The sequence below is a fragment of the Sinohyriopsis cumingii genome, chromosome 18 (assembly GCF_028554795.1).
Source record: "Sinohyriopsis cumingii isolate HCF-2022 chromosome 18, ASM2855479v2, whole genome shotgun sequence".
Lineage (NCBI taxonomy): Eukaryota > Metazoa > Mollusca > Bivalvia > Unionida > Unionidae > Sinohyriopsis > Sinohyriopsis cumingii.
The window spans coordinates 91,822,287-91,884,403 of record NC_142978.1 but is presented as its reverse complement, the minus strand read 5'-3'; the positions used below and the strand labels follow the sequence as shown (position 1 = coordinate 91,884,403).

Genomic DNA, 62,117 nt, shown 5'->3' with positions numbered 1-62,117 from the left:
TTAATGTGCCGATCAGATAGAATTACAGACCATCAAATAGTAAGTTATACCTGTCTCGACGGAGTTGGATTGAAAGGTGGATTGGGAATGAGGGCCGATGTCAGATAATGTGTGATTTCTACTCCTTGTGGCTTAGATTATCGTCATCTAGATGATCGACCAAGGTGTTATTGTCCAGATCGAGTAAACAATAAGATCAAATATGAAAATTACCAGATGGAATAACAGAGATCTGAGCAGAGATATATAATAGAACAAAACTGTCCCCGTATGTATAACATAAACATGTAATCAATGACATAAACAAAATTGAAAAATTGAACACGTTTGAATTCTTAACTTTCTCTTTGGAATAAGGTTTCAAAATTTATGCAAACTTCTATTAGCTGTTCTTTTATACGCTAGCATGATATCATCACCTGGCTGCTTCCGATCCTTTATAAAACAGTGTTGCAATATTTCTTCCCCCACCCTCCTCTCTCTCTCTCTCTCTCTCTCTCTCTTCGGGTCATCAAACATGTTAGTTGTAGACTGCGCTCTTTTCCACTGTGTAGTTCAGGTATGGAGCTATTTCTTCCCAAAGAAATATAATGCCCAACCTAAATACGTACAAACAATAATCACAATCTCTTTTAGGTCAGATATCGTCTGTCGAAATTCAACAGAACTAAGCTACGGTCATTTTTCAACCCGATGCTGATACACCAACAACAATATAACGTGAATTTATGTCTTTCCTAGCGGAGAATTGCATTCCAGACTGGAACCATGACATAATTAGACCTATTAGATGACCATTACACCCTGCTGTGGCTATAAATTAATTACGAGCTGGACTTTCTGACGACACACTTTCCTGATGCTTATACAATCAACTCTTGGTTGAAAGAATTGAAAATTGTATTGCACAAAGGAATTAATATACTTCACTAGGACAATCTAATGAGAAACACTTAAACTTTCCAGGAGTTAAATTCTGGTTTGCCTCAAAAACTTTAAACTTAGACTGTCAAATTTCACGAGGGAGATTTACGTATAACGTTTAAATCCGTCTAGGAACACACACACACACACAGACACACACACACAAAACTCGTTTAGCTTAGCCAGTAAGAATTGCCTTTTCTAACCGCCAAAACTCTTAAAACTCCCATCGAAGTCAGAATAACCCTTTCTAGTCCAACTTTATTAATAGCTATTCTGTGAAATGTTCTATGACACCTGTTTTGAAAAGGTCCAAAATTTCCCAAAATGATTGCTCTGGTTTGTCTTAACTCTTTCATTTTCCGCTATTGACCTTTCGTTAATATTGACCTCTTCCATCTTTCTGATCGTTACCAAACGGACTCGGGGCCCCGAGTGGCCGAGTGGTCTCAAGCGCTCTCCGTCACGGATCACTGCCATCTCATCTCTGTCTGTGAGAAAACCTGCCAGTAGCTTCTCGTGGGTCGGTGGTTCTTTCCTGGGTTTTCTTCCTCCACCATTAATACTGGCCGCCATGTATAGCCTATCTTGTGCTGAAAAATGGTGTTAAACCCTTTAACAACAATAACATCAACAACCAAACAGACTCTAATTAAAATTCAATTGATGCCCCAGACAAAGTAAACTCTATTCCTCGTAGTCGGCAATTGTCTACAAAATTTTGCAACAATACAGTGAATTTGGCCAAACAATTAAGAGCTTTACTTTCAGTATGGCAGACCGGAAACTTCGGCATTGGATAAACATGCTACACGAACTAATGCCGTTACATAACAGAAGCTACCCATCTCCGAGTCGTGTATTTTCCTCATGAGAAGCAATATCAGGTAAACGTCTTTCTGGATTAATACTATGCGCCCGCAGAGAAATAGGTAATTTATAAATAAGTCTTTGGTCCACGATATTGAAGATTGTCCTCCATCCAAAAGAGGTGAAGATTGGGGTTGGGGTTAGACGCAGAAGGTAAAGCTACTATGAGGACGAATATTATAATATTATATCCACCTATGCTATCTGTAGATCTCATTCTGAACATAAATAGGTAAAAAGGTGGAAGGATGGGTAGATAGGTTAATTAACCTAGCTATTGTTCACTTTGTTGCATGTTACTCGTTATGCTAATATGCAGAATCGTGCAAGATTTCCTAGAACGGCGAACTATGACCGGACCAGGTAATGAATGAATAAGCAGGTAACTCATGAATAAGCCGTTGGCCCATGATATGGAGGTAGTCCCTGTCTAAAGAATGCCAAGATTGGGTTGGGTTAAGAAGATAAAACTACTCAAAGGCCGACTACTATAATTTTCTATCTCTGCTATCTGTTTTTTTGTAGATCTCAGTCTGAATATAGGTAGGTAGAAAGGTGAGTGGATGGGTAGATAGGTTAATTAACCTAACTGTACAAGTTTAATAAACATAATGGTAAATAAGTAGTCTGTTTACTTTGTAGTATGCTAATTTGTTATGCCAATGAGCAGAACCGAGCAATAAAGATACTTCCTAGAAAAGAAAACTATTACAGTACTAGGTAATTATTTACTTGCGCAATATTCGGTCATATGATATGTAGTTCTCATGGGACAAGCACAAGAAAATAGATATGTCACTTTTACTGAAAAAGACATGATGTTGACCTATCTATTGTCATCAGACCTATCAAGGAAGATAAATAATATGTTCCAGTTAGAACGTCCATAACGTTTACTGTTGCAATGTATTTATAGTAGTTGAAGTAGTTCTGGTACTTTGAGTGAAATAAATTACTCTCCCAAACCCATAGCCGTCATCCCATGAGCTGTTGGAGAATAATCTAGACCGAAGGAGGGTGTTCATGGTCACTTAACTTCAGACAGGTGTACTGGGTTCACCAAACTCACATCATGGAGTTAACCCTGGGAGCTCTTAGACCGGAAGTTGGGGGGGGCTTAGCGGGAGATGCGGTCACGGTAAATTAGGAGCAGATGGACGGGTATTAACAACACACCAATTAGAGACAATGTGGTTAAATGTGATAACTACGAGTGCTAATAATACGAGACGTAAGTGGCTCGTACATTACAAATGGGTGCCAGGCATATGATGACAAAGGTTTCAGCTTTTAGTGTTTAAGAATCTTGCGACTATTGAGACCAGGAGACTGATAGTTACATTGGACCTCTTTACCGTCTGAAGCATTACTAATGACTGTTGTCAATATTATTTGACACGCCTATGAATAATGGAATGGACTTGAATGAACTCAATGTCCCTTCCTTACGCGATGAGGGAAGGCCATACTTACTCTTTCAGTGGAGCAGGGTCCCCTAAGAAACGGGGCAGCTCAAAGGAGCTGTCTACGTTGCCAGATAAAACACACAATTAAAACCCCTGGGAATACATCACGTTTATCGGACGTTCTGTTATTACCAGGACTTTTTATGCTGGTGAGTTGGTAATCTTCTGAGACTAGTTTGACTACTTTTTATCACAGTATTAAAACACCATTTAGACTCGTCCTGCAATAGTTAAGTGTAAAGTTAGTTTAGGTTGCACTTGTCTTGATGTTTCTTGTAGAATCAAACATTTCTATACTTACCATTAACCTATGTCGAATTTGATCCGCCTCTAATCGCATCGCAGTGCAAAAGAATATTTTTCAGGTTTCCTTCTTCTGTCTTTTCAGATTTTTTTCATGTTTAATGGTAATGTTAAATCTGAGATTACGTGGAAGAGCACAAGATTCAAATGGACCATGATCTGGTATTAGTCTATAGTAATGTAGTATTCTAGACGTCTTTCTACCCCCAAAACCTGCACAGCTTCAGTACAAGTAATTTGTGCATTACCAGCTCCTAGACGCAACTATCTCAATTTTTCAACGATAATGACTTCTTTCATTCGGTTTGCTACACAGGTGAGCACAACTCATTGGATGTTGTAATATAGTGAATACGTTTAGGAATTTAACTTGGAAAGATTATCACTTCCGTATATTATGGTGTTGCTTTTCACAATTTTTGCCCCAAGTTTTTAAAGCCTATTGCTAGCTCAGCGTGGTATCAAAGGACATCAAGAAACTATACAATATAGTTATATCGATGCAAGCATGTATTCAGCTGAAGTACATACTAGGGGTATATCGGATACAATGATATATTTTATTTAAATATTTACTAGCGGTATGTCTGATATAAATAATATATTCGATTTAAGTAATTACTAAGGTTATATCTGATGTAACTATATCTTCAATATTCGTTATCACTCGGGGTATGCTGATACAATGATGTATTTCAGTTGAAGTATTGACTTGTTGGTATTGCATCTTTCTGTTACTTAGTTTAAGACCACTGAGTCGTAACAACATTGTATACGCATTTAATTTATTTCCTTGTCATGATAGTACAAAATTAAAACACGAGATAAATGAGGCATAATGTTCTCCGTACACAATTAAGGCTAACATTAAAATCACCAAAGCAGCATATGATCAAGTAAAATTATTACTTTCTGGACCTATCTGCGCCACATTTAGTCAACGTAAAGTGACTAGAGTTCTAGGAACTGTGGCATTTGCTCTGACCTATCCTGAAATGTCATTTCCTCGTACTTTTATGTATGTAGAATATGTCTACTTTCTTTGGTTCATTGTATTTCGATATGTATTGCCTTTTGTCATTATTTCTATAATAAATTATGATTCCATTTTCACTACTGGGTTTTCACCCACAGGTTCTAAGTAAACAATTATTCTCTTTTATCAGTCACACTTTGCATAGAAAGTCATCGTTTCTACCCAAACATCCAAGACAAGACTTTTCTAGTCACGTACATCTTTCCAGTCAATGATGTCCAAACCTGCCTGTGAATACTTTTCGGTAAGTATGAGTATTGGATGCTTTTATGTATATTTAGTTTTATTGTGTGTTGGTTTTGATTTTAGGGCCTACCTGACAAAATAATAGTTATTTTGTACACAACATATTTAAAAGATAATAAATTTATATGATTATTTATTAAATATTTTTATCATTAATGATGAATGTTAACATATTTACTTGCATCTGAGTTTAGAAAATTAGTTTTTCACTTATAAATTTCTGATCATGTTCACAACTTAGAATGTTTTAGAAAGGATGTTGACCCTCACCCTGTTATTGTCTTAACCCGTTATAACTATGACATTTACATGAAAAGTACTGATTCCTATATTAATATCATTCTTTAGAGGTGTCACGTTTAGTTGTGTTTAAGTTAATATTTGACAGGATTTATTTTTTTAAAGTAATCACTGGAATTACAATACCTTTTGATTTTCGGACTAAATCAATATTTAATGATTATTCTGAATTCACTCAAGAACATTTTGGATTTTGTCGTCGTGATACATGAAGACTGTTGACACATTAGCCCATTCGAGGCTATTTGCACATCAGAACGATCAATACTGGAATGTATTAGTCACACCACTTTAATTTATTTGCAACTCTATACCTTTTTGCTTGTGATAGAACCTTCAAGACGATTTGGGATTTAATTCAATATGCAGTACGTTCTTTCTAAGTTTTCGGTTAGTATTGTAGGAAAATAATTTTTTTGTTGAATTTTACAAAACATGTTGGTTTTCTCTCTGTTTTCCTCTTAGTTAAAGGCCAAAGAGTCGTAGCAATACATTAAGACTAATCGATTCTTCACACGGATGTACGTATTTCGTGTTCATCACTATTCTTAACACTTTTACACAAACGTTTGCTGGACATATATTTGCAGCATGTACTAATAATAAATGTACTACAACAAATCTGATTGCAAATGAAATCCAGCAAACGTAGTCACATCTCACACACTACTAGTCTTCATAAATTCAATGGGTTCGTTTCGTCTCGTAGAATCAGTTCTTTGAACAGTGTCTGATAATCTGTCAAGTCTTAACTGCTATAATTGAAATATTTTCCGTTGGTCTTGCTGAAGTGTAGGTGACTAAAGTCGTAGCATGGAGAGTGTCATATCCACCTAATGTTTCACTTGAATATTGGCAAGCCCTCTGTATGTGCGTTCTCGGATTTAAACGTGTATGTCTGAAGTGATGCAATTATTGTTTTGCGTTCCACTCGAATCTAGACACAGTCTCTCGCAGCTTCAAAGCTCTTTTAAATTTTCCTTGTGAACAATAATCAATCTTCACCACGGGAAGGTAGCGACAGGACGGATAACATCTGGTGTTTTCTAGGAAAGCTGGATCTTTATAGCTTTATTCGCGTAGTTTCACACCACAACAGACAAACTGTACATGGTCTCAACATGCCAAGTAGATAAATCCAGCTAAGAATATGGCTCAAGCTTTGATAGTGGTTAATCCATCCAGATTTATAAGCCATAATTTAATGTGTTCAGGCGTTTGTGATAGGCACACTAACAAGACACAGAACAAGTGTATTCTTCTTTGACTTTTAAATCTCGATGAGCTAGCGGTATCCAAAGTAGTTTTCGAGTGCACATACTGAGAATTCGGAATTGGTTCATTACATTCGGTCTGTAAGTGCAATGAAACAAAATTGTTTGCATCAAATTTTCGTTTATGATTATTGTCTTGAAATTGGGACATGTAATATTTGCATACATTTCTTACAGTGTATCAGATCTAGATGTATTACCAGTATATAGCGATTGTTAGCTCATAGATAAAGAATATTGCTGGGGACAATGGATTTTCTGATATGGATTGAATCGAATATTTACAGGTTCCTGCATTTGTATGGGGAAATATGAACGAGGTTTTTTTTGGATGGATACTGCACGACTTGTGGGAGTGAAGTATCCAACCGAGAAAACGAGTTTTTATTATAAAATCATTACCTTTTTGTACGTAGGGCTTAATTATACAAAAAGACTACAGAACACAAAGTAATTGAATGTATTCTGTATTTCAAAAGAAAAGCACAACCGTAGATTCATCAATACACAAAAAATATCAATGCTCACATAGCACCGCCCACCGCGCATCAGGTTTCACAGGGCATGGTGGTCGGATTTGAAGAACTAACTAACAAAGTATATTTTGAGGAAATTCAAGATGCATAACTGTAGTATATTCATTTCCATTCTTCTTACCAACTAAAGAAAACGTGTTTATGCCCTGTCACTTGCATCTCGCTGCTGGACGGCTCCCAGCTATGACCTGTATCATACAGTGTGTCTTCTAGAAAAATGTTGTGTGACACTCCATTTACCCAGCAGAAATAATAATGTTTCATATTTTGTAATATTGGCTCTCGAGCTCTAAGTGTCCTACCACAACCTTCAGTTGCATTTCTTTCTCGAATCTAGTAGTTTGACAGTCTTATAAAATGGTAAGTCTCTGATAGATTTGCGATAGCCCTTGGCCTCAGTATGCTTTTCTATGCTATATTAGTTTTAGATCCTAGACCCTAGAGAGCACTGGGCAAAGACTTAACCATTTTATTTGCGAAAAGACATACATATTCTCCTAAATAACTGCTGCAAAGATCAGAACGATATTTTCAATTGCTGCATCTCTCACTTTTGTTGCTGACATTGCGAATATCACGTTCATTCATTTGCTTTTTTGAACGTTTCTTCAATTACTCACCGGACTTTATCATTTATAATTTCAAATGGACGAAACAGTTGCTTTAGTTCATTCACAAACAAACATAATCAACCAAAAATAAAGCGTGTTCATGGTTTGTTTACAAAGTAGTTCTTAATAATATATTATCTTTAGGCTCACGTATCATGAACGTGCATGTAATATGAAGGTATTCAGCATCGTAAAATGCTGCATAATTCTGACAATGTAAAGGTAACGGAGACAGAAATGAGTATATATATATATATATATATATATATATATATATATATATATATATATATATATATATATATATATATATATATATATTTACACACGTGCAGTTTCCATCACAAACATATCGAATTAACTATAATATCACCAATAGTAGTAGATCGACTTAATTCCCACTGTAAGCAATGTCCACCAATCAGCATACGTAAGTAAGATCTACTCTCTCTTTTGATTGGTCAATATTATGTGGGATGTAAATCATGTGACAGGAGAAGATGGACCTGTGTAATTTGTAGACAACATAATCTCAGCAAAAAAAATTTCCTCCTGCACATGATTGACTGTAACAGTATGAAAATTGTGTGTATGTGTGTGTGTGATTAGGATGTCTGCAGTGTGGCAGTTTATAGTGATGTCTAGCACTGGGGCATCATGCCGCAGACATGTAGCATGATGTCCCACCCAGTCACATTATCCTGACACCAGGCCGACCAGTCCTAACACTAACCTCTTAATGCTGAGCGCCAAGCGAGGCAGATGTTAGTACCATTTTGTATCAGTCTTTGGTATGACTCTGGACATAAAATACTTGACGATGTTACAGGTTTATTATGTGAAATAAAGATATATGATTCTTTCTTTTGTAAATATATTTATTTCCTTTACGCTGCAAGACAATGTTTATCTGCATAAAGTCAGAGGGTATTTCATTTACAAACGCTTTTATAATAGCTGAAGAACGCGACCCTGTATTCATAAGCTCCATATAAAGTTAAAATGTCAATCAGGTTCTCGAACTGAGATTTCCAGTTTTGGTTTTTAAAATGGCCGACTTTAGCCGCATCATACCATAGAGGTCTTGGAGGCACGAATTGTTTTTCATTATTAGATGGAAATTGTTTATATAATAATGTAGGAATTATTTTAGGAAGAAAATTTTAATAAAGTCTGGGTGTGAAAAGCGTGCAGTTTTAGGCAAAATGACAACCTCCAGAATGACATTTGGCCCAACTGATTCATTATTTTGAGATTGAAATTTACCCATTCTTACTAACTTGTTTTGATGCATCGATTTTACTAAGAAATGAACAGGTTTTTTAATTCACTGAATGCTGAATTCAGTTAAAACTTTATTTGCAAATAGCGTAACCTCGTTATGAGTAAACACATTTCAGAGTTCTAAATAGTTCATTGAGCTGCTGAATAGTAGCCTCTTACATATTTCTATTGCAGAATAGCAGTTACTATTCTTCACTGCAGAATAACAGTCACTACAGTCTGCACTGCAGAAAAAGAGTTACTAGTCTTCACTGCAGAATAATATTGCTACAGTCTGCACTGCAGAACAACAGTTACTATAGTCATCATTGCAGAATAAGAGCTACTATAGTCTACACTCAAGATTAGTAGTTATTAAGTATACACTGCAGAATAGCAGTTACTACAGCATATGGTACAGAAAAGCAGTTACAACAGTCTACACTGAAAATAGCAGTTGATACAGTCTATACCGCAGAATATCAGCTACTACAGTATATAATAATAATAATAATAATAATAATAATAATAATAATAATAATAATGTGGACTTTGTATAGCGCCTAATCTTTAGAAGCTCTAAGCGCTTTACAACATTAGACAACACCTATAAGATAGAAACATAATAATATTATTACAAAAACAAACAACATGAAATTAGAAAAACATTATAAAAAAATACATGCTTGGAACATTTCAGGTAGGAAACATTATTAGGTCTTTAAGTTTGTTCTTGAAGTCGAAATAAGTGCGTTTTTGAGAGCCCTCTTGAATGATCACTGTGTCTTTGTGTCTAAGTTCAGCGGGCAATTCATTCCACGTTGCTGGGCCCTGGTATGCAAAAGAACGCTGTCCATATGACTTTGTTTTCATAGTGGAAATAATGATTATACGATTGTCAAAAGAGAAGCGTAAATATCTTGCTGGTGTGTACACATGGGTGAGGTCAGATAGGTATCTTGAACTGGAGTCTGACAGAATAGCAGTTACTACAGTCTATACTGCAGAATAGCAGTTGCTACATTCTTGACTGCATAATAGTAGTTACTACAGTCTATACTGCAGAATAGCAGTTACTACAGTCTACACTACAGAATAGCAGTTTCTACAGTCTGCATTGCTGAATAGGAATTACTAAATAAATATTCACTGCAGAATGGCAGTTACTACAGTCTACACTGAAGAGTAACAGTGTCTACAGTCTACAGTCTTCATTGCTCAAGCTGCAGAACAACAGTTACTACAGATTACACTGCTGTATGGCAGTTCCTACAATTTACACTGCTTAATGGTGGTCCATACAGTCTGCATTACTGAACTGCAGTTTCTACCGAATTGCAGAGTAGCATTTTTAATTTCATTTTACTCAGGCAAGCAGATAATTTATATAATCGTATATTCAAGGAGTATATTTATTGCCACGAAATATTAAAAATAATGAGTTATATTCAGATGTTTATGGGGGGGGGGCCTTTTTGCCTGAATATACAATAATCTTGAAGTTTTAAGACATATTTGAACTTTCATCAGCATTTGATTTTTCAAGTAGTTTCAAATAACTTCACTCGGTTATCTAGAAACTTATTAATATTTTCCAGTGTACATTTCAAATATTTCATTTGTCTAGTTATCACTGCCTGGCAAGCACACAATTCCTAGATAACGATATTTTAGGCACAAATGTTCAATACCATATGTCGTGTTAGAATAGGTTACATTGAAGTATGTCATCTGCTAGAGTCAAAATGCTGAATATCATAGCTATCGTTAGAATAGGTTACATTGCAGCATAGCATCTGCTAGAGTCAAAATGCCGAATACCATATCTCTCATTTAAAGTTATGTTAAGTCGGCTCATAAAGAGATCTATTTTGGTTGCATGTTAGCATAATTTTGATGTTGTACTTAACGCATATTTTCATGATATATCTGACATAAAGAATTTGTACAGCACTTACTTGGGAGGGATTTCTCTTACGCTTGAAGACTGAATGACACCGAAGTCTACATACATTTTGATAGCTGCAATAATTTTGCAACTAATGTGAATGTTTATTTGTTTTTATGTTGTTTTTTTTCCTTGTTACTATTTTATGGATCACTAAGCTAATGAATGAATTAACTCAAAATTATCCCGCCTAGTTTCTTCACATGAAACTTGACTGCAGAGCATTGACTGGTTCGTTATATAACTTTTCATACGTTTGATGTTAATTCTATCACATTTCTCGGCTTTGATCAATGTATTGTGCATCTCACATATTAAATTGAGTAACAGAATATACTAATGACCCACAACTGTAGAAAACGCTATCAAGATTTCAAATTTATACTATAATTTTTATTTATAGAATGTATGAGTTTGTAATCTCTGTGCAATGGTATGAGTATATGTATGAGTTTGTAATCTTTATGTGTAATTGTATAAGTATATGTATGTGTTTGTAATTTCTGTGTAATTGTATGAGTATATGTATGTGTTTGTAATCTCTGTGTAATTGTATGAGTATATGTATGTGTTTGTAATCTGTGTAATTATATGAGTATATGTATGTGTTTGTAATCTCTGTGTAATTGTATGAGTATATGTATGTGTTTGTAATTTCTATGTAATTATATGAGTATATGTATGTGTTTGTAATCTCTGTGTAATTGTATTTGTATTTGTTTGTAATATCTGTGTAACTGTATGAGTTTGTAATCTCTATGTGTAATTGTATGAGTATATTCATTGAGTTTGTAATCTGTGTGTAAATTGTATGAGTATATTTATGAAGTTGTAATATGTGTGTAATTGTATGAGACTATTATGAGTTTGCATTTGTATGAGTATATTAATCTATATATGTAATTGTATGAAAATATGTATGAGTTTGTAATCTCTCGGTATTTGTATGAGTATATTTATGAGTTTGTAATCTCTCGGTAATTGTATGAGTATATTTATGAGTTTGTAATCTCTGTATAACTGTATGAACATAGATATGAGTTTGTTATCTCTATGTGTAATTGTATTAGCATATATATGAGTTTGTAATCTCTATGTTTAATTGTATGAGTATGTGTATGTGTTTGTAATCTCTACGTGTAATTGTATGAGTATATTTATGAATTTGTAATCTCTGTGTCATTGTATATTTATGTTAGTAATCTCTGTAATTGTACGAGTATATGTATGAGTTTGTAATCTGTGTAATTGTATGAGTGTATAATGAGTTTGTAATCTCTGTATAATTGTATGAGTATATTTATGAGTTTGAAATCTCTGTGTAATTGTGTGAGTAAATGTGTATTTGTAATCTATGTGTAATTGTATGAGCATATGTATGAGTTTGTAATCTGTGTAATTGTATGAGTATATGTATGAGTTTGTAATCTGTGTAATTGAATAAGTGTATTATGAATTTGTAATTTGTTGCTTAATTCTATGAGTATATGTATGAGTTTGTGATTTATACATTTAATTGTAGGTCATGACCTTGTAATTCTCTTGTCCGTAATATTTATCCGTTTTATTATTAATCTCACGAAATTGTTTGAATATGGCTTTTGTTTTTTGGTGGTTAGATGCTGGAATGGTACTTTTTTATTTAACCAAACGTTTACTTGAACTATTCAAAAATTGAAGCTGCGCTTTCTAACAAAAGTGATTGATAACAAGTTTTATAATGTATCTAGTCCAATAAAGATGGAAAACCAATTGTTCAGTGCCCTACGATTGGAAAAAAAGTTAAATACATAAATTTAATACACGGCAAAGTGTAGCATTAAATACTTTATTCGGATTTCACCACATCACTGAATTCAATCAGTTTGTAGATCTAACAAATGCCGCGTATATCGGCATAATTATGAGGAGCTTGAAATTATGAAGTAGATTTTGTATTTTATTGGCAACGCATTTCATTATTTTCATTAAAAATCGGAGACTTGAATCAGAACAGCGCTAAACGATTTATTATAATTCCTTTTGGAGACTCTACATTGCGATTAAGTGATAGCATGTCACTGCAAATTAAAATCATTTTAGTTGATTCTTGATAGGCAATAAAATAATAATTCAGTAATGTCAGCTGTCCTAGTCGTGAAATCAGCAATACAATAATTTCGAATTTAAATTTCCTGCCGTGCACGATTTCTGAAATAATGATGACAGTTTCTAAATGTTAATATTAAACATCGTTATTCTTTAAGACTGCACAAAAGAAGCCAAGGTTTTCCAACTGGTTAGCATTATCTGGTAATGATCGATGCTCCTCCCGAAACCTGAACTATTGGTAATTCAGTGTAAATAGTCAGTAAGGTTTAACGTTCAACATTATTTATGGTGTTAAATTCATTTTTGTAGCTGAAATTTGGCCAAGTAAACATGAAAATTGGGACGTGATGAAGTCAATAAATTTACTCAAAGAACTGCTTTTGAAAGGGTTTTAGAATTATTTTTACCATTTATTAAACTTTGGTGATGAATAATTATTTTTCAAGTCTTAATTGAACACTGATTATAACAAGCTTATAATCAAACAGTGTATTGTTTTCGAGATGTGGAAACTAGCCTTTAGTTACGTTAGTCTGTGAAGATGTTATGAATTTTAACTCATTGTATTGAGATGCAATGAAAATAACATACAATCTTCTGGATTGATCAGCGTATAAATTATATGAGAATTCTTTAACTTAAGGATTTAAAAGTATTTTATAATTTCTGGTCCTTCGACGGTATGAGTTTTTTCAGCGCCTAAAACCCGAATACTTGCAATGTGAGTGTTTGAAAGCGAGAAAACATTACCACTTGTATAGGAAAATCCACGAACTTAGAAAAACTGCAGGGAGTAATGCTAATATGCTAACTGCTAGCAGACAATGCAAGAAATCTCTTGTAAAACATTACTCTCTTTTTAAAAACTTATTGCTATGGAAAGTACACACTTTACAATCCAAAAAGCGAAACAGATATTGAAAGATGACAAATAATATCGGGGAAAAAAAAAACGATTCAAGATATCACACTGAACGAATTCTTTTAATATTTTATAGATAGAAACTCAGGTAACACAGTCACAATCGAGTAATCCCAGAAACGGTGCAACCGGCCGATGTTGTCGATAACTCTTTTTTGTATGACCCGATTAGAGCTGAAATAAATATTAAAAGTCGTTAACATTCTAAAAATAATAATAAAACAAGTTCAATTGAAAGTATGTAAAATAAATATATAAAAATATCAACTGATGACAACTGTGTATGCAAAACTTTTTAATATAATCCTGAACACTAGCTACGTATCATATAGATGGACTAAAGGTGTTATTTTGCCAATTTATAAAAACAAAAGTGACAAACTGATATTGTCAATTATAGACCTAAATTTTAGATTGTCTAATTCCTCGATGATAATAAATTATTATCTGAGACTCAGACTGGTTTCATGAATGACTATTACACAATAGACACTATTTATATTTTGTATGGCCTCACTGAATTTCTTAGACAATGCAAAAAGGAATTCCGTGTGTGTGTGTGTGTGTGTGTGTGTGTGTGTGATTTGGATTTTTAGCTTAGTTTCAAAACATTTTCAGTCATATCGCTACGATGTCTGCAGTGTGGCAGTTTGTAGTGATGTCTAGCACTGGGACATCATGCTGCATACGTGTATCATGATGCCCCACCCAATAGCATTATCCAGACAAGAGGCCAACCAGTCCTAACACTAACCTCTTAAAGCTGAGCGCCTTGCGAGGCAGCTGTTAGCATCATTTTATAAGTCTTTGGTATGACTCGCCGGGGTTGTAATGTGTTGCACAATTTCACCGTGCCTCCTATTTCACAAATATACCAAGAAGAAAACGTACATGTGTCTTTGTCTGTCGGTATTTTATTATTTTGTTAATAACATAAAATATACAGACTTGACATCATCATATGTAACTTTCTTAATCTTGTAAGTCCTGCTCCTGTTGTTGCTGCTGTAGTAGTTGTGGTAGTAATTGGTGCTTTGGCGTTTCAGTGGCGGTGAAAGTTGATATAATCACTTAAGATTTTGAAGTCTTGGATTCTCTCTCTCTCTCTCTCTCTCTCTCTCATGTTTTAGCTCCTCCAAAATGTCGCGCAACAGATTAACCGTTCTTGTTTTTCCAATCTCTTGCCTACAATCACTGTTCAACGTTTGCCTCTTCTCTTCTTGTTATTTTAGCGTTTCCTCTTCTTCTTGTTATTAAGTTGTTTCTGCTTCTTCTTATTGTTTTCTTGTTGACCATATACATTTGTTCACCCTCTTTCTGACGTTGCACAAAGCTCTCCAATTCTGAAGTCAACATAAACTCGTAATGATGGAGAATGGGGTGACAATAGGAAATCAAACAAAGATTAATTAAAGTCATCTTCCTCTGAAAGAATACAAGCAGCAGCAGCTATAGTAGTAAAGTGGTAGTACCACCTGTTCTCAACACAAATGTCAATATGGCGACAAATGGTGATGCGTCAACTATCGTTTCAAGTATGCCCTTGAATCTAGACTTCCTGTTATATATCTAAGCATTGTGGGTCATTACACGGATTACAGGTACAGCAATATGGAAGAAATGAATCTGTGTGGAACGATAATAGTGCCTGAAGTGTGTCTTGGTATACGGACCATCTGCGAGGAGAAATTCGCGGAGAAACACTCTGAAGAGATTAGATAGATTTTAACCCTCGTCTTTTATTAACATACCCAAATGATGCTTTTCAGGGCCATCCAAATTGCTATAAAAGAGAGACGCTGCTCATTGCGGATACACGTGTTTGTATGTTTGTGTATGTCAATGTTTATGTTAACAACCCGGCTAAGACTTAAAATATGTCACCTCTCTTGTGTGTGTGATAGCATGTTTGTACCAATGCTTTGTACGTGATAGCATGTTTGTATCTATGCTTGTACGAGATAGTATGTTTGCATGTGTCTTAGTATAGCGCATGCATAAACACTCCTAGATTTTGTGTTAAATAATAGAGTGCATGTACAATAGTATATAAAACAAGGAGTCCTGGCTAATAATCCAAAGGTATGTGTTGTAGAGTGTGGTCTGCTGTTATGCTTTACAGATGTAAGCCAAAACATATTTAGAGGTAAAATCGGTGCGGTGGGCAGCAAGTCTCCCCGTAGCCCCTATGTGTGGGTGCCATGTACGTTGATAGACGAGAGGTTGATTTACATCTGCATGGTTTAATTTTCTGCGTGCGAATGGTAGTTTATGGGAAAGTGATGCCTTCTGTAGAACAGTACTGATGGATTCTATGCAATACATTTACTTATGTAGCATTATATGTTTTATATTTACTGTAACCTTCTACACTGTACAAAGAGAGTGGTAATAGGAAACAACTCCCATAATTCATTTCCAAAACTATTGTCTTTCCCGTCCACTTGTATCTGTGTATCTAGTATTACTAGAGAAAATGTATGGTGTTATTGTAAAAGTGGGAAAATATATGGTATTAAGGTAAAGAGTAGGAAAATTAATAGTACTATGGTAAACCGTGGGAAAATACATTGTGTTATTGAAAACAGTGAGATAACGGCACTTCAAAACACATTATTTGTTATATCTTGCCGATTAAACTGAAACTAAGTACCATCCCTATGAACACACCAAGGCAGCTGACCTGGTCTGTCCTGGGCCGTTATCGAACCTTAAATATTCGAATGAAGATTATTAGTAAAGAGTTCGATGTAAAACATAGTTTGGATACAAATACCTTCGACAAGCAAATGAATCAAACAATTCTGTAGATGGTGAATTATTTAAAATCCTTATATAAATCAAGCTAAACGGAAATTATTTCAAAGTCTTCTATGAATCAGGGCATAGTTACATGGGAATTAGTTAAAAGGTTTAAATGAATCAAGCCATTGTTACATGGAAATTATTTAAAAGGCGTCAAGCTGCAATATAGAAAAAATAGACCTCTTGTGATAAATAAAAGCTTACAAAAACAGAAACTTATTGATATATATGTTACCCCATCTTTTCGTATTTCTCGTAGATCATATATATTGCTAAAGGGGTGTGTTCAACATAGCCTGACCCCATATTCTGACCCCGATATTACCTGGTCCTTATTCTGACCTCGACATTACATGTCCCCGTATTCTCAAACCTTTCGAGCACAAAGCTCAAGTTCAAGTTCAAAATACAAAATCTAAGTAAATGTCAAAAGATAAATGTAGCAATTAGGTAGTTAAATTAAAAAAGGTTGTAACAGTTGTAATACGTTAAGTTTATTCTAGTGTAATACCAATTATATCAACGTTTGTATCCTTGAGGATGTGTTACAAATTGTCGAGAAGCACAACTTATAACAATGATGGCAGACTTCACTTCAATTAGGTTGAAGGTAGAGTCATCATCTACTGGAAAGCTTGTCTACGGTAGATCTAAATAAGTATCGTATTTTTAACCTCGATGTCGTAAATGTACTCTAAGTATCTTATCTAATTTTAACCCGGTCTACGCAGATACGCTCTATGCGTCCCAAATGAATTAATCATATATGTCGAAAATGTAAACTAAGCATCGCATCTTATTTGAACCTGTATGTCGAAAACGTACACCAATTATCATATGTTAACCTCGATGACGCAGATGATCACTTAGTATCATATCTAATTTTAACATCGATGACGTTGATGTGCTCTAAATATCAGGTACAAATGTGTAGTTGAGTCTGAATGTCAACAAGCCTAGGGAGCAGGAACTATGATTCTTGCTCAACGGGTCTAGAAAGCACATACAATGGTGAAGCTTTTTACTAGGCTGTCGTTCTACTCAGAATTTGAATGATGTCGTTCCCCATCTCGGTAAGACTTAAACACGTTGTACATAAAATGTGGCTTCCATACGTGGATACAAAATATGGCTTCCATACGGTGGACATAAAATATGACTTCCATACAGTGGACATAAAATATGGCTTCTTCGATATTCGTTTCGTACTAATTAGAGTTAGCCCTCAATTTGAACGCAGTACTACTTCTATTCAGTTACACACGTGCGTTCGTACACTCAGTTCAACAAATACTTTTCTTGCAACCACATATCCAAATGCAAACGATCGATTAGTTCCAAAGTGAGCCCATGTTTGATTTTATTTCGGCAGTCATTAAATCCCCCATTGTTATTATTGTCATCTGCAATTAATCCTGTGTCGTTGAACTTGTCAAACGTGACAGGCTTATATGCCCCTCAAACATCTAGATATGTGTACTTGGATTATCTTCCTTAAGTTAAGAGATTTTGCAAGCACGTTAGCTTCGAGTAAGTGTCTATACTGCTGCTCACCAGTACAACGAATGCATGAAATTGTTGAAAGAAGCTACTCAGACATCCAAACCTGGATTGCTATTATCCAACTTAAGAACTTTGGATTTAGGGTACCAGTGACTGCTATTCAGATCAATGTTATATTTGGTTTTCCTTTGATTTTAAATTAAATAGGTGCTGCGGTTGTCAAGGACGAGGCAGGGCGAAATTCTACATATTGCTATTCTTGAATTGTCGTACTTGTCAGTAGTATGGCAAATAGATCGAGTTCTGACTTGGAACAAGATTCTCTGCGTATAGTTTTCTTTTTTACAGTTACTAAATAAAGAATATTCAATTCTATGCCAGTTCTTTACTTCTTATTCTTTTCTTGGGCAGATATATGTTTATGTGGTCGGAAAAATCTCAAACGTCTCTTTTTGCCTTGTCTTTATTGTGGCACAGAGGAAACATTGATTAAATTACCAGATGCATGAGGATAATTTATAGAGGTATCAAGGCATCCTAAGAGGCCGTATCTTGTTGCAATCAAAATTTGTTACCTGCTTTCATCAAGGTTTCTTTAGAGCTGTATTGGTCGATGACTGCATGTAGGCAAAATTCGTTTCCTCTAGTAAAGACAGGTTTTATGATATGTTCTACTGTACAAAAACCTGATTTTAACATATCTCCTTAACAAAATCCTAGTTGTCGAACTGCTCCTTTAGTGCATAAGATATATTTTTTACTATTCCCTGGAGAATGGTTTTCAAAAATTAGTACCACTATAACTTTTCTGTTGCAGAATACAATATTTTGTCCAAAAATGCTTGGATATTACGTTTAGACAATCAGTCAACTCAGTAGGGAAATAAATGTAGAATCGATGGTTGCTCTGAATGTCTTTTGAATACGGTGCTGTGTTAGTGGTTCCACCAAGATGGGCAAACACACTGGCAGAATATCTGATAGGCATCGCTATATCATCTGACAAATACATCTCAGACGGTGAACAATTGTGTGGGACTCGATCAGTACACTTCCGCGAGGTTTCTCCAGTGCTTCGAGCTGTTTAGAGTGACCAACATCCCACACTGTCTAACTAACAAAACCTCATCCGAGGAAAGGACGTGAAGGAAAATATCCCTCTTTGAAAAATTTCAAGTGTATTTCAAACAGATTTTTACAATTAGCTGAAATCGTTGAGCATTAAAATGAAAGCCTGCAGGAATTCTCATTTAATAGCTATTCAATTCGAGATTTGCTGGTGGTGGTGTTTTGGATTCGTAAATGAGAGGCACATTTATTTCCAAGTTTTCTTGAACTTGTTTGCAATATGTTGCGACGAGGAAGTGGTTTAATCGTTAACCTCATTCTTGTGCTAAGTGGGATAAACGACTTCTACAAAAGATACTTCCAAGCTAATTTTTGTATCCAACAGTTTGGCTTGAGGTAATCCGGTTGTGAAACAACATAAAAGTTTCTTAGGAACACATCCATAGCACTGACACTAGATACTATTAAATAAAACTGATTATTCATAGGTCGATGCTTCTGGTCCCCGAAGAGTCACTCGTTGTCAAAGAAGAATGATCTTTCAAATGTTCCAGAAGAGGACCGATACTGTGATTAAGAGAGGTGTTGTTTTGACTGGCGTTGGGGAAACTTCCGTCGTAGTTGTTACTGCCGGTATATTTCATCCTAGGACGCGAAAGACAATAACCAATTGCTGAGTAAAATAGTCCCCAACTTTCTAACTCCTTGTTGCAAGCTCAAATTTCCAGTAGCTGCTTGGATTTCACAATACACCATAAATGTCTGGTAAAAAAGGACGATTTGATTTTAGGGACACGTTCTCCAAAACATACCATAAGAGTTGTTGTTTTTGTGTTTGAATTTCATTAAAAGAAGAGCTCTGAGAAGATGTGGCTGTGTTCAGGACATTGTGGTTACTTCTGTTTCTTATTTAATCGATGGCTTGCACAGCAGCAATCCAAACATTCATATGGAATGAATATCCTTTCCAACGAACTTTCACTTCTTGGACTTTATGTTTTCCTAATTTATTTGTTTTTGATCGAGAACGTCATCTTCCATCATAGTCACTCGTTGTAATTCAGGCAAGTAAATCGTCATATTAACACTTCTCTGTTCAAATCGTCAAATTTGTACTTTGTTTTATCTATGAGACAAATATCTCTTCTAGTTACTTTTGTCGTTTCCAATGATGTCTCAGACTTTCAAAATAATTGCAGTTTACACACACTATACACGCAAAACATACGTATATTCTATCATACAACAGAGGTAATTATTATGGAGGGATTTGGGTTTTGTTTCATTTGAGCAGTATTTCTTTTAGAAAGAGATCTAAGCGGTTCCGGAAAGAGTTGAGTATGTCTATGTCTTCCACAAAAAAATTTAAACTTCATCCATGATTGTAGGTAAAGTATATGTATGCACTTTTACAGATAGAAAATTATTTTCTTAACAAACACAAACATTTTTGTACGATGCATTACATCCATTTCCATTCATTCTGTTTAATGTTTATAGAACATTATTTTACATAAGTTGTACCGTTTTCAATAATATCCAGAAAATTATACTTTCTCTGTATCCATCTTTCGCACAATACAAAATGATATCCAAATTAAAGCAACCACACCGCCTTACAATTGAAAATTAAAATTACAGTATTAAATGAAAGTTTATAAATACGAGGTGTGGATTGTAATATAGTATATTTAAGTTGTATTGTATAAATAATTTCTTGTTCGTGATTATATATTGCAAGAGCCTACTTGACAAGAGACATTGATTTTGTTAACAACATAATACATAGATAACAGTTGTTTCTCATTGTACGTTATGTTTCAAGATAATTATTAATTGTAAACGTTTTTATTTCAGTTTCAGTTATAGATACAATGTTGATTCTGACCTTAGAAGGTACTTTAAACAAATTTTCCATTAAGATAACAGACTATTTTTAGAAAATGGTAATTGCGACCGAGGTGAAGTGCTTGGGTAAAAAAAGTTGTTTACTTCAGGATTCCTAATTCCTACCTTAACATCCGAAGTGTACTCTGTCTTACTGTTGTGTTCAGTTTTAATTTGAGGGGATTTATTTTCATCTAAATTAATAACTATTTCATTTTCCGACTAAATCACTGTTTTGGGACTGATATGAATTAATTTAAATACATTTAGGATTTTATCATTTTGAAACATGGAAAATGTTAACACATCGCCACAATCCAGCTATTGGCACATCAGTAAATTAAAACTTGGAATTCATTCGGACACTGTTGTAATTCATTTGGAATACTCTATACTTTCAGACATGTGACAGAACTTTTAGAACTATTTGGGATTTAAGTAAACAATATAGTAAGTTCTTTGTAAATGTTCAGTTTGTAATCTAGGGCAATAAATTATTTGTTTAATTTTGCGGGACGTGTTTGTTCTCGCTCTTTTCCGTTACTTACATTTAAGACCATAGAATCGTAATAAGTGGATGATTGTGAATTGGTTACTACACGCAACGTGTTGGATAGTATATGTGGTGTGTTGGATTGTAGATGAAATTTAAGCATTACATTTTCACTTGTCCCCATAAACTTTCGATCATTTTTCTCTATAAAATGTTTGTCTTCATAAACACTTTTCTCACACTGATATCATCTCCACGTTAAACAGATACATAATTTTTATATAGGATTTACCCTTGGCCTCCAAGTGCATCTAAAACTATACAAATGAGCTACTTAGAGAATGTTAAACGGGACGAACATTGAATATTTGCGTAACGAGATACTTTTGATTACTTAATAGGAAGTTACATGGAATGTAAATTTCTTGTTTGCATCATGTCCAGGACGCATTATTTCTGATCATCATTAACGCGAGGCAATGTTTGGGATATCTATATAGGTTTATTAGTCAATATGACTGCAGTAAGCCGATTGGATCTTCACAAATCAATAACGTAAATGTATCTATGATGAAAAAACAGCAATGGTGGAAACGCGCGTAAATTGAATATGTATTACAAATATTCTCTCTCTCTCTCTCTCTCTCTCTCTCTCTCTCTCTCTCTTGCTCGCTCAGCTCATTGGGTAGACATCTGTATAGCAAACTGTAGACGTGAGGTTTTGATCAAATACTGCCTAGTGTGAATGCTTTAAGACTTGTATGCTGGAGGCTGAGATCCCGGATAGCTCTAAGGGTAGGATGTTCGTGGTGGTGGATTATATCCAGGCTGAGCAGCTCCGTATGTCGGTGGCGGCGCGTATACTGTCGTGGATGTTGTTTCGTTCACGGATGCGTATGGAATCTGGAGGCAAATGTTGTTCAAGCTAAGATTTATGGATCAGTTTTGGTGGTTACACTCAGTATTTTAGTTATATGACTTCGAATGAGCTCAGCAAAAACTATATATTGCAATTAATTCTGACGAATATGAGAACCTTGATTACATTACAGTTATTACACATTGGAACAAATCTTTACTCAACCGTCAGTGGAACCAATGATTATTTTCTGAGTTTCCAAACTTCACCAAACAGTTGTCAAAACATTCACAATTTTAAATACAGCCTTTAAGCATACTGTTTAAAAGTTATGTCACTCATTCGTAACATCATCGGTCACTGTGTTGTACACATGATCACTACGGTATGAAGATATATGTGTAAGTGTTCGCCATACAGTATTGGGGTTGTTTCAAAATGAATATGAAATGTGTTTTATTTTCAATGACGTTTTCGAAACTTACAATAAATGATTTGATTGTTCTAGTGTCCATTTATTAAACATTTTTACCTATTAAGAATGAACATAATGTAATCTAGATCATCCTGTCAGTTAGAAATAATTATAATGTATATTTACTGCTGTGCATGCATGAAATGATTTGAACAAAATACACGGTGTTATGGCCCAAATAGTTAAATACACCTTAAATAAGACATTGTTGTTGGTAATAGTAATACATGAACGTATAGGGTATGCCTTTGCTATGATGATATGTGGCTTTATCTCGTGCAGTCCTACATGAATCTGATGGTACGTTGTTTAACAATAAAGGGAGTCCAAGTATTTAGCGGTCCTACATGGATCTGATTGCACACTGTTTCATAATTAGGGCAGGTCCAAGTATATCTTATTGCACAATGTTTCTTAATTAGGGCTTCCAAGCATTTAGCAGTCCTACATGGATCTTATTGCATATTGTTTCAGAATTAAAGGGGGTTCGAGTATTTAGCAGTCCTACATGGATCTGGTGGTACAATTTTTCATAATTAGGGCGGGTCAAATTATTCAGCAGTCCTACATATATATGATTGCACATTGTTTCATAATTAGGGCGGGTCCAAGTATTTAGAAGTCCTACATGGATCTGATTGCACATTGTTTCATAATTAGGGCGGGACCAAGTATTTAGCAGTCCTACATGGATCTGGTGGTACAATTTTTCATAATTAGGGCGGGTCAAATTATTCAGCAGTCCTACATATATATGATTGCACATTGTTTCATAATTAGGGCGGGTCCAAGTATTTAGAAGTCCTACATGGATCTGATTGCACATTGTTTCATAATTAGGGCTGGACCAAGTATTTAGCAGTAGGAGATTCTTTGTGCTGTAAAGGTCACAAATGAAGTTATATTGATGACATCATCACATAATAAACACGTCATTTTCAGCTACGCAGTAACCGTCGATTTTTATAAAAGCCGACATACTTATTCTCTTTTATTTTAATTTAGTATTTCTTCCGCTTTAAATTACTTTTCAACGTATAATCAAAATACATTATTGACTGTCGCTGCTTCGCTGGAACAAGAAGAAATCATAAGCAAAAGACTGAACAAAAATTACATCATTGATACTCTTACATCTTACCCGATACGACTTCTGTGATGAACCTGTTTTATTGTGTATTGCGATGTATATCTGTATTTTAAACTATTGGTACGTGATGCGTGATATTATGTGTAATGTCTGATCGTGTCTGTAAATTGAGGTGATATTTAATAACAAGATATGAGCTAGATAATTTTTGTAAATGGATACAAAATTCTGTTTTAAGATATTAAGAGCGTAGATTTGTTATATCTTTAAAAAGGTGTTTAGGTATGTGTTCGCCATCATTAATAATAATAATAACATTAATAATAAAACCTGTTTACAAGTTTGAGGTAATTTCTCATTGGCTGCATGGATCATGTGGGTTCTTAGAAGAATTAAAATATTTCCCATTGGATGGTTAAAGGTTATGTAGATTCTTTCACGATGTGGGATATTACAAAATGCCACGTAACGAGTAGTCGCAAAATGCGTTTTCACCCTTTTCGCTTGTATATACGGCTAAACAATTGTCTCATTATTATTCCTTATATTCTCGTTGTAAAATTAGTCTGCAGATATATTCAATGTTGTGTTTAGATATTATTTGAGAGAAAACATTTGTTAGGACAATCGATTAGAATTAGAAAGTGCTCATTCGACTAAAATAATTCCCGGAACTATTTTAAATTATTCAAAGAAGATTCGGACAATCCCATTTCGATACATCAGGACTGTTGGCAGTCCAAAAGATGCTAGGTTTTTGAACTTATTCGGAACATTCGATTGCACAGCACTTGTGATAGAACTTTTGCAATTATTTTAGATTTAGTTCATAATTCTGAAAGTTCCTCTTAAATTTTTATTTTATCATTTTTATAATTAAATTCTTTGCTAAACTTTCAAACTTTCATGGCTTAACTTCTTTCTATTACTTAGTTGATGACCATAGAACCATAACAGCATTTCATTCTGTACTGCTAGACAACGTATCATAGAGACAAATGATATGGATATTACCTAGATTAATACTTGTATTTTGGACCACTCGTCAAGCTTTTGCATATATCAAGTAAAACATAAGTTCTTACAACCTTGTTGACTCCGTTGATTACGTGATGTGGTCTTGCTGGAAGAGGAAACCAGATGACGATTCTGGATGGTCTAATAATGAAACGTGCGGTAACTTAGTTTCCGGGGTCAAACTCAATATTCAGAAGATTCAGTGGGGATGTGTTACATGTGTGTGTGTGTGTGTCTGAGAGAGATAGAGAGAATCCTTACACTTCCATATAGCAGTCTTCGTCGTCTTGTAAAAAAGATAAGGGCGACAGTAAAAATACAGATGACGGCAATGCAACCAATAACAATTCCAGCGACGGCACCTGCTGAAATATAGCAGTCTGAATCATCCCCACACGGATTGTATCCATTACAGGTCAGGGAACTCGCAATGCAGCGGCCGTTTGAGCAGTCATATTCGTTGCTATAACAAGCCCCTAAAACAAAACGAAACGAAAATAATGATAGGAGTGATGTGGATACTCTAGTGACAAGGAGACCTTAATGTTAAAAAGGGGTATATCCACTATGTCCACAAGGGGAATTTAACATGGGGAAATTTAACATGGAGTGAATGGGAATTTGAACATTGCGACACGGGATTGGGACACCCTAGCCTAAAGGGAAATCCCAGTAAACAAAGGGGAAATTTAACTTGTGTTAAATATGTCCTGTACAGCAAGCGTTATAGCCTTTCACGGTGATATAACGACAAGGGAAATGGAACAGGATGGGTGACGTCACGGTGCCGGACATTGGTAACAATGTTCCAACAATGTGGCAAATGGCTGACCTCAATTGGGCCAAATAGCGACAGTAGTGGGAAAAAATAACGTTATCTCACGCCCCGCCAAGCCGATAAGTTCAACAAGTTCAACGGTGAAATATTACGAATAAAATGATACTTGGCGGGACGGGAAATATAACTGAATAAAACGCTTGGCGGGGCGCGAACGAACTTCTGCGTAGGACTGACCTACAAACAAATACATCTCGTGGCGGGGCGGGACAAATCACTAGATAGACATAAAGAAATAAAAACACAAACAAAGAAGTGAAGGAAAACATCCCTTACAATAACTTCACACATTATCTACTATCGACACAGAAGGGAAGAGAAACCCAATATCTACTATCCACACAGAAGATAAGAAAATTACTTAATATATACTATCCACACAAAGGAAAAATAATAACCCCAATATTTACCATCCACACAGAAGGGAAGAAAATAACCCCAATATCTATTATCCACACAAAAGTGAAGAAAATAATATATTATCTACTATTAACAAAGAAGGGAAGAAACACCCATTATACACTATCCACATAGTGTAGGGACGAGGGTTTCTTGTTAGGGAAAAACAAACACATACACATATACACACAAGCGTACTAGTGTAAACACACGTGCACGCACACAGCAACACATAAACAAACAAACAAACGTACGCGAACGCATACAAACACAAGCACACACACAAACAAACCTACGCGAACGCAAACACAACAACAAACACACACAAAACATACGCGAACGCATAAAAACACAAACACACACACAAAATTACGCATACGAATACAAACACAAACACACAAACACACAAACACAAAATAGATACTAATCAAATTGCTAAAACCAATTGGAATCCCAAAATCCCTTTGTTCCCATAATTTACATCTGTGAGTGCGTGAGTGTAGGTCTTTATTCAAAAAAATTAAAACCATGAAACATCTTCGTTATCTTTCTGGTCTATTCTGGGACAATCTACAATTCAATGTCACAACATAAACCTTAAAAAGTTCATGGACTTCTCTGTTTTGTTTCACTCTCCTTTTTTGTTGAATTTTTTCACTGCCACTATTTCATTCTTTCTCATCTTCTTCCTAACTTTCTTCTCGCCTTCGTTTCTTTTCTATCTGAATGTGTATGGGTTCTTCCTTTTGAGAGGTTACCTTTTCTTCTTCATGTTCGAAATCCAGCTCTGCCTCCTGCTCCTGTTGTTTCATGGGGAAATCTGTAGAGCAATGTCCTCTCTCTCTCTCTCTCTCTCTCTCTCTCTCTCTCTCTCTCTCTCTCTCCTTACATTAATAACAAGCATCTTGACTTTTGTCTCTTTTGACAATTGTCTTGCTTCTTTTTTAATGCCGTTTCTTCTGACAGATATAGCAAGTATCTTGACTTTTATCTCGATAGAAGGGGTAATAGCGTGTTGACTTGTCTGGTGAAAACATTCTTCTGACACCTCGCAAATCTCTCATCAGATGTTCCATCTGTGTGGGCCCTTCCATCGTCTTGGTAGACTTGAGAGTCAAATGAATATTGGAAGGGAAGACACTGGTCCTTTATATAGGCCAGACACTGGTCTGACATTGACATAAAGGGGTCCATAGCGTTCAAAATATTGTCATTTTACTTTATGCCATCAAAAAGAAACGATCGCATCATTTCGTGGAGAAAGGAGAAGAACGTAAGAGGCAGAAACTGGATTTATTGCCTCGCACAGTAGCAGGAGTCTTGGCTCAAATTCATGCCAGCTATTTTGAAGATGACATGAGTGAAGCACAATCCAGACCAAGAGAGTCTATACCAAACCAAAGTCCACTACCAGTAAACCCTGACAAATACTACGACATTCAAGAGACGAACAAACGCTCCTCTAAAAACAAGGCCTACAAGGACACTGTGAAGTTTAAAGATTTCAAGTCCGACGTACCACTGGAGAATGTAGAAGAGTTCATCACCGATGTGTACGATTCTTTGTTAACCACAATAAAACGGAAATGTCAAGCCAAAGAAGAATCTTATTATTGATTATGACAGTCTAAATCGCCCATTGTGGTTGAGTTTATAGCAGGTCAGCAGAATTGACAACTTCCAAAATCATCGACAAGATTCAACACGTGCAGCAGTCCAACGACAATTTTCACATTAACGATGGCAAAGCAACACTGCACACGGCCCACGTTTCTCTTCCCCAAGGGACCCGACGCAAAATAGTGTTATAGGTGAATGACTTTCGCAGCACCAAAACGAGCATCGTCCAAATCAACAATCCTCAAGATCAGATGTGTTTAGCACGTACCATCGTGGTGGGACGAACGTATGCCGACAAGAACGACACAGCAAAATGGAAAGGAGCCTGGAAAAGTATTCAGCGATCGGACCGAGCCAATCAACAAATATAAGCAGAACTCGTGTTACAGCAAACGGGCCTATCGAAAGACACACCTGCGGCATTCCTTAAATGCAAAACTAACAGGACATCTTGACTCCACGCTATACAGTGAAAGTACACCCTCAATAAATGCTAGGAACTCTGTTGTTTCGAGACAACAATTTCAAAGACGAAAAATAACTTCACGTCTATCATGACGATGAACATTTATATGCCATTACCAGTATTGCCAGATTCCTGAGATACAAATATTATTGCGAGAAATGTATTATGGCTATAACAATCGAAGCAAAACAAGCATTGTGGATCAAACTGTGAGGGATGCTTGGCTTTTAAACCCTGTCTTGACGAAGGACAACAACGAGTGCACTGACCTGCTTGTCAGATCACTTTTGTCAGCCCTACCTGTTACCATAAACATCTGAAGACGCTAGGTTCAGAGCGGAAAAGTGCTGGTCAACTCCTGAGATTGTGCCCTACTAGTCGTATCAATTGTACCAAGGCTCACGTATGTCCAGGAAAGAAACGATGTAACATTTCTCACCAAACTGTGGACCTGGAATACGAATACTACATTCAAAAGTACCAACCCCAACAGGAAGAGGACGACCACAAGATAGGCAATTTCATCGTTTTGGATTTCGAATGCATGCAGGAGACTGGTATTCACATTCCTGAACGTGCGAGAAGTGCATCCAAGAACCGAATTTTAGACATTGCCATCGCTACAGCATTATTCATGGAGGACGTGAACAAATCTTTTGAGAACCGAACCCGTTGGCCGATTTCGCCCAATGGATCTTAGACACTATCGACGAAACGTGGAGCCAAGAGGACATCGAACGATACGGAGATTGTCATTGCAATCCCTGGGTGATGGCTCACAATTGCTTATGATACGATGGACAGTTTCTTCTCAGATACTATACGGAACTTCCGAAAGTCACTTTGAACGGGGCCAGGCTCATTTTCGTGCAAGTGGGACAAGTGTATTTTAAAGATTAGATGAGTTACTTTGTCATGCCTTTGAGCCGAATGCATAAAACATTTGGAATGACAGATGCTGGCAAAGGCTTTCTTCCGCACTGTTTTAACACCGAAGCCAATCAACACGCCATAATACCCAATTTTCCCGAGGCTCACTACTACGACCCCGATGACATGCGCACCGAACACCGAAAAGTTTTCAACGCTCGGTACCCCTCTCATGCTTCAGACCCTTTCGACTTTCAGGAAGAAATCTTAAAGTATTGTCGTTCCGACGTGGACATTTTACGACGTTGCTATGAAATATTTTGATAACTGGCCATGGAAAACGGAGGGATCGATCCTTTGAAACAAGCCTGCACCATAGCCAATGCGTGTTCATTAGTGTACCACCAACGATTTATGCCCGAAAACATCCTGGCTAGCATAAGCCCTCAAACGACGAACTTTGTCAAACATCAATAGTCGATCAAAGCTCTACGCTGGCTGCATTTCTTGTGCGGTAAGGAAGACAAATGCACCCAACACGCCCGTAAAGGAGCAGGGCAAAATACCATCGGAACGTATTCAGTGGATGAATGAGATTTAGAAAACCCCAAGATCGTATACGAGTTTACCGGGTGCTCATTTCGCAGATGTCCCATCTGCTACCCTCAACGTGGCACTAAAAATCAGTTTTATCATTGTACCAAGGAATACATGTAAAAGGCCAATTGACAACGGCGATTGAAGTTAGAATAGCAAGGATACCACGAGGTGGAAAATGTGGGAGCACGAGTAAGATCACAGTTTTAAAACCGATCCCGAGTTCAGGTGTATCGTGGAAAGTTACAAACTGGTGGCCCTCTTAACACGTGGTACAGTTTTTAAGGAGGACAGATGGGTGCCATCTGCTTGCTGTACTACGCCGACGAGGGGAAAGGAGAAAAAATCAAATGCTTCTACTTGTGGTCGCTGTATCCTTAACGGAAGAAAATATCGACACTTTCTCCCAAGGTACCCGCAATTGGTGACGGAACACATATTGACCTGGACAACATTCGACAATACGAAGCATTGATTAAATGCAGTCTTGTAATATCCCGTTTTACCTTACCATTGCCAAGGAAAACTGATGTTTCCTTTGTGCACACTTGTGCCGAAATGTGCAACCAAGACCATACTTGTCAACACATCCAGGAATAACGCGCCTAGACATGAGCGTGAGAGAGGGTGGAACTGTTTAAAGCTCTGGAGCCTCGATACCAACTGTTAGAAGTGTACGAAATTTATCACTTCCCCAAGACAGAAGATTACCACAATTGGGACAAGACTCAGAAAGACATTTTCGCAGACTACGTGGATGCATTTTTAAGACGACAAAAAAGCCAACGGCTATCTCTCCTGGTGTCACACTCCCAAGACCAAAAGAAAGTCAAAGAGAAATACTTGGAGCATCACTTTAGACAACGTAGATAAAAAAGAAGGAAGGCGATCGTTTGCCAAAGTGATGCTGAATTGCTTGTTGTGCAAAATGGTACAACAACCGTATTTACAAAACTAAAGCCATGAAACACGTTGCTGTCTTTCGTGATGATTTGATCGTAGTCAATTATGAATAATAACAGGACTTTGTAGAAGCCAACGAATTTCTAAATGTCATCACTCCGGCCTACCGTGACAGCCCATGCTTGCATAAAATTGTCCAAAGATTTAGAACTGTTAGGAGATCGTGCCTTGTATTTTGACTCAGACAGTACATCTCCATCGATTGCCAGGGCTAATGTCACCCTGATATCGAAGTAGACCATTTAGGAGCTTGGATAGCCGAGCATCCCGACGACAACATTCTGCTAGTGGTGGTCCCAATAATAACGGCTACAAATACCGTAACCCACAAGGAGAAGTGCACACCGATTGTAAAGTGAAAGGATTGACTCTCAATTATCGCATAAATCAAGTGGTGAATTGTGGGGTCTTGAAAGAAGTCTTGCCGTCTACAGAGCATCAACGGTTTAAAAAGACTACATACCAGCCTCACAAGATTGTACGTTTAGCCACACAACAACTTGTCATTTGGACTTTGGAAAAACTGTATCAAATCGAGTACCACAAGCGAGTGCAGCTTCCCAATTACTTCACTTTACCGTACGGACATGCCAATATTGGACAGCATGTAAAAAAGAAAAACTCCCAAGACCAATATTTCATTGTAACTAACATTGCCAAGCCAACAAGATAAATCATTTCGAACAGACACCATTCACGTTTGGTGATTCTGACCCCAGGAGAACCCCGATGTGACTGTGCCAAGTGTAGAGACTCTAAGCGCATGGTAAACCGTTCCTAGGACACCATACCGTCGTCACCAAAATTGTTGTACATTTACTTGTTTATATTAAAATCTGATCGTTTTCATGTTTAGTTTATCGTTTTACTTAACCTTTTGGTTTCAGCGTATTTGTGTATTTCGTGTTCCATTTTAGTTTCCAATAAACGTGTCCTGAATAAAGTATATTAACGCTTGTCTTGCCTGTCTTCGTTTCAAAAGTAACATTCCCTGCACTATGGCTACCTTTGCTGTGTCTGTTCCCTCTTCCCTCACTTTCAAAGTCATCGACAAAAGCTTAGATCGTGCAAGTTGGAAGGCCTTGTATCTTTGCCATTACTTTAAGATGTTAATTGCTGGACCAAGCGGTTCAGTCAAAACCGAATTTGTCAAAAACGTTGGCTCGAACATAAATTCATTTGAACGATCGTCACCCGCAAAGTATCATGTGGTGTTACAAATAGTAGCAATCGGCGTACAGTGTCCTGCGAGATAGTCAAGGCGATTATATCGTGTTTGCGGATGGCGTTCCTGATGAAGATGACGGGATCCTGTCTGACTCCATTCATACTCATCTGGCCATCTTAGACGACGTGTTAGAAGAAGACCAAGAAGAAATTAAGCTGTGTCATTTACATCAGCCAAAATTTACTTCAACAAAGTAAAGCCTATTACACCATCAGTTGCAACGCTCATTACGTGGTCTTGTTTAAACGTCCTAGAGATAAATCACAAGTGCAAATGTGAACCAGTTAGGACAACCATAGCTGACTATCATGCCTATTTACTCCTGGGTTTAAAATCCACTACCACTTATTATTTGCGATTTCGTACCCACCTGTTTCACCACTAGTGTCAAGACGGAGTACCTGTCGTGTACAAGTCCCCGTTGACAGAAACAGAGTAACCTTGACGCAACTGGCAGATCTCCGCATTGACATTCAAACCAAAAAGCAAATCATTTTGAAACCTGGAGTTATCGGTTCTCTAGGACGTGTCATCATTCGCATCCTCTTAAAATGGGATCCCAATGCCCCCAAGGAAAAAGGTCACTCCCCGACCCTAACGGACCCACAAGAAAATGAGAGAGAAGTGATGTCAAGATCAGGTCACAGCCCCAGAAAAAGATAAGTCCCTAGAAAAATAAACGACCCCTGAAACGCTCACAGAAACAGCTTCTACCCGCAAGAAAGGCACTTCGGCCAGGACGTAACCTTACATCCCCAAGCACGACCTTCAGTGACGTCGATCGCGTCTCCATTATCGTCAGGTTCTTCTACTTCTCAGTTGCTGGTGATGCCAAACAAACCCAATTTAACACACGTCTTTTCTAATTTGATGAAAAAATGGAAACCCGTGTGTCCAGGAACTTTTCTTCCAGAGGTGACACCCATCCCCTCTTAAGCTGCAACGACAGCTGCTCACAAAGTACATGCCACAAGAATCAAAGTCCAAGAGAGATCGGGTATGTTACAGAGTTTACTGGATTTATCCAAGCAAGAACTGTCCCAATTTAGTCCGTTGCCAACCCCTCCAGGTCGAGTGATGAATGCCGTGAAGATGATATGATGGACTAACAATCAGTGGCGACGCATTCCACCATACAAAGACCTGCACCAGACGATAGGTATCAGTATTTGTTTGTTCCGGAACACATAAAGATGTCAGCCCCAGAAGTCATCCCTCTTCTAACCACAAAAGAAAGAAAAGAAAAGGACTGCCTCCTCGTTTAGCAACACATTGGAACCTGCTGTCCGTCCTGTCCGAAGCACCTCTACCCATGTGAAAACAACTCATTCAAACATCCTACATATACGTCATTGATACCGTGTATGAATGTTGCCTAAATGTTTTAAAAGGCACGACAGCTTTGTCTCAACATCAGAAAGAATGTATAACCAAGCATTGATAAATTCTTCGCCAAATGGTCCAAAAGAAAATACGAATCGGTCTAAAACATTATGTTGGTACAATGCGGAGACATTTTGCCATTAATGTCAGGACCCTTGCTGAAAGACGTATTGGGAACAATGATGGAAATACTCATGGAAACAAGACCAAAAAAAGAATCAAGAAGATATAAGGGACCTCTGGAGTCGGATGGAAGGATGAAAACTGACTTTAGTGCCTTACAAACGATGGATCGAATTCCATCGTTGGCAAGAACAACATACCCCGCATTTGCCTTCCAGTCCTTATCTGACCGAAATGTCATAGTTACAACACATATTGCAATCGTTAATGCATCTCAGTGATTTGTCAAAAATGTAAAAAGTGCAACGGTACGGTCAAATGTTGCAACGACTACAACTCTTCAGCAGAAAGCTTTAAACGAAACAACTCGTGCGACTCCGAAAGATTTTATGACCCTGATGAAAAGTCCTTCACCATCCACAGTGACCAAGACAGACAACGCCCCAGGAATGCCCGAGGAAGATGAGGCACAAGATGTCTTTCAAACACCGTCAGCAGTTCCCATCCCAAGTAAAATTTCAGCTTCTTTGTTGAACTCTTCCAGCACAACCCGACGAGAAGAACTCAAAGCCTGGATTAAAAGATGATGTCCACTCTTCCTTCAACAGAAGTCAAAAAGAAAGAAAGAAAACCTGAAGTGAAAAACGAAAGCAGGAACAAAGCCATCTTAATACAAAACACCACCACTACCCACTTCGATTTCTACTTTCGTGGCACATCGGACAGGTAAAACCACCACCTCACCTCATCCAAAGTAGCATTAGTGAAGAGTGTGACTTATTATAAACGTCCTGATGGAGAATGTGTTAGCCAGCATTTACTACGATCCGACCCATCTTGCGAATTACTGAGGAGTTCAGAAATTGTATCGTGCTGCCAAAACCCAACTCTAAAGTGTCACCTTACCTCAAGTGCAATGATGGTTACGAGAACAAGCCACGTACACATTATACAAACCAATTCCACAAAAAGTGTCCAGAAGTCGTACTCGAGTGGAGGGCAACTATCATCAATGGCAAGCCGATTTAGCCAATGCCTCTTAGTTGGCCACCAACAATCGTGGCTAAAAATAATTGTTTTGTGTCATCGACGCCTTTTCCAAATTTGACTAGGTCGTGCCATTAACTTCCGAATCGAGCACTGAGTTAGTGCGAGCCCTAAAACTGGTGTTAAAACAAAGTGGTCATCACCGTGTATGATGGCAAATAGAGGCACCGAAATTCCGAACCAAGGCTTCCAAAAAAAGTTAAAGAAACGATACAATTATTTTTCACCACCGAGAATCTCAATACCAAACCCAACATCGTGGCATGTTTACAATGCACCTTGTAAAAATGTATGTAGAAATATTTTACGCATTAACATACTTTCAAGTACATCGACGTCTTACCAAACCCGTCCGAGCGTACAACCAAAATAACTATCGGATCGTCGGATGTGCCCCCAAAAGCGACTCTTGACAACGAAGTGACCGTTTTTGAGCGCCTGTTTTGTACGACCCTGACGGTGGCTGTCCCCAAGAAAGGTGGAGTACTGTAGACGGAAGATTAGGTGCGCAGTGGCAAAACCATAAACACTTTTGACAAGGGTTACTTACCCAACTGGACTATGAAATTGTTTCGTGTCATCGAACGAGTGCGTGGTTGTCATCCTGCCGTCCATAAAATGGAAGACATGAACGGGTAAGTGTTAAAATGAACGTTTTACTTAAGAGTTACAATGAGTGACCAAAAAAGAAGACGAAGTACTCGACATTCTCCATTGAAGAACAAGAAAAGTGGGAAAAGCTTGTGTCAAAGAAGCCAAGCGAGTTGGAAAGGATATCATCTGACCCTTGATTTTTGGATCGACGCTTCGCAATTCATCGACTATAAAAAAGTGACCATCATGACCTTCAACACAGCCTCAATCACAGTGACAACCGCTGCTCCGGGATCTCCCCGGCCAAATCTACAAAAGTAACTCTTGTGGGTGTGGTGTGGAGAACGTGACACTAAAACACAAATCGTCTTTTTCTGCACAACCTTTGTCGTGTATTGTGTCATCGGTGCTGCCATTGCCAATTTGAGTTTGCAACAAGGAGACAAACATTTATGGACCATTTTACTAAACAGTTGCATCGGTTACCTTCTTCCCAACCCTTCCGTGAAATACTCGAACGGTAACAACGGCAATACCCGTCACCCTTCCAACAGTCAACACCAATACAATCACAATTATCCTCCTGTGGACAATCCTTTCACCTCCATGGAACCCTCGGACAGCAAAATTCTGGAATTATTAATAACCAAATTTACTTAACGTTACCTAGTGACAGTTACATTGATGTGTTCCTCCACAATACTTTATGCTGTTTCACTGCCAAATTACCTCAGAACATCCAATTGGATCACGAAGCACATTGTGAAGTGGCTTTGGTCGAAATGATTCAACATACACAAATTCAAAACCTCACCGAAAATCAAACTAAGTCTTGGATCGAAATACGGATTATACAAGAGCAAGAAAGCTTGGATATCAATGATCCCGGCTTTTACCAATCCAAAAATCATCACAAACTAATGCTACCCTGAGCATGTATGAGATGAAAATTCTTCAGTCTATTATGTTAATGGTTAACATCTAGTGGAAACGATTGCCACTATTTTCGACACTGATTCAGGAAAAATCCGGACCAATCAGAACAAACCTGTCACGACCTAGGACCATAAGGTGGCTCATCGCTTGTTGATGAAACTTATAGATGCCCAATTAATCCCAGTTAATTTGGCATGTTGGGTGGAGAGAAGATCTCCTTATCAAATGGTCATGTTTCCCCTGATATCAGCATTTTCAGTAAGAGCCAATTCTAAAGTGTCAGCGTCAGAGAGCAGAAATGAAAGAAGGATCGAATTTGATCGTTGTGTACTCCGATGTGGTGGAGTACAATGTGGAGTGACACAGTTTCACACCATTACTGCGATTCGTTCCTTTCAAAGTGAATTCTGCCTTGACTGCTGACGAGGAAACTGGAAACACCTATCACGTGCATAGTGAATTTTAAAATCTTCATTATTTGTCGTCAGTAAGCCGTGTTTCGACAATGTCAGCATTGTAAAAAAAAACAACAGATCTTGGACACAATATTCCATTCTCGAAAGGGAAAGTCACGGTGAAACTCCGTTTTCGAAAAAGATTCTCTAACGATTTGTAAATCATGCATCCATTTTACCGAGGAGTGGCTCGACAGCGACTACATGGTTTAGGGGATATGTTGAAATCAACGTTTCATTCGGTGGCCCTTGTTTTGAAACCGATGTTCAAACGAGGATTGCACGCCTTGAAAGATGTCGCTTTGAAGCACAGAAAAGATTTACTCCATAATGTCACCATCGACAAACAAAATCCCAAAGAAGCTATTTTAGGAGCAGACACAAATGTCTTGCTTCAAACTGGCAAAGACATTTTGGGTCGAAAAATCTCCTATCAATGCCCTGGACGCTGCTCAGCCAGGCATTTCTGCTTCCCTGACGCCACAGCAAGGACAAAGCAGAAAAACCAAGAAAAGAAGAACTGTCCGTAAATTAGACGTATCTGATTATTATATCATAGAGAAAAAATGACGCACCCAGAGTATTGAGAATGTTCCAAGTCGGAACTGGACCTGTTTGTCATGCCACCCACCATGATGACGATGCGAGAATCGCAATGGGTATGATTTCACCCCGTCTCCTCTTTGACGACATCAACCACCATCGAATTTGAAATTAATGAACAATCCGAATATTAAATTGATTTGAATAGCAGTTACCAAAAACTCAATGCCAAAGTAGCTCCGATCAACAAGTTCGTGCATTCCTTGTTCAGCGAAGTGAATTTGTACTTGAATAACAAACTAGTTATCAGCAGCATAGATACTTACCCTTAACGAGTGTGCCTGGTAAATCTCTTTATGCACGAAAAAGAGGCCAAGAACATTCATATGGATGTTTGCTTGTATAGAAACCTGACACAGCAGGCGTGGACAAGTTTAACGACACAGTCCTGATAGCAGATGACGATCCCCACAATGTGTGTTTTAACGACCCTCGAAAGAAAATCCTGCAAGGACGAAGTTTACAACTGATCGATCGTTTGCATTCGGTTATGTGGCTGCAAGAAAAGTATTTGCTGAATGGAGTGGATATCCGCCTGAGAATGAATCTCAGCAGTACCGTTTTTTATTTGATGGCTCATGCCAACGAGTAGAATGCCATCATCCAAGAAGCCCGACTCTATGTGCGACGCGTGGAAGTGTTACCTAAAGTGGGAAACGACATTAGTCACACATTGGGCAGAACGAACGCCAATTATCCTATACGACTTGTTGAAGATAAAACCTTCACGATTATGGCTGGAATCCAAGATCGAAGATCGTCTATTTGATGGACAGTTACCCAAGCGTTTACTCTTGGTATAGTCAGTAAAGAAGCCTTCCAAGGAAGCGTCACTGCAATCCTTCGAGTATAAGCACTAGAGATTGTCCTAGATCGAAGTCAGTCACGATGGCAAAACCTTGTGTACCAGATCCTTTGAAACTAAGCTTCCCGAGAATAATTACTTGAGATCGTACTTGTCATTGTACGAAACCACTGGACAGTTTAGGACCAACAGCAGCCACGGTATTTCGTGCGACGATTATGCAGGAGGCTAAGCTTTGTGGGCTTTTGATTTCACTTCAGACCAAGGCAGCGACGAAGAAAATTTCCACCCTATAAAATCTGGCCAAATGCGTGTGTAACTTCAGTTTGCAGAAGCTCCACCCAACGCGGTGAACGTCATCTTGTATGCCGAATTCAACAACACTCTGAAAGTCAACAGTTTGAGAGAAGCCATTCTTGACTATTAGAAGTTATGCAAGACTCTAATCCGTCTTTGAATGGTGAATGGGAGAATATATTTTGTCTTTTGCTAGGAAACGTAGTGTACATCAAGGGTTAAATGACCTCCATCAGTGGAAGTCTAACTTGACTTCAAAATGTTGTCAATTTTGTCAAATGTGTTTTTTGATATTACATGGATTGTTATATTGTATGTCGGTTAAAGGTAGGTTAAATGAAAATGTTATATTTTGAAAAAAGCGTTATCGCTATACATGCTCTTTGACTTATCTCTCTATCCCTCACCATAAGATAATCCATAGCGTTCCTACCAAAAACAATATCGTAGGGATGGTTTCTATCGCGTCCGCGCTTGAGCAATATCAAAGGGGCTGTATGCGGTCTAGCCATCCATTGTTAATGCGTCAACCTATGACGATGACTTCAAGAGTAGCCAAGCTGAACGATGCACACCTCCATTTGCATCGTGTCAGGCAAGACCTGATACCCAAGCCCGATGAGACAAAGAATGTCATGAGGTTTAAAGTAGCCCAAGATAGAAGAGGTCCTTAAAGACGAAATCAAGAAGGAACAAGAAAAATAGACCGAGAAGTACATACTTCAGAAGCAGAGAGAGCAGCAGCAATAGCAACAACAACAGCAACAACAGCATGATACAGATAGAGGCTTTGTGGACTGCCATGTGGACATCGAATTCTCCTCCTTCCAAAGAAGCTGACCCTATCCTGTCGGAAAGCCTGCTGACAGACGGGGACGTAATCCCAGACGTTAAGAGAGATTATCAAAACTATTAACAAAACAGCCCTTTACAGGGACACCCCAACAATCTAGAAAAGACATACTAATCAATTGCCAAAATATTAGTCTGTCTTGGTGTGTTGGTAGGTTAACAAAATAAAAGTGTGACTATAAACACTTCGTTTCTCTGACTTTGTAATATGTGTATCTATTTGTGACCGTTCCGGTGGCCTAGTGGTTAGAGCGTCCGCCTCGGATGAGGGAGGTCGTGGGTTCGATCCCCGGCCGAGTCATTACAAAGACTTACAAAAATGGTACTAACAGCTGCCTCGCTTGGCGTTCAGCATTAAGAGGTTAGTGTTAGGACTGGTCGGCCTGGTGTCAGGATAATGTGACTGGGTGGGACATCATGCTACATGTCTGCGGCATGATGCCTCAGTGCTAGACATCACTATAAACTGCCACATTGCAGACATCGTAGCGATATGACTGAAAAATTGTTAAAGCTACGTTAAAAATCAAAATTACATCACATCACATCACATCACATCTATTTGTGTACGCGCATACGTTTATGTTTGTATGTGCATGTTTATGTGCATCCGCGTACGTATGTGTGTGTGAGTGTGTGTATTTTGTTTGTGTGTATTTTTGGGAGTTTAATATGGACAAGATCCTTGGGGTTGTTTAGCGACAATGCGAATTTAACGTGGACAAAATCTATGGGGCTGTTTAGCGCCAAGGGGAATTTAACATGGACATATTCGGTCTGTATATGGACGAAAATAGTGGGTTTGTATAAGGAAATTAGAATGGAACAGGTAGGGTGACGTCACGGTACTGGACATTGGCAACGATGTCCGCCAGGCATGGTAAAAAGTGTTATATCTCGCTCCACCAGGCGTTATATAGAGTAATATGTCCCGCTCCTCCAGGCGTTATATAAAGTGATATGCCCCGCCCCGCAAAGCATTATAGTATTTACGGTGTGAAAGTGGAACAGGTGGGGTGACGTCACAGTACTGGACATGGGCAACAATGTTGCAACAATGTGGCAAATGGCTGACCTGAATTAGGCAAAACCGCGATCGTAGCGAAAAAATAACGTTATGTAGCGCCCCGCCAAGAGGGTAAGTTCAACAAGTTCAAAGGTGAAACTATACGAATAAAATAATACTTGGCGGGGCGGGACATAGAACTGGATAGAACGCTTGGCGTGGCGGGAACGACTTTCTGCGCGGAACTGAGCAACAAACACAAACATCGCCTGGCGGGGCGGGAAATATCGCTGGATAGACATAAACAAACAAAACACAAACAAACAAGTGAGGGAAAACATCCCTTACAAGAACTTTACATATTATCTACTATCCACACAGAAGGGAAGAAACAATCGCAATATCTACTATTCACAGAGAAGGGAAGAAAATAACCACAATATCCACTATCCACACAGAAGGTAAGAAAATAACCCGTCATATATTATCCACACTAATATTCACTATCCACAAGAAGGGAAGAAAACAAAACCAATATCTACTATCCACACAGAGGGGATGAAAAAATCCATTATATATTATCCACACAAATATCTACTTTCCACACAGAAGGGAAGAAGAAAAAAGAACAATATCTATTATCTACACAGAAGGAAAGAAATCAACCGATTATCTACTATCCACACAGTGAAAGCTTAATGCATCTTACTAAATTCAGCCCCATGAACATAGCGTTCATTTCAAACTCTTTGTTTAACATGCTATAATTTACCATTAGTAAACATCTCATCTAACTGTAAAGTTTAGTTTCCGGACGAACATTTGCGAATTCAATTTTTACTAATTGTTTTTCGTTTCAATATAAGCACTTCCTACTTTAGAATAACCTTGTGGTTGCCCCGGGTGTTATGTTTGCTGGAAAATCTTAATAATATTAAGAGAGCAAAATACTTACCTGCAGTCGACCTGAATTTTGTTTAAAATGTATTTATTGGTCACACTTATTTTAAGATGACTCAGAAGCACAAATAAGAATTCAGACTATCCCGGTGTAACTACGCTAACAGATTTTCAGTAAAGCGTAGGTGATTTAGAAATTAAAAACATTTCGATAAGTACGCGTGTCATCCGTCTGGCACACCCTTGTGGAATCCACCACTATAACATAGTTATGTTTGAAAACAGAATCGAACTAGTTAGTATTCAGAGAGTAAACGACTTAGTGCTAGATTCAATTTTTTTTCAAAAGTACAATTGTTGATCTGCATTTCTAAAACAACGAAGCCTGTCTGCTCAAAACGACAATATTTTATGGACCCTTTCTCAATACTTTTTTAAGAGCTTTCACCTTTATACAAAAATGATCTGTCCTGAAAGGACAATATTTCATGATTTGTTGTGTCACGAGTTGTTTATAGACAGATTTAAACTTATTTGTTCGCTGCTTATTTATTTATTTAAAATATTTTTTCTATAGCAAGCTGATCGCATTATGTTATTTGTTGAATTTGCCGACCAGCTAGCTAGGAAATTAGTTTGTAAACTAGTTGGTTGGTTTGTCAACTATCTTCCATGTATATGAGTCGTCTACGCAGCTAGTCAGTCCATGGTGAATAAGCTGCACGATTGGTATTTCACTTTGTGTTATAGCTGGAGAGGCGGTTAGATGTTAGTTCGAGTAGATTTCTAATAGTTATATAATTACTATAATTAGGTAGATATCTACTTATTTTCCTTTTTTCTTCTTATTGGTTTTGTCATTTGAGGGGATCCACAGCTACCGCTGCAAGGAATAAGAGAATTTTGAGGCTTCAAACTAATTCCTTAAGAATGGATTGTTGTTGTATCTGTTCTATAAAGTTTACTCCACAAGTCACCCTCCTGGTTATCTTCTTGCTGATGTTGTTGCATTTTGAATTTAGAAATATCCATATTCTAATTTTTGTTTAAAATCTGATGTTACTAAAATTTTCCAGTTGCTTATCAAAGACTTTTGCGTGGATCTAATTTTAAGAAACAGCCTGTACTAGAAGACTGGTATGTTAACTATACCTATTCGTGGATGCGATCCTCGATGGAACTTTAAAACAAAGTAACAAAAAATTTACAAAAGTATGACTATAGTTGTACAGTATGTAGTCATACTGATAAATGTTATTTCCTTCCTCCTACCAAACACCTATCAACTAAAGTGTATATCAGGGGTGCACAACCTTTCCAGGCCAAGGTCCAGATTGCAATTTTTAAGACCACTCGAGGGCCGCAAACACTAATTTCTTTAATATAATTACTGTTCACGGGCCAGATTTATGTATTGTTTTAATTTGCCCTAAGGGCCGGACGGAACACATTCGCGGGCTGTGGGTTGTGCACGCCTGTTGTATATCCAAAACAAGTGTTTGCTAAGGCCGAGGAAAGATTGATCAATCCAGGTATACTGCTTGGAAAAGGTAAACATTTGCATGCTTTCCTTTATCTTGTTTTGGCAGTAAATACTGACTAACACACAGAAGTATCATTGGGAATGTCAGTAATCAGACATCTCCGAGACACCTCAAACCATTATCTATAAACTTTAATAAGTTCTTTTATTTGTAATTTCCGTATCACTGATGATTTTAATTTATACGAGAGCAAAGATATGCGTTGGTTTCAAATCATTAAAAAAGAGCTTAACTTATTTTAAAAAGAGTATATTACCTAAGTGGTAAGCAGTAAATACGGCATCAAAACCACTATCCACGAATGAGCCACGTGTGCTGATAAACTGTAGCGTCAGGGTATTACCCGTTGTTGTGTAAACTCCCCCAGGCTTGCCGTATCCGCAGATCTTGTAAGACAAACCTTAAAAAGAAGCAAATTATTGTCCAAAAATCAATTTGATAAAATTGTGTGATCGTTTTGAGTTGATGCGATAATACATTCTAGTAAAACCTTCACTGGCAACGACGATTAGATGAAATTTTGCAAGCTTCGCATAAATTGGTGTCTGAATGGGTCATGTACAGCACCCATCTCAAAGATCTAATACGAATTTCCACGTACAGTGGTCTAAATTTGCATACAGGAGACCGTGGATGATCTTCATCTTATTTAACTTGCAGCAAAATATGAAATGCCGACAAATATAGCATTTATTCATTTAGCCATCAGGTGCTCCTCTTCCCACGATCCGACCCACCCACCCCTGTATCTTGCGTCTAAGAGAGGACGACAATTCTAAATTTGTTATGTGAATCCACATACGTCTATAAATTAATTATTTATGTCTAAAGGTTTAACTTCTATTTAAAATATTATTAATGAAACTTGTTTATTAGGATGGATGGAATTAGAGCTCACACATTTCTTTTCTTCCTTTGTTTTTATTTCGGAAGGTGGAGGTAGCGTAGATAACAATAATGTTCTTTTCTTCGGAAATTTTACTCATCTGTGTTATGTCTCGTCAAGAAAAGAAACGTGGCTAACCAAAACGAAGAATTTTCGTGAAAGTTTTACAAAACTGAAGTGTTGTAATCCGTGCCAGATTAATGCCTTTTAGGGCCCTAAGCACTGAAAATATTATCGTGCCCCCCCCCCCCCCACACACACACAAAATGTGAAACTGAAAGATATTAAAAGCAAGAAATGTAGGGAAAGACCGGTGTTACCATTATTCTAAATCAAAATTCTCGTACATCCAAATCGAAATGGTCATATACCATTAATTTACTTTTGTCATCAACAATTAATTTTATTTGTTTTCTGGTGTCCCTGTTGGGCTGGTGCCATAAGCACGTTCTTCGTGTGCTTAATGGGTGATCCGGCTCTGGTTGTAATCAATCCTGTTACAATTTGGATCCGACATAACGGAGTACTCTCGAACACATATAAGAGGTCATGTTCTGTTGACTTTTTGATCAACCAATCAGATCTGAGCTTTCACATTTATGAAAGTGAAAAACATATTCTGAATATATCGTTTGTCGAGTTAACTCTCGCTAACACCAAATGCAAAGTTTTGTTTAATAGGTTGCTAATATTAGGTGGATGCAGAGTTCCATGCCTCACCAGAACATAAACGTTTACCGGTGTCTGTTAGAACTAACATTTATAATTTGATATCGACTTCAGTCAGATTGGTTTTGCAGATGTCGACGGAAGGATTGGTACTTGTGAATTGTTGTATTATAGAAACTGGGGAGATTATGGGAATAACAATAGTTTGAGAGTCCTAATTCTCTAATAAAAAAAAACCTGATTCTAATGCAACTAAAGTCGGAAAAGAAAAGGCGAAAGTGGCATGTCTGAACAGATATGTGTGACAGAGAGAGAGAGAGAGTGAGAGACTCTGCACATTTAACAATAACAACGAATGTTTTCATATAAACAAGTGTGGATTGACCTCGCTATTACACTCGTTAGTTATACGATTTATGTATGGTTGGAGTGTAAAATGGAATCAGGCTTATTTTTATTACACACATGGAATACATGAATTGTGCGTCAGTCGGTATCCCTGCGTACGTAATCCTACACTAGTCTTCACATATCCATTCAACTTTGAAAAACACAAATGCTGTCCTCAAAACAGTAGAATGTGTCAATGTAAGTGAGAAAATAAAGTAGGAAAGCGTTTTATCAGTGAAGACTGTAAAAAAAGTCATACTAACATACCATTTTATAACGTCGGCGATTTCGAGATTTATTTGTTGAGGATATGGTTTAATATGTAAACATAATATCTTCATAAACAACACTGTTGTAACGCGAGTTATAGATGTACTTTGTAATTGGTGTAAGGACTGTATACATGTTCATCTCGAAATAGTTCATGGTGCAAGGTTATAATCTATACCCCGATTTATGGACAACTCTGTGTTTTGTTGCTATTGTGGAACCCGTATGTGGCATTAGATCTGTGTATACTTATGTTTGTTTAGCAACGATTGTCTTAATATCAAAGTTTACCTGATACTCTTGGAGAAAATATGTTCGGTCCGTCAAATAACTGGAGAGAGTCGTTAGAACAGTACTTAGTGTCTTTGATATCAACCTTCTTGAAGTACAACATAATTCTCTTGTATGTACTGGGCGCCACAATTGTCAGTATACAGTTCATTGACTTGTATGAATTTAATGATGTCAATTGCAGCCTTCCAGTTTCTGTCCCTCGATAACGCATGTTAAAGCTCTGACCACAGTAGTAACTCATGTAATCTGAAAAGAGAAATAATATAAATTTGCTGTTATTGTAGTTCTGAGTTAATGTTGATCTTGCTGTGCTAGCCTCACCTATCCGTAGTGGTAAAGGCAGACGAAAGCGGAAGCGGTGTCAACATCGTTCAAGTTTTACGTTAAAGATTTTGAAAGTCATTTATATTATACATCATCCGCTGCAATCAAGTGAAACGTTGGGGCAAGATGAACATGGATCTATTTGTATGAAGTGATGTGGATAAAACTTTGGGCCAGTATAGGACTGTGTGTCTAAAATGTATGACATGGCGTTCTTGAAACTTTGGGCCAGTATAGAACTGTGTGTCTAAAGTGTATGACATGGCATTCTTGAAACTATGGGCCATTATCATCATGGTTCTTAACTTTATGACGTGATGTGCATGAAACTTTAGGCCAGTATCAACGTTGGTCTAAAGTGTATGAGATGACGTGCTTGAAACTTTGGTCCATTGTTTCTCAAACTTTTTTGTCTTGCAGCGCACCAAAAAGATTTAAAATTTTCATGGCACACCTGAGAAGATTTAACAATTTTTGTGGTGAAAAACTTATTTATTTTTACATATATATTTAATTGTAAATTTAATGTGAAGGATGTGCCTGCTTTCGAGAGCAAATCAGATTGAACCGAGGCTCCAAAGTCGACAAACAAGCGCGCATTTCATAATTAGAGCGATCGAGTTCTCCCGAAATCTCGCACAAGTCTCGCGTTATGAAAGGAACCAGTGAATGACAGACTGACAGAGGTTGCGTTTTTATAAATGTTGCTTTTTTAACTTTTGCGACATTGATTTACCATTTAATTTTTCGAAACTTTGAAGGTTTCAAAACGCTGTCAATTTTAAATATTTTTTCAAAACTCCCACCGCACACCTGCAAATCTCTCGCGGATCACTAGTGTGCCACGGCACACAGTTTGAGAATCACTGGTCTAAAGGGTATAACGTGATGTGCTTGATGTGTTGGGCCAGTATCAGCATGGGTCTAAACTGTATGATGTGAAGTGCTTGAAGCTTTGGCCAGTATGAACATCAGTCTGAAGTGTATGACGTAATATGCTTCGAACTTTGATCCAGTGAGTAAGGATGAAACTGAAGAAGCAATTAGACTATGTTTGACATCAGGATCTAGAGGAAACATTGACTCAATCTTCAAAATGAGCGCGAGTTTGAAGCACGACACCAACTTGGTATTACTTGGTCCAGCAAAATTTCTAAGTTCACTCGCTCGAGCTATTAACAAGTCAAATCAATAAAAACAAAAAGTACTTTCCAAAATTTATCAAAATTTATCGATAATCTTAACGAAAACAATTAAATTTGCAATTTTTTCCTCATTTAAGTGTTTAATTATAGCCTGAAATTGCACTTTTAATGCCTAAAACTATCTCATCTTGGGGTAAAGGTCATATAACACACAAAATCTTTCAGATTACCAATATAAACATTGCTCACGAAAAAATTGGTATTTACATTTTATCCCCTTGGATATCCATGATTGATACAAAACTCGTTTCATGTTAGTCGTTACATGTTTATTTTTATCCTCGTTTGAGATTTCAAAGAAGTATTTGTCTTCTTCGATTGTTATAAATTTTCCCTATGCTACAAAATTCAACTGTCCAAGAAGATTTTTATAACTATTTTGGGATAATTCCAATATTTACAAATAATTTAATTGAAAAAAGGTGTAATGCTACTCGTATTTAATTAGAGAGCAATCAAATACATTTGCTAATCAGAATGATTAAAGAGAAAACTCTTTGCCCTTTATGTTTTTATAAGACTGTACAAGATATGCAAAGTGTTTTATGCGCAACACACGTTCTTCTAAATTATTAGCTGGCGTTGTTTCACTTATTTTGTCAGAACAGTTATTGCACATAAATTTATGACATATTTTGTCGATTCTTTTTTTTATGATTCCTGTCGGATTTAGAAACATTGCAATGTGTCGGTTTAGAAAGTGTCATTGTTTTCGAACAATAATTTCCCCATACATTGTTTATTCTCTTCCATTCAGTTAGTGACCGCTCCGGTGGCCTAGTGGTTAGAGCGTCCGCTTCGGATGCGGGAGGTCGTGGGTTCGATCCCCGTCCGAGTCATACCAGAGACTTACAAAAATGGTACTAACAGCTGCCTTGCTTGGCGTTCAGCATTAAGAGGTTAGTGTTAGGACTGGTCGGCCTGGTGTCAGGATAATGTGACTGGGTGGGACATCATGCTACATGTCTGCGGCATGATGCCTCAGTGCTAGACATCACTATAAACTGCCACATTGCAGACATCGTAGCAATATGACTGAAAAATTGTTAAAGCTACGTTAAAATTCCAAATCACATCACACATTTCATCCATTCAGTCAGTAGAGAGTCTTAATACTAATATCCACATCTGCCTGTTAGATGAGCAGCAGTAACCAGTTGGATTATTACTTCATGTATTATTGTTCAGTCGAAGCATATCATGCCTCAATTTAAATAATAAAATAAACAACACCAACACGTAGAATGTGTGAATTTAAATACCTCCATTTAATATACAGTTGTCGCCCTTGATCCTTTTTGAAGCATAATATGCAATGCAGCCTTACGAAATTAGTATTAACTTTATATAGTATTTATGATTCTACATGTAATTTAGCATCTCTATCATATTTTCCAAATAACTGTTGTGACGTCTTTGCTCCAAAGTATCTAAATCAGTTGCAGGTGTTAATCGCAGGTTTTTAAAGATCTGCAATTTTGCGTACACATTGCCATCATATTCCCATGTACTTTTGAAGGAGTTTGCTTTTCCGACTTCTCCAAGAGTTGCATGGTAGACTTGGCAATATCCTCTCTTAAAAGGGTTCCGAATCTTTTCAATGTTTTCCTTGTGTAGTACCTCAAATCTGGTCATAATCCTCCTGAATATGGCAACTTATCGGTCTAACTGCATTTTCATAAAATCGATCCAGTTACTGTGCTATAATAATACATTATGGTCCAATAGTAACGCTTTATTTGTTTTATGTGTCGGAGTAATCTTGGAACCTTAAATCACATTTCAAAAACACTGTCACCAATCTGATCAAGTATAGAGTATGAACGTACAATTTGACATGGATAACCTGTCTAATCGTATATAATTCATAGCACATACAAATGTAGCTTTAATGATCAAAGACATTCAAATTTATATGATAATCTACTATTGAGCAATGAGTTTACTTATCACTACCAACACTAGTATATATATGTGCCCTCTCTTTCTCTCGTACCCACCCCGCAACAACGAACAAGTTGGGTTCAATTACAATAGGACTCGTGGCTCTAGCACAGCATTGTTCGGGGTCCCCTTACACGTCAGAAACGCAGCGCCATCTACGAGCAAATGGCTACCACCTTTATCAAATAGGTAATAATTATCTTCGTCACTACTAAAACATATAACCAGTTAAAATACAATAGGATTTACACAAATATGTCACCAGCAGAATCATATCCTCAGCATGGACATGTCTACTGTAGAAACATGGCGAAGAGACACCAGCCTTAGAATATGTGGAAATCTAGCAAACTTTGCTCTGCTCATTCTCATATATAAAAGATGTAGACTCGAGCGGAATTGATGAAAAATATGAATTTGGTGTCTACAAAACAAGCTTTTATGAAGAAAAAGAAAACCAACAAAGTCAGCGTTGGTAGCATGCGCTAAGTCTAGTCACATTTCTCCTAAGTGAGTGGAAATATATAAATAATCAACGGACTTTTGTGGGAGAAAAGTGCTTGCTTAATCAGAGAATTTAAGTATCTGCGCGTGAGCTGTTGGAAGCGGAGAAAAATAAATTGTGTCATGCTTTCAATTCATCAAAGCAGGTTCACTCTAACTGCGATGATAATTGCTTTTCATTAATAGAATGTCCTTGGACTATGCTTGGATTTTAGAAAACAATAGATTATGCAAATAAATTCATAACAAACGCAGAACGCAAGTACGCATCAAATATATTGACAGCTATAAAAGTTGCTGATGATACTAGCATAAAAGAACATAGATAGCACCTGCACCAACGCCATTACAGAATCGTTGCATTTCTCCCCTCGTGTTTCCCTATCTTTTTACAATCCTGTGTTAATTGCTAGCTGGAATTTTAAAAAAATACGGAAAAAAGGATAAATACTATGAAATTCTATCTCCTGGTTTCAAAAGTTTGTACATGGAAAGTGCAATTAGCGAGGTCCTGTGTCGTAAACCTGGTTGATGTACAACCTGTGCCTGACCCTATGAGGTATCTTGGCATAGACCGGGTTGATGTCCATCTTGCCCCTGACCCTATCAGGGGCCTTTCTCTTTACTAAGTTGATGTACAACCTGTGCCTGACCATATGAAGCACTTATTATTAAATGGGATGATTCTACGCCTTACCATGTTGTTCAAATGTAAATGTTCAAAATATTCCTAAGATGAAAATGGCCAAGCATGATTAATGGCCTGAATTTCGTGTGATTCTACCCGTACGGCCATGATGACTAATGAGAATATCTTCTATAGCTGTTGCCAGAAGTATGAGATTATACCATAATTTTTAGCAATTGAAGAATAAGAGGATATCTACTTCAGTCATAGATATTGTCATAACGCTTCCAATCAAAGAATGCTTATACAAAAGTATAATTTTAGGGCATCTGTTTATTAAAAATACATGATAGATATGATGGTATGGACCTCCAGGTGGTGCCAATATGTCAATTTTTAAGACTGAGCCCAAGGATATTTCAGGCACTATTTTGGGACCTATCTGTTCCACATGCCTGTTTGGTTGTTTTTGTTTCTTCTTGTTTTTATTTTTTTTCTTCTTATGTGTACTGCTGAGGGTTGCTTGTAGTGTTTTGGCGTTTTTGTGTTTTGATCTTGTTTAGTTTTCGGGGGTCTGTGCAGGGTTGGGGGGGGGGGGTAAGGTTGTGTGCTTTATGCATTCAGAAACGTTAAAATTCACAGAAATGGTGTGACTGATATTGCGACATAGAGCATTTTTTTGGTCCATGTCCATTATCTATTTCAGATATATTTTGTTTTTGCTAGCAATACATGCATGCTTCACTAGAACGTTTACCTTGAAGCAACTGTATTATTTTTTTTCCTATCTTAGGCATGTGTTCATTCAGGATCGTTCATTCGGTATTGTCATAGCCACATCACTTAGGAAAAATAAAGAATTCTCGAAACGAAAGACGTTTAGGAATGCAATAACTAAAGCCTGACGTTATATAATAAATGATAAGTCAATTGTTTAGTTCAAACTATTCAGCAAGTACAAAGGGAGTTTACGGATGAATTGTACCTACTAGCCGGTAATGCTTTTCATCAATTACAGTAGACTCAAATCATGCAAGCCATCAAGCATTCAGCTAGTCATTGAAACATATAATTTTGGTCAGACCAACTTGGGGGAGAAGGCAGGGAAGCTATATTTTCCGGGCCTCAACCCCTAAGGGGCCTCTAAATACGTTGTTATACTTACTTCGTATTAATCATTTGCAAACCAATATACAACAATAAATGTGAAACTGAATATAAGGTGTTGATTCCCCATCAAATTAATCCCTTTAAAGGCATTTGTACAATTTAAAAATCTTGCCTCTCTTATTTAATCGGATCCCAAATTAGAGCTTGAATTCCAGGGAGCACTAATTATGGATATAATATCTGAAATGATAAAAAAAATAATATACTTCGATTTGACACCTGATGATGTACACCTGGATTGAATTGCACCAAAATGGGTTGCACGTCCCTATATGCCATTAGATAAGAAATTATCCACTCTTCCATAGGATCAGGGTTGGGGGCATGGCAAGCCATTAGATAAGAAATTATCCACTCTTCGATGGTGTCAGGGTTGGGGGCATGGGCAAGCAATAAAGTATTACTTACAATATGTTATCCCTGACACTTCTACACTGGATAAACAAACAAGAACTAATGCGGTTGCGTATTTGAGGCACTCCATCTCCGAGTCGTGTAATGTCCTCCTAAGAAGTAATACCCGGATAAAGTTCTCTATGCATTTATAGTACCGGAGTCAATGACGTAACAGGTAACGATACTAATAGGTGGACTCCTATAAGATTTATATATATGTGTGTGTGTGTGTGTGTGTGTGTGTATGTGTGTGTGTGTGTGTGTGTGTGTGTGCTTACACATATATTTTACATTTCATTTGAAGCTTTAGCTGCCCTTAATGCTTCCTTGTTGCTTACACCACACTTTTAGGGTGCTTTTTCTCCTCATTTTTTATGTTGCATTTCTTAACTTTTTTCTATATCTATCGCATGTATAGTGTTTTTGGCCTTTAGTTCTTTTGAGTGTGTGCAATTGTAGAGTCTAATTTATTCATGTAAATTTATTTATGTGCACCTAATTTTAACGACAGCAATTATACATTTTGGGACAGGGGTCCTAGTTGGGGAAGAGGTATGTCATTTTATTAAGGAAACATGATTTTAAGTAACTCGCTCTATAGTCAATTATATGCATCTATATCCAATTGTTTAAATTAATTGTGATATTAGTGTTTACGGTGTGTAAAATAACACAGAATAGCTCATTTTTCTTCTTACAGTAATGTTATTTCCATTCTAAATAAAAATTGTTTATGTCTATTCCTCTGCTAACTCTAGTACGATAAGCATAATTGAGCAATAAAGATATGCTTTCCAAGGCTGGAATGGGGGGGGGGGGTCTGGGGCTCTAATTATTTCAGACAGACATATCCATATTTAATCATTTCTTGTGTATACACTATAATTTGTGATCTTATTAAATATAGGGACAAGATTTTAAAACTGAAAGATACCTTAAAGGGATTCGTTTGATGAGGAATTAATACTTAAAGTCAGTTTCCGGACTTTAAGAACCCCAACGCACCTTTCACCCAATAGGTTAAAAAAAAAGCGCGCACAAGCGTACATTCACTTGTCACTTTAATTTTGTCCATCAATTCATCCTTGTGCACGTTCATTGAGTATTATCCACACTTTGAGTTAATAGACAAATAGACATTTGCTTTGGTGATATTTCAAGGAAAGACGGTGCCCTTTTGAAATGTTGGAGGGAAAAAAAACAATAATTTACCTGATCCAACAAGAAGAACTATTACAGCACCAGATAATCGTTTATTTTTAAACATCCCGTCATATGATATGTAAGCTTGCACGAGACAATCCCTAACTATGCTGGACGGCTTCAACTGAAATACACCTAATACTAACCGATTTGTTGTCTTCTGACGACGTATGAAGATACAAACTTTATATATTTATATTCAACACTTAGAACGTCCTCTTAATTACCTGTTGTAATAAACATGAGTACTTGATGTAGTACAGATGTTTCGTATGAGTGAAATCTGTGTGTGTGTGTGTTTTTTTTTTTTTTTTACAGTGACATCTATGCATTCTATGAATATCTGAGAAAGAGTTTCCTCGCCCTCGTATCGTCAAAAGAGCGCTTTGATGAATGGATAAGTAACGATATGCTATTGTTGAAACAAGTTAAACTATTGTGGTTCCTTCATCACAATTCTACATTACTTGTCCTGTTTAACCGCTTGGGCGGGCGACGTCTGCTCAGTGTATACATCGAGATAGTTTTAATATTTTTTCTCGTGTTTAAAAACTAATTTTAGCAGGTATTTGGCTTCTTCAAAAATGTGCACAAAGCAAACCGTTTATGTCTGTATCCTTACACAATGAGTACAGTTTATGCAGACAGACTGCATACCGTTTATGATGATTATATCCGTATACAATGCATATATTTTATGATGTCTATATCCATGCATAAAACATACCGTTTATGATGCCTATATCCGTATACAATGTATAACGCCTATATAAAATGGCTGTATCTATACATAAAACATACTGTTTATGATTCCTATATCCGTATACAATGTATAACACCTATATAAAATGGCTGTATCTATCTATACATAAAACATACTGTTTATGATTCCTATATCCGTATACAATGTATAACACCTATATAAAATGACTGTATCTATACATAAAACATACTGTTTATGATGCCTATATAGCGCAAACCTTTTATGATGCCTGAATCCATGCACAATGCATACTGTTTATGATGCATGCATCAATTTAGAGCGGATTCCGTTTATAATGATCCGTGCATATAATATACCGTTTACGATGCCTATGTTCCTATACAATGCATACCAATTATGATATATCTATCCGTATACAATCTATAAGTTTCTTCCATTCAGTTGCTAGAGAATCTTAATGCCTATCCCCCCACATATGCCTGTTAGATGAGCAGCAGTAACCAGTTATATTATTACTTCATGTATTTGCTAGTCAATTTATCATTAGTATGTCACACCTAAATTTAAAATACAGTTGTCGTCCTTGCTCCTTCGTGAACCACAATATGCAATATACATGCAATGCCTTAAGAACGCAGTATTAACTTTATATATTATTTATGATTCTACGTGTAATTTAGCATTTTTACCTTCTTTTGGAAGTACTTTTAGTGAATTCTTTGCTCTAAAGTATCTAAATTAGTTGCAGATGTTATTCGGAAAGCCTTTACAGCTCTGCACTTATGCGAACACATTGCAATCATATTCCCATATACATTCGAAAGATTTTACTTTTCTGGCTTTATCCAAGGGTTCCATAGTAGATTTGGTAATATACTTTCTTAAAAGACTTCCGGCTTCCTTCCATGGTTTCCTTTTGTGAAGTACCTCAAGTCTAGTCATACCCTAGCTGAATATGGCATATTATCGGCCGAATTGCATTTTCAATATCAATGTTCGCTTTATTTGTTTTATGTGTTTGAGTAATCTTAGGACCTTGACTTAGATTTCACAAGCACTGTCAGCAGACTAATCAAGTACAGATTAGAACGTGCCGTTTGAGATGGATAACGTGTCTAATCGTATATAATTCATAGCACATACAAATGTAGCTTTAATGATCAAAGACATTCAAATTTCTATGATAATCTACTATTGAGCAACGAGTTTACTTAGTCACTTGCAACACTAGTATACACACCCCACCACAACCCCCGACAAACAAGTTGTTTTCAATGTCAATAGGGCATTGTGGCTCTAGCACAGCATTGTTAGGGGACCCTTAAACGTAGCGCCTTCTACAAGACAACGGCTAACCGCCTTTATCGAAAGATATGAGATAACAAAGGCTGAACTTGTATATAGGCGTAATAGCTAAAATGAACTGTCGACTGAGTAAATAATACAACTTGCTTCGGACCGTTTATTTAATGACCACATAGAATTGATTCGTATTAAATTGTTCTATCTTTCAATATAGCGGAAGCAAATTGTCGTCACTGTTGCCCTACCAGAAATGCAAGTTTAATTTTTTTCTGCAATTGTCAGGCTGAAAGAAGCACATAGCAGAGAGTGAGCTTAAAAGGAAGTAAGTGAAATAACAACACATACAAAATTAACGCTCAAGAAGTTCAGAAAAAAGGAACAGGAGGCAATAGTTATTCTTTACTTCAAGGGTAAAATGCTAACAACTGAGAGAGAGAGAGAGAGAGAGAGAGAGAGAAATAATATATTTTGCTTATTCGCATCTCTGCAAAGCAAATATTTCAATATACAGGAATATACAGTATACGATTGGAGAATATATCGAACCTGACTAAAACGGATCATAATGAACTTGGTTTTAATGTAATACATAAAGTAACGTTACACAGTTCTAAGCAGAAATAGAGGGATATCAAATGTGTAATGATCTAATACTGAATTTATGAAACGAGTTTAATAATTTACATTTTGCGAGACATGATTCAAGAACTTGGGGCAATGACAATTTCACATATGAAAATACTACACAAGGATTTCATAGGTTTCTTTGTACATCGTTTGTACAATGAGTGAGGTAATGTGTCATAAACCTGGTTGATGGACAACCCGTGACTGATGATGAGGCGACGTAGCGGAAAAATGCTGGTCCAGTCAGAAACTTGCAGTTGGAATTTCGATGTCGTATGTCAAGAAATCCAGTATCACGTGTTGGCTGTTGGATCGAATTGCATGTCCTTAAAGTTCCTTTTTCCAGATCTAGATTTTAGATTTTATATGTTGAATTATACAGTGGTGGTTTAATGTTCTATCTCCTATGTCGACGTTTTACAGTGTATATTTTGAATTACACAGCGTTTGTTGAAATTCCCTTTAATTCACACGTTGTATGCAACTGTCTATGATGAAAGTTCAGTTTCATAAGGCGAGTATTTAGATTTCATCTGTTGAATTTCTCAGCAACGAGAAGCAGCCTCCTTGTTTAAAATAACGCTGTTCGTTCACGAGAGCGACCTCTAGCGAAGAATTTCATATTAATTCAATGCCTGTGAATGGTAATTTTCAAAGTGTAAATGCATGAAATGTAATGGTGCCTCATAATTGAATACACGAATGATGTATCTTAATACTCGATATTATTTTGAACTGTTAAATGGACATTGTGTAATGTTACTTTTAACTCCAACACATCATTATACCATATGAAAAGAAAAATTCTAATAAGCACAATCTAATGTCCAATCACATCTGTGTAATTCAACAGATACAATCTAAAAACTCAACATACGAAATGCAATTTTCAGCACAATCAATGTGATTCCACATGTTCAATTGAAACTCTCGACATATAAATTTAAAATTTCAACAACCGCCACTTAATTCAGAAGATACAATTCAAACACTCGACATTGGACATCAAATTTCCAACCAGCGCTGTGTAATTCAACAGATAAATTCTAAATACTCAACATATGAAATGGAACTTTCACCAGAAACTATTTGAACCAGTACTTTAATTAGGAATTCTCGACGTATGACATTGAAATTTCAACCATCGCCATGTAATTCAAAAGTCACAATCTAAAAACGCGACATTGAAAATATAACGTGCAACCCAACTACTGTTTAATTCAACATATACAATCTAAAATCTCGACCTTGAAAATGGAACTTTAAGGACAAGCATTTTTTTATACAACATGTAAAATTGGAATTCTGGGCATATGATATTAAAATTTCACTTGGATCAGCTTTTGTCGCATTGGCGCTTAATAAACTGAACATATAAAATACCTTACCATTAACAAGGTTCATTCTAAGCCTGACACTGTTGTTCACTTCTAAATGTTCAAAATATTCCCGATACCAAATTGGCCAAGTCTGAGTAATGGAATGGAATTCGTGTGATTCTACCTGTAATGACACGATGACTAATGAGTAACTCTTCTACTGCTGATGCCAAAAGTATGAGATTATACTAGAATTTGTTAGCTTTTGAAGTAACTGAGAATAATCTATTTCAGTCATAGATTTTGTCATAACGCTTCCAAACAAAGAATGTTTATGTAAAAGTATAATCTTAGGACATCTGTTTATTCAAAAAGACATCATATATATCACAGTATCGACCCTTTAGGTGGTGGCAATACGCCAATTTGTTAGACTGGGCCAAAGGAGTTTTTCAGGCGCTGTTTTAGGGATTCTCTATTCCATAACATCTCTCTGTTTGGGGTTATTTCTATTTGTTTGTTTTTGTTTTTTTTTTCTTCTTCTGTGCATTTCACGTGGTGTGTTAGCTTGTGATCTTTCGGTGTTTTATATGTTTTGTTTTTTGTTTTGTTTTTGGAGCACTGTGCAGGGTTAATTTTCTTTTTTGCTAAAGTTTTACACTGAAAGTATCCAGAAACGTTATAATTCACAGAAATGGTGTAACTAATATTGCGATAAAGAGCATTTTTGTCCCTGTACATTATCTATTTCAAATATATATATTTTTTTTATATCAATGCATGCATGCTTTCACTAAAACTTCTACCTTAATGCAACTGTGTTATTTTCTTTCGATTTCCCTACCTCTTATTTCTTAGGTACTGTCCGTTCTAGGCCGCACATTCGATATTGCCTTAGCCACACCGCTTATGAAAAATAAAGAATTTTTGAAAGGAACGACGCCTAGGGACAAAATTACTAATACTTGCTTACTGTTATGCGATAAACAATAAATCACTTGTTAAGTTCAAATTTACTGAGCAAATACAAAGGAAAGTACGGATGAACTGTACCTGGTGACCGGTAATGCTTTTTATCAATTATAGTAGACTTAAATCATGCAGGCAATAAAGCGATTGAACGGGTGATTGGAATATATTATTTCCATCAGGCCCAATCGGGGCAGAAGGGGAAGGGGAGCTATATGGGCTCAACCCCTAAGGTGCGACGAAAAGCGTTTTCTAAGTAAACAAGTCAGAAAATAATTCGCCGTGGGTTCAAAAATTTTGCCCAACGATAAACAGCAACAATTTAGACTTACTCAGTATTAATCAATTTCAGCCAAAAGGTAACAATAATCAAGAAACTATATATAGATCAATTCACTTGCCTTTAACGTCCTAGCAACGGAAATGAAATTCCGCGCATGCACGTTTCATGTATGGCAGACAAAAACAAGAATGTGAATTCAAATATCTGTGAAAATGAGCAATTAGGTCAAAACTTTGACTGAAAAGTGAAAAATACGTACTAAACAAGTTGTTTGGTCATGGATTCAACAATCGCCAGCATGATGATAGCTGACAAATAAAAAGAAAAAAAAGAAATTCAATATGTGCTATATGAATTTTGTAAGACAGGTATACACTGTGAAACAGAATTATTTGACATGTTAAGTTAAAGAAATTAATTGTATTTTGTAGATGTGCTGTGACATTTTATATTAGACAGGTATTGGCACGAATACGCATTTATTTACTCGATCCCTCACTATGTACATGTTTCAATCATTATACCGTCCAACCTGTATTAGCAAGCGATCACCTCATCATGTAAAGAGGTTCATGATAAAATAAAATCAATACATGAATGCACTTGTGCCCAATTTAACTTCTACAACAAAGGCTAGTTCCTGTTAACAATTCCACCTATGACACGAAGACTTTTTTGCACAATTATTTCGTTTTACAAACGTTATTAGCATTAGTCCTGCTACAATCTTAAAATCTTAAATTCTCATGATATCTCGTTCAACGTGAATATACATTTGTCTTGATTCTTCATCTTGTGAAATCGCACTTTCTTATTGATATACAAAGAAAACGGGAATGTGCTCTACTAACAAATTTATTTCTCGACATACCGTTTTACCTGGCTAATAGGCAGTGTCTTGCCAAAGACGCATTTGTGATGGCGAAGCTTAAACCCTGGACCACCAGATTTAGAGTCCGCACTTAATACACGCACGCACATATATATGTATATATAGTCCACGCCATCTAGTCAACTTAAAACACACACACACACACACACACACACATGTATATAGAGACAGAGAGAGAGAGAGAGAGATGATGATAGACCGACAGAGACAGAGACACAGATTACCGAGAATATTGAAATTAATTTGAAGAAAAGGAAAGAAAACGCTTGTTATATAATGTTCCAAGTTAAAGTGAGGAACTACTTTTTACGACAGCTTAAGGGTGTGTTGAACGAATTTTAAGTGTCTGTTTTGGTATCAGTCCTTACCTCTGACATGATTAAATTGATCGAATGAATTGAAAACAAGAGACCCTGACAAATTGGTTTTTCAGGTAATTACAACTTTGATAAAATTCTCACGATCATTAAACATGACACGGTCGTTATTTGTTTTGCCCTACGCAAAACGCGCATGCGCGAAAATTAATCAATATATGGTTTTAACACAGGGCAAGGTTTAGCGTCGTAAATAGATCTATAAAGTGTTGAGCCCATTAAATGAATCCTTTTAAAGGAATTTTAAAATCTTGCCTACGGTATTTAATATGGTCACAAATTAGAAGTTATGTACCATATATAGTTAATTATGGACATACTAACTGAAATAATGAAAATTATATACTTCGATTTGACACCTGTGGATGTATATCTGGATTGAATTGCACCAAGATGGTTTGCACGTCCCTATATGCCATTAGATAAGAAGTTCTAACTTAATTCGTTGTGTATTTAGTCGTCTTTTAAATCTTACTATAATAAATTTTAAGGGCTTGGCGTTTTTTTTTTTTTTTACATTTGTTTCATTTGTCCATTTTAATATAACCAGGGCGTTGCATAGAGGCCTCAAATTCTCTAAGTGCCCCGTCCCTACATACCATAATAAAAGAATTTATCCCCACTTCCATGGGGTCAGGGTTGGGGGCATGGGCAATCAATAAAGCATTACTTACAATATGGTATCCCCGAAACTTCTACGCTGAATAAACACATAAGAACTAATGCGGTTGCGTATTTGAGGCTCTCCATCTCCAAGTCGTGTAATGTCCTCCTGAGAAGTAATATCCGGATGTGTTTCTCTATGCATTTATAGTACCGGAGTCAACGACATAACGGTAAAGCTACTAAAAGGTGGCCTACTATACAAATCATATGGCGAATAACAGTTCTTTCAAGTGCACTGGATCCAGCAAAGGATCACGTGTGTGTGTGTGTGTCAAATGATTTGTGTGTTGTCAAAGTTGTAGAGACCTTAAGTTTCTTTACGAGCGAATTTATTTTAGTTATGTATCTGTTGTTGTTGTTGAACTTGTTATTGGATTTTATAACAACTCTAACAGGCAAAAAAAAGAAAGGGTTTCGTTTTTTTAGAAGTAGTTCCTAGCATGTGAACACCATGACTGAGATGACTAGACTGAGATAACCAGAATGAGATAGAAAATGTTAGGTTACCAAAACAGGTACACTTCTGTTTTGCATGTGTGACAAAAACTTGATTACATACCACATTGTTGCAGAATCTCCTGATGGTATACCTTAGGACAAAGTCTCATTAACTGCTATGCTGAATCTCCTGATGGTGTACCTTAGGACAAAGTCTCATTAACTGCTATGCTTATTTAAATATATTGCTTAAGGTCATTTCAAAACACAGTTATTAAAGGGATGCAACAAGAATGTATTTATACAACTAAATCCTGTCATATTGTATCTTAGTATGCATTTATAGATGTGTTTACTTTTAAATCTTTATTTTCATGAGAGAGAAGAACTTGCTTAAAGATGCTTTGCCATAATGGACTTATTATATTAGGACATTTTTAAGGAAGGAAAATTGTATTCAAATAATGAAGTTACTCTCTTTAAATGAAAGGAATTATTATTATTATTATTATTATTATTATTATTATTATTATTGCATGCATACATACATAATACATACCTATCTACCAACCTACCTACCTACCTACCTACCTGCCTACTTACCTATCTACCTACATACATACATACCTATAATAACATGTACAGGAAGCCAAGACCTTGACAAGCATACAGATGTTTTTTTTTTTCTGGCTTGTTTATTTCACATCATCTGCTGCTGATTTTCAAACTTTTTTGTGATCGTGGCCGAGATAACTCGTGTGGAAATTGCTTAATAATAGTATTTTGTAAGTATTACCTAAACTGCTATATAGATTTTTTAGGACAGTTTTTCACACTTCATGAAATGTAACCCCATACTTTTGTAACTTGCACAAAGGATCCTCCCATCCCAGACGGTGTCACGTTTCCATGGTATCTACACATTATTTCGTTTCTTCCTCAATGATGGGGGCCCCGAGTGGCCGTGTGGTCTAAAGCGCTCTCCGTTACGGATCACTGCCATCTCACCTCTGTCTGCGTGGGTTCGAGTCTCGGATTCGGCTAATGTGGGTATGTGAGAAAGCTTGCCAGTAGCTTCTCGTGGGTCGGTGGTTCTTTCCGGGGTTTTCCCGGGTTCTTCCTCCACCATTAATACTGGCCGCCATGTATAGCCTATCGTGTGCTGAAAAATGGCGTTAAACCCTACAACAACAACAACAACAAAAATCCTCAATGATGACTGTTGGATTTCATTCTTTCTAAGCTTGGAGTTGTGAATTATACATATACAACTGAAAGGTTATTTCATACAGATTAATTACTCAATTTATCAAGGTAGATGGTGTCTAGGTAAAATTGAGACGTATCATTTTCATAGATGTACTCTGAGCAACATTCTTGACATCTATTTCTCACATAAAATGTTTTTACCTGGAATGTTGGATTATGTTGACCATTTTATCAACATACATTGGAGTGGTAAAATATACAAGATGATGAATATACAAGTGTTTTTACTGGATTATTCATAACCAATTCATATCATTTGATAATGCTGAATGTCCAAAGTTTGGTGGACTGTGATCATGATAATTCAAGTGAAGATCACATGGCAATGAAACTTTGATTATCTTTCAATTTTTGTAGATATTCATTAGGCGTTGAACTTAGTTCTCTGAGTTGGTTACAGATACAAAAATGTCGAAGAAGGTAAGATATTTCTAGTTACTTGGAAGTTGATGTGCACATGGGTTGGAAAAGATAAACATTAAACGAAGAGGACCATTGAGTTTAGTCTATCAGGGTTATTGATAGGAATTGAGTCAATGAAGCATTTTATTCCCCTGGGTTGAATGAAACTAATCAAAATGTTTGAAATTCTAGGGGTGTCCAGGCATGGAACTTAATCGTCAAGATATTAATCATGCCTTTGAGAATGAAAAAAAAAACAAACAATCATAATAAATAAGCGTGTTAATCGGACTATTTTAGGGCACATTTGATTCTTCGCCTCTATTTGAGTGAATGTTCTGATCAAGAACTATATGCATCTTCTCAACTGATCATGGAACATCTGAAAAATTTCCAGATTGTATTGTTTACGTTCAATGAATGCTCCATTTTAAACATGTACTTTACTTT

General features: G+C 36.8%; 1 protein-coding gene and 1 long non-coding RNA gene across 6 annotated transcripts; both read right to left on the bottom strand.

Moving 5' to 3' along the window:
- Positions 1 to 13,836: 13,836 nt before the first annotated feature.
- LOC149777444 (suppressor of tumorigenicity 14 protein homolog) lies at positions 13,837 to 59,724 on the bottom strand. 4 transcript variants are annotated; one of them, XR_016416180.1, is made up of 6 exons: positions 59,567 to 59,724; positions 45,020 to 45,268; positions 42,770 to 42,913; positions 25,249 to 25,463; positions 22,280 to 22,449; positions 13,837 to 13,964 (listed from the first exon to the last, which is right to left on the bottom strand). XR_016416180.1 is itself a non-coding variant. In XM_089942078.1 (5 exons), the coding sequence occupies exons 1-5, from the start codon at positions 59,640 to 59,642 to the stop codon at positions 13,959 to 13,961; spliced, it is 690 nt and encodes a 229-aa protein (XP_089798204.1). In that variant the 5' UTR covers positions 59,643 to 59,723; the 3' UTR covers positions 13,837 to 13,958. The 4 variants fall into 4 exon arrangements, 1 of the variants encoding a protein (XP_089798204.1); XR_016416181.1 differs by having other exon boundaries at positions 22,283 to 22,449; XR_016416182.1 differs by lacking the exon at positions 59,567 to 59,724 and adding an exon at positions 51,206 to 51,345.
- On the bottom strand, positions 54,661 to 57,926 carry LOC149777445 (uncharacterized). Of its 2 annotated transcripts, XR_016416305.1 has the most exons (4): positions 57,883 to 57,926; positions 57,216 to 57,277; positions 56,441 to 56,555; positions 54,661 to 55,687 (listed from the first exon to the last, which is right to left on the bottom strand). It is a non-coding gene; the product is annotated as an uncharacterized LOC149777445 (long non-coding RNA). The 2 variants fall into 2 exon arrangements; XR_016416304.1 differs by lacking the exon at positions 57,883 to 57,926 and having other exon boundaries at positions 57,178 to 57,277.
- Positions 59,725 to 62,117: the final 2,393 nt, after the last annotated feature.

What these genes read in the sequence shown, in the direction of transcription:
- LOC149777444 (XM_089942078.1), bottom strand. Translation starts at nt 59,642, where the DNA reads ATGGAGAGCCTCAAATACGCAACCGCATTAGTTCTTATGTGTTTATTC. An exon ending in ATTTTCTCCAAGAGTATCAG is followed by an intron (nt 42,914 to 45,019) that starts GTAAACTTTGAT and finishes CTTCTTTTTAAG; the next exon opens with GTTTGTCTTACAAGATCTGC. An exon ending in ATTTACTGCTTACCACTTAG is followed by an intron (nt 25,464 to 42,769) that starts GTAATATACTCT and finishes GTTTTGTTTTAG; the next exon opens with GGGCTTGTTATAGCAACGAA.